This window comes from Cydia splendana, chromosome 17 (assembly GCF_910591565.1).
Source record: "Cydia splendana chromosome 17, ilCydSple1.2, whole genome shotgun sequence".
In the NCBI taxonomy this organism is placed as follows: Eukaryota; Metazoa; Arthropoda; class Insecta; order Lepidoptera; family Tortricidae; genus Cydia; species Cydia splendana.
Window position 1 is genome coordinate 1732385 of NC_085976.1, and position 72089 is coordinate 1804473.

General features: G+C 37.2%; 1 protein-coding gene and 1 long non-coding RNA gene across 2 annotated transcripts; both read left to right on the forward strand.

Annotated features, from left to right (window-relative positions):
- Positions 1–16416: 16416 nt before the first annotated feature.
- Positions 16417–41085, forward strand: LOC134798630 (uncharacterized). Its single transcript, XR_010145238.1, has 2 exons — positions 16417–16565; positions 40984–41085. It is a non-coding gene; the product is annotated as an uncharacterized LOC134798630 (long non-coding RNA).
- Positions 41086–48717: 7632 nt separating this feature from the next.
- On the forward strand, positions 48718–50196 carry LOC134799004 (uncharacterized). Its single transcript, XM_063771431.1, has one exon. It carries the CDS (start codon positions 49069–49071, stop codon positions 50194–50196), a length of 1128 nt encoding a protein of 375 aa, XP_063627501.1. The 5' UTR covers positions 48718–49068.
- The last annotated feature ends 21893 nt before the right edge of the window (positions 50197–72089 follow it).

Below are 72089 nucleotides of genomic sequence, written 5' to 3' on the forward strand. Positions count from 1 at the left end.
TAAGTTTTACCAGCAGGTTTCCATAGATATCTTCTTAAATGTGAATTGGATCAATTTCAAAATACCCATTTACATGAGAAAGGAACGAATAACAAAACAAAACTTTTTTATCGGAAAGGAGATTATCGTCCTGGTAATTATAAAAAGTAAACACCTACCTACGACGAACAGTGTCCGTTCTTAAGTGGCCTTGTTTCAAGCTCCCATCAAGCTTAATGTCATTAACACGATTCCACTTAGCGAGGGAAAGCAATTTGATTAACAACGCCCTTGAATAGAAAATTTTCAAAAATTCCCATAACTCCGAAAAAGTTTTTGGAATTTCAATTCAATGTCCAAGAGCCGACGGTTGGAATTCAAAATCATGAGCAGGGAAGATAGGATGTTGTTGAAGCTATGATTGAATGTGTGCGACATTTTGCACGTTGTTTTTTGTACTGTAATTGGTATTATGTCACGATGGGTTGGTCACGTCTGCCGCGGACAAAAACGCATATTTTATGGTTACATGTTGTTGTCAGGTGCGGTTGGCGTTTTTGATCACGTTCATACAGAGACGGACATAGGTAAGTACCTATAATGTTTCAAAGCCGACGCTTTTTCATGCTCATTATTGCCTTTTTTTTTTCTTTAGACCCTGTATTTTTATGGAGTGTCTCAAGAGCTAGCAAATATTTTCTGAAGCGTCAAATGTGACCATCATAACGACAAAACAGAAGACGGCTAGTGTAAAATTGTCTTGTTAATTTCGGGTTATTCCCACTAGTTACCACCAAGTTGTTACCAGTGGTAACTACTGGGAATTTTTTTCCCACCTTTTACCACTGGTAACTACTGGGAATAAAAATTCCCAGTAGTTACCACCATCTCGGTTTAGTGGTAACTACTGGGAATTTTTATTCCCAGTAGTTACCACCAAAATTTTGTTAGAGTTAAATACTAATAAAAACACTATAAATAGTGTAGTATAAATATATAGAGTAATTTAATAAATAATTATAAGTCGATTAGTGTTTTAGTAAACTCCCTTAAAAGTGACCAAAAATATTGAAACAGTTTAACCGGTACTAGTACAAAAACTATGATGATTTTTCAAGTGATTTTATTAGGTAATTCAAAATAACTCTATTTATACTATTCATACCTACTGTTTTTATTAGTATTTAACACTAACAAAGTTTTGGTGGTAACTACTGGGAATAAAAATTCCCAGTAGTTACCACTAATCCGAGTTGGTGGTAACTACTGGGAATTTTTATTCCCAGTAGTTACCAGTGGTAAAAGGTGGGAAAAAAATTCCCAGTAGTTACCACTGGTAAAAACTTGGTGGTAACTAGTGGGAATAACCCTTAATTTCAGACCTTTAAAACAATCAAAACGTGTATTACTTACTGCAACACTGTTTGTAGATTTGAGAATTCAGGTAGGTTAGCCAGCACGTTAACCCTTTACCGCATATGGGTCCAAATTTGGAACGTAATGAAATTATCCTCGTAGACTGGTATTAGCGTCATCTGTTTTACTGAACTTGTAAGAGGTAGAAACTATGAATACTACTGAACGTTTTCTGTACTCGATACAGCTTCTAACTAGTGTGTGGTCCATATGACGTTATCATCTCCACCGACGTCCGGCAATTTTACTTGCAAGTGTGAATGACTACTTTTGTAATTAGCTTTTCGTTGTTATATTTAGTGCAATAAATAAATTTCCAGCGTTGAGTATTAGAAAAATATATGCCGCGAGATTTTACGGTAAAACATGTACGCATTTATATTTAAATTACTATGTATGATGTCGTGAAAGTTTGTTCCTGAAATGGAACACTATGCGTTACAAGCTAGAGGGATTGGACTAATATGGAACATTATGCATTAGTGATTTTTTTATCAGTTTGCCAAATATGGAACCTTATGCACCCAGGCAAGCTACTTCTTTATTTTGTTTCTATTAAGTTGGGTACGTTAGCCGCATTGTTAAAAATCTGTAGATAACCGGTGACAGCTGGTAGCTACAGATAACCAATAACGATCAAATTATTTTACTACGTCAACGACAAACAAGCATACGTTCCGCCGCCACACCACCGCTACCATAGCCTAAACCTTACCAAAAATAAGTATAAAAATAATAAATAGTTTTTGAAAATGTAAGTGATTTTTTTTAAACTTACATTTTCATACATATATTGCATACAGTTCCAAATTTGACCAGTTTAATAATCGGGCTCCGGTTAGCCACTAATACATAAAGTACCAAATTTGGAACAAATTGTTATTTACTATTATTTTTAATTGGGTCGAATATAGATTTTTTTCACAATTTTTTTTATGTTACATTAACAGTGTTTTATTACATATATTTAATTCGGGGAGAATAAAAAATCCATGCGGTAAAGGGTTAATAAGACGGTTGTCAAAAAATATGAATAGTAATCTTGAGGCAATTCTCTGTTTACTTTATTGATTCGGAACCTGATTTCATGACTTCCGCTCGACAGAAAAAGATCACGAACATACATAGGCCTAGGGCGCACCATTAATAATAATAATAGGCCTTTTCATCTGTGTCAGATGTTTTAAGCAGCATCCCGGTAACGACACTTGCGTTCGTGGCTGTATAGCCCTATGCGGGAGAGGATCTCTTGTCCACATACGCGGCAGGTGTGTACGAGTATGCTCCCCCAGGTGGGCGGGGGTTGGAGGCCTGCTCGACGACTGCCTGACGAGTCCGTTCCATTCGATAAACATGCCCAAGCCACCTCAGTCGTCTCTCGAAATCACCGATTACTTTATATGTTTTAAATAACTAAAAGAACAATTTCACAATGTCGTTAATATATCCGCTATCCTGGGCACGCACGGCCGTCCGCCCAGCGAGCTGCGTTCGGAACAGGACCTGACCACACTCCACCTTAATTATATTGTTATCACAAAATATACCACAGCCACTTCATACAGATTTAAAAAGTAGCATTCACTGCAACACATTGTCTGGTCCTCCGAACCGGATAGCAATATATATCGGCGTTATAAAAATGGCCGCCGCGTTAGATATGCTTTACAAATGAGGGCGACAACGCGCCGTCGGAATATCAAGCAGACGTTAAGATAAGACTCAACGTTAGTTATTTTGATGTTATGCACTTTCTTTTTAGGGTTCCGTACCCAAAGGGTAAAAACGGGACCCTATTACTAAGACTCCACTGTCCGTCTGTCCATTATTTATAAATACATGGGAGAACCTCAGAAAATGCTCTGAATAGACGAGAACATACGCATAGTACTGTGAACATACGATTAGTTGCCGATAGGGTCCATATTGGGTTGCATACAAGTTTAGGTCATATCTTTGATGCGCATAACAACTTGTGTCATAATCATCATTGCGCATACAAATGAAAAGTCATATTATATTGTTTTATACATTTTTAGCCATAATATTTGATGACATACTCAGCAGTCGTCATATATTTCTTGTGCATATAGGTTTTGATTATAATGACTCAAATGTCATACCAGCTAAAAGCATATTTATCGATACTTATAATGTTTTTACGTATGACGATTTGTCGCATAATAATTTTCAACATACATAAACAACAACAACAACAAACATTTTTTTGGGACTCCCTCTGGTCGCATAACAACTTTTCTCATATTTTTATTTGTCATAACACTTTATGCATAAAATTGTAAGTTATAAAAATCTTTAGTCAGAATTATTCCTGAGCATAACTGGGTTTTTGTCATAAATGAGTTATGTCATAATTTTTATAGTCATAAATTTAATTCGCATAAAATTTTAAGTCATCTGCTTGATATCCATAATTGCTTTTCGTTAGAAGTATTGCAGTGCATAGTATTAATATAGACTTAAAAAATTAAGTCATATATTTAGTGGTCATAATATGTTTTTTTCATAAATGTTACAAAGCATGAATAATAAATATGTATGGTTGTGAGCAACCTATGAAGCAAATATTACTTTAGTCATAATCATAACCACACAAACACCTTATAAAAGAGGAGATCGAAGGAGAGGAGCCCCCTCTAGTAGGAGAAACGGTTTTATAAAAGAACCTAATCATGGTAGGTTAGGTTCGTTAGGTTTCTTTAGATGCCCGAAGGGCAAACTACGCAGAAATAGGAGCCCCGCGCTAGCGGGGCTCCGTCGAATTAAGTGTTTAGATGGAGATTAGGGAAAAGATTTTTTCGAGGAGTTGTTAAGAGAGGCTAAAATTAGTTTCTTAAATTATTTATGTAAACCATTATGGTTGAAAATGATTATGCTACAAAACGTTATACGTAAAAACACTATAAGTATCGATAAATATCCTTTTAGCTGGTATGACATTTGATTCATTATAATCAAAATCTATATGCACAAAAAATATATGACAACTGCTGAGTAGTCATCAAATATTATGGCTAAAAATGTATGACACAATATAATATGACTTTTCATATGTATGCGCAATGATGATTATGACACAAGTTGTTATGCGCATCAAGGATATGACTTAAACTTGTATGCAACCCAATATGGACCCCATTTTTTTACATAAATAATTTAAGAAACTAATTTTAGCCTCTCAACAACTCCTCGAAAAAAAAACCGTTTCCCTAATCTCCGTCCAAACACTTAATTCGACGGAGCCCCGCTCACGCGGGGCTCCTATTTCTGCGTAGTTTGCCCTTCGGGCATCTGAAGAAACCTAACGAACCTAACCTACCTACGAGTATTATGATTAGTTTCTTTTATAAAACCGTTACTCCTACTGGAGGGGGCTCCTCTCCTTCGATCTCCTCTTTTATCGGTTATGATTATGACATATGACTAAAGTAATATAAATTTGCTTCATAGGTTGCTCACAACCATACATATTTATTATTCATGCTTTGTAACATTTATGAAAAAAACATACTTATTATGACCACTAAAAAAATGACTTAATTTTTTATGTCTAAGTATATTAATACTATGCACTGCAATACTTCGAACGAAAAACAATTATGGATATCAAGCAGATGACTTAAAATTTTATGCGAATTAAATTAATGACTATAAAAATTATTACATAACTCATTTATGACAAAAACCCAGTTATGCTCAGGAATAATTCTGACTAAAGACTTTTATGACTTACAATTTTATGCATAGAGTGTTATGACAATTAAGAATATGACAAAAGTTGTTATGCGACCAGAGGGAGTCCCGTTGCCGATAGTATAGTAAAATATAACGTCAAGTGCACAGGACAATGAAAAATATGTTTTATAAAAATGTACTAATTGATTAACCAAAATATTAACTTCGTTTTTAATTCGTTTCATACAAACTTTGCAATACCTACTCACAATGCATTTCGCAAGCACCATTTATTATGTTGTAGCAAATTAGTGTCATATATTACTTATAAACCAAGTTGAGATTTTAGGACATCCCACAGTTTAAATTGGGATAGTTTAAATGCTTCAATACTTGGTCTGTGTCTAAGATAAGCCAAACTCTAACTTAACGGCTCTATTCGGAAAATGAATTAGATTTCTACTAGACTTCAACAAGTTACGATACGGATAAATTAAAGACATTTGTAAGATAGATATGTCAAATTTGACGTTTCCGCGATTCTGGAGGTCCTCTTGAACGATTTCGACAAGTTATGACTTAGATATCCAAGTCACATCTAGTCGATATCTAATGTAGATCTAGTTGATCTTTAAATCGTCTCAAGATCTTGTGATTATCTCGAAATCCGAATAGGCCGGTAAGTGACAATTCATTCCAACGTTATGTCACACTATTTTGACCTTGAATTTCAGATTAACTTAACCCGGGACTTATCCATTCAGTCGGATGTATGTGGGTCCAAAGCGTTATGTGCATGTGTTACCTTTGTTGGTCAGTTGTATTTTTTTTTTCATGATCGTGTACAATCAAGATTTGAGTTCACATCATATTTATGGCCAAACAGAACGTGCAAAAAACAACAATTATCTTATTTAATAAAAATACTAATTAATACACTGAAAAATAGGAGGCAAAATTGTCAGTTACGGTAAGGTGGTGGTACTAGTGCTCGACATGCTAATGCACATGAGATGACACCCTGCTGTCACCTCTCTTGACAATGACTTTGAAGTTTGAAGATGACATGTACTGGGACCGCGTCGAGCACCAGAGTACCACCACCTTATCACCAGTTGTGTTTAAAAAATCGAATAACCGCTTTTGAAATAAATCTTTTGAAAGTTCAAGAAATTCGTCTTTTCATCAAAAATATCATTTTGGATTTATAAAATAGACCTCTTACAAAATTTATTATAATAGGTATTATAAATTATTAACTACTACTTTTCATTATTCAAGATTTAAAACTTCTTACTCCTAGTTAGATGCTTCTTGACAATCTATTTAATTAATATTATACACGGTGGCTAAAACATAACTGCATTTCTGTTGCCAGGGAGGTTTTGGGGTTATACTGAGCAACTTTTACTATGGGACCAACCCCGGAATCTCGACAAAAAAAATTTACCCTCCCATAGAAAACGGACCAGCTAAAATGTATGAAACAGCCAAATTTTTTTTCGCGATTTAGGGGTTGCTACCATTGTAGAAGTTGCCCAGTATAATCCCAAAACCTCCATTGCAACAGGAAAGCAGTTATTTTTAGCTACCCTGTATATCCAAGTCATAGTTCTCCATTACGAGAATTTGTGAAGCGAAACGAGATACTCATTACACGCAAATAAACAGGAAAATAAGATATTTATTTCAAGAAAAAATATTAAGTCAGTAATGAAGCTAAAGACAAAGAAGCCATCGAGGAATATAATATAGTAAATGTTATAAATAAGTCTATTTATAAGCCTAGTTCAGGGGTCTCCAAACTTCTTTACCTGAGGGCCATATTGCGCCTCAGAATTTTCGCGCGGGCCACGGCACCCAGCATTTCGGCATTTCGGCGCCGGGGGGGATCTGGTTGCTGCTGTTAGGGCTGTGAACACCTGGAGCCTGGCTCCCGCGGGCCGGATTGGACCGCTGTCGGTGGGCCGGACTGGAACCCTTCGCGGGCCGGAGTTTGGAGAGCCCTGGTCTAGTTTATGTACCTATTGTATATTTGTATAATTACCTTACGTATGATAATTGTTTATCTCTTCGGGATTAAACATTAATGACGTTATTCATAAACGCGCTACACGCTTCAATGAGTAATATATCGTTTGTTTTAACCTGTCATTGTGACTTGTGTTGCCGCCGTTGTTACCGGTCCCATATTGGGATACCCTCCTCCAATTGAGGGGGGACTTAAATCTTCTCGAGGCAGAGGTGTAGGGTTGGAGCCGGTGTAGCTTTACTTGACGTTCATAAGCGCGTTACTTTCGCGCGTATACCACTGCGCGTATCTTTATGTATTTGTCAGAAAAGGATAAAAAATATATTAACTAATTAAGGAGGTAAAACCAAACTTTATTCCAGGCAACATTTTAACCGACTATTCCGCAGCAACGGTGGAGGCCAAATTACTTAGCCAAATCAGAACTTGTTTTTGATCCGTGCTTGTCTTAATAGGCCGGTGGAAATCGAATTACCTGCGAGACACCTCATACTGCTTATCCAGTCATTTTGAAATATTTTTTGGGCGTGGACAAATACGGCATAAAATCAGAAGTAATTCCAAAATTATTAAATTGCAATTCGAAAGAAGTTTTGGGTAAAATCATTTGAAAATATTAGCGCCTAGCCTGTTAGAGTCACGCCCTAGAGTGGGTTTTTCCACTTTTCTTTACAGTCCGTAGATTCGTAACAGACCCCGAACTGCTAAGCTTTGTCTATTTGTTAAGTAAAACCACACTTGCTACTTACCTGCAAAAAAGGGTCTTAATTATTCTATTTGGCACCTGAGCGCGGGCTAGTCCAACGCTCAAAAAACCAGTGTAGGTGCGCCTCCGATAACGCACCTTCGTTACGCATCTCGATGACACATTTTAGACTGGTTCGACTCACCAGCACTCAGTAACCGTAGAGAATTACACGATCCTGTTTTTTACAGGTAGAGGCACGTGCGGTTTTACTTAACAATAGACAAAGGATTAGGGCTCGGGGCCAGCTACAAATCTACAGACTACAACACTTCTAAGCATTGTGGTATCGTTTGCGGACGTTTCCGCTTAATCCGATATTTATTTTTGAAATTGGCTTTATTTAGAATTTACCCTAATCTTAATCTGCCAAATCTCCATCGTGTTCCTTGAACCCTCAAATCTCTAAGATTATCTTTGGCTCTCATCCAAATTATCGGACAATGCTCCTGGTCTGACATCGCAAACAATGAAGATTTCCATGATAGGTACAATAATAAGAGATCGGATTGCCAAGGCATGTTTCGAGCAAGCACTATTATTTCAATTTTATTGTAAGCTTATTGATTAAATGTTCTACAAGGCACGTTTACATCTCATAATACTCAAACCTACATTAGATATGATGGGTGCAAAAAAAACACAGGAACGCAAGAAAAAATGTTTTATTACTAATGTTGAAATTACTTTAGGTGCTATAATCCAGTAATTAAACCTTTTTTTGCGTTCATCTTTTGTCCATGAGTAAGGGGACGACCATAGTCTAATAAAACATGGTCTTCTCTTCCCAGAGTGACACAAGCCTACGTCACAATAACATTGCCACTTTATATATAATACAGTAAAATTATACATTTTGCGTTTGCGTCAAATCCGGTAGTTCTGATTTTTTGCAGACTTGTTTATGATGTTGGCCCAATGAATAATCCAAGTTTGTGACCTCGAGCGCCGAACGCAACTTTGTCAAAAATGGAATAAACCGCAATTTTTTTTAGATTTGGGCGATTATAACCCTAAAGTACTAGTTTTTGGTAGTAATTTCCTAGGGCGTTTTTAAAGTAGACTAAATTTGCTACAATAAGACACTAGAATTTATTTAGTGTAGTGTGTGTTGTAAGGTCAATCAAAGCTGATTTGGCCCGGTAGCCACAAGATCGTACCGTAATGTTGCGTTCGGCGCTCGAAGTCACAAACTTGGATTATTCATTGGGCCAACATCATAAACAAGTCTAAAAAAAAACAGAACTACCGGATTTGACGCAAAAGAGCCAGGTTACAAAATTCGACAAAGTTACTGGATTAATAGAGCTATCGCATATTATCATATAGCGCTGTCGCATCATGACGTAGGCTTGTGTCAGTCACGTGACCACGAAAAGACGGGAAGAGACTACCAGGCGGAGTATATTATCGAACGAGCGAGCGAAGCGAACGAAGTTCTTACATTCAACTTGGGACACGCGGCTGGCTGGGGCACGTCCCGGCATTTCGATGTTTTTAAGCTGAACTATCAGAGGATAGTTTGATACTCAAGAACTTAAGTAAATTTGTTCTAATTTAAATGACATTGGGTAAACGTGTAGTTGAGGGCATTATATTTTAGTCATTAAATTATGAGCAGGCTCGATCAAGGGGTTATTGAGCTAGAAGAGCTTAGAAGGCTAAAAAGCTATTTGTGAGGGGTCTTGCTATTCTGGTCATCTTTTTGCAAGAAAGTATGGTCGAGTTTGGTATCAAATGAAAGTGCTCGGCTTGCACTTTTATAATATCGTTTATTAAATTTACCATTTTGAAATAATTAGCAAGGTAAAAATAAACATAATATAGGTATTTGACATTTGACAGGAAATATTTCGGCTTACCACAGATACAGTATCAGTTAAGGGCTCCACAGACCTTTTAAATCTTTTAATATATCCACGCGATTTTTGATCCATTGCCGCCTATAGTGGGACATAAAATAGTAGAAATTAAATAAAATGAACTCTAAAATTTCCATAGTATAGTCGGTCAAACAAGTTTCTCAGTAGAAAAAGGCGCGATATTCAAATTTTCTATGGGACGATAACCCTTCGCGCCTACAATTTTTAGCCGCTTTTTTCTACTGACGGATATGGCTTGACATACTATAAATCAGTGTTTTTCAAACTTTATGGTGTCACGGCCCTTTATGACCACAAAATTTTTTCGCGACCCCCAAACCCCGTTTCTACGTTTTTCTATCTATAATATAGAATATAGAATATAGATTCTATATAGAGTCTGTGCGGAAAGAGAACAGTCGTGAAATGTATGGGATATTATACATTCTACGGCTCTTCTCTTTCCGCACAGTCCATCAATTTACTTACTTAATTTTACAGCGCATTGGCGCCCATTAGCTGTAATGCTGTAAAATTTTATTTCAATAAATATCAATTCAATGATCGATATCAAAACGAAAAAAAACCGGCCAAGTGCGAGTCGGACTACCAAAAAAATCATGTTTGTTGTATGGGAGCCCGACTTAAATATTTATTAAGTATATTCTGTTTTTAGTATTTGTTGTTATAGCGGCAACAGAAATACATCATCTGTGACATCTGTCTAGCTATCACGGTTCATGGGATCCAAAAAAGCGTTTTGAGGAATTAATTCCCAGCAAGTGTAAATCATTTTAATACCTTAATTTGGTCCTAAATGCGAATAATCTGAGTTTGCTCCTTCCCAGGAGGAGTGGATAAATTTAGAAAGCCTTGGGAGATACATTTTACCCTGAATTGACAAACTACTCGAAATAGAAGGAAAACCACCAGCAAGGTTGTTGTGGATCAGGCACTGGTAAAAATAATTCGGATTTAAACACGATTTAACAAAAAAAAAAAACAAATTCAAAGTGGCGGCCATTTTTTACAATGTTTGACTAGGTACTTATTCATATTAAGGTACTTTTCGGATCCTCAGATATCAATTTTTATCATGATTAGAGCAAATTTTCCGTCAGACGTACCGTTTTTGAACTACAAGCAAGAAATTGAAAAAGAGCTGCAATTTTTCCACAACTCCTGGAATGGAGCAAACTCGGATTACACTAATTTCAGGCGTGGCTCACTCCGCGATTTCGTCACTTTGCTACAGGTAGCTAAAAGTACATCCGATCCACAGCAATTTTGGTGGCTAGCCATAAGCCGCGCGTGGCGCTGTCGCCACCTAGCGGCCATATCTGTCCTGATCGTAATAGACGCGCTTTGTTAGAGAGTGAGTCTTCTGTACCTAGTACTATTATTTATTCTGTGCTAATTTAGAACCAAATGAAGGTATTAAGAGGATTTCCAGTTTGCTGGGAATTAATTCCTGGAAAAAATCTAATTTTACTGGCCCACCCAACAGATCTTAACTTATTTAACTGTTTAATAAATATACCTATTTATTTAGTTTACCTAACTAATAAATAATGTTTTGTTTTATTGATATGTACATTAACGAGCATTAAATTTTAAAGGATTGGATTACTTCAAAGTAAAAAAAAATGAAATCTGCTTTCCATAAGTTTCTTTCAAAGCTGACCCCCCTGGGGGTCGCGACCCACACTTTGAAAAACACTGCTATAAATTGTTGCCATGTGTAAGCATTTTACGTCAAAAATGTGACAGCTACGTAGAAAGTGGCGCCCTCATTTATTAACCGACTTCCAAATCTCAAAAGGAGGAGATTCGATTGTGATTTTTTTTTATGTTTGTTACTCCATATCTCCGTCATTACTGGACCGATTTTGAAAATTATTTTTTTGATTGTATGTATATGCATACAGATTGGTCCCGTTTTTGTCAAAACCCAGTTTTGATGATGGGATCCATGAGGAATCGAGGAACTCCTCAAATCTTAAAGGCATACATATAGTGATTTATGTGTTTTATCAACAAATCAAGCATATACATTTGATGAAGTGGAACTGCTGATGATGCGTATAGAGATTTTTGTATTTTCATCAGAATTTCAAGCATTTTCATTAAAAACTGTCGCATTTGATGAAGTGGAACTGCTGATGATGATCAGAACGGAACTCTTCAACGACGCATAGTTCACGTTTGGCGATTTGCCCTCTTCGTTATGTTTGTTAAGCAAGTTAAGTTTTTAAGCCACATTTTTGCCAAGCTCGAGATCTGATGATGGTATCCATGAGGAATCGAGGGAATTCCTCAAATCTTAAAGGCATGCGTATAGAGATTTGTGTATTTTCATCAGAAAATCAAGACTTTACATTAAAAACTGTCGCATTTGATGAAGTGGAACTGCTGATGATGATCAGAACAGAACTCTTCAATGACTACACGTTTGGCGATTTCGAATTTCGATTTTGACGGAGCTGGCCCAGGAGCCAGACCTGACCCGGATCCGGGCTCTTATCTGGACCTGAACCCGGACTTGGACCTGGACTTGGACCTGGACCAAGACCTTGATCTGGACCTCGACCTGGACCTGGTTATGGACCCGGAACTGGACCCGGACCCGGACTCGGACCCGGACTCGGACCTTGACCCGGAAAACCACTGATACCTAAGCTACATAAACCATTATGATTACCTACCATAAAATGTAGGTAGCTAGGTAGCTATAAAGTATAATGATGCCAAACTTACTAGCCCCTCCCGCTCAAACCCCCGTACACAGCACCACATGCGCCGTTAAGTGGGTTAGGTTAGAACTAAATGAATAAATAATAGGTTCGAACTGCAATCCTCACAGAACCGAACTGCTATCAGAGTAGTGGGTTCGTGAGGCTAAAACTGCGACCCTTACAGAAACGAAATGCCTCCTTTTCTACATAGTGCACCATCTATGTACAATAATCTTTCACCGGCCCCCATAGAAGTCGGTTTTTATTTTTCTTGAAATTTATTTTCTACTATTTTATGTCGAACTATAGGTACGAGTAAGTAGGTGCAACAAAGTCAATCGCTCTATATAATTTTTAGCAAACCGCGAGTTCTCAGTTGGGGGCGAACTACTAGTTATACCATGGGGGACGACTATCTTGGATCCTATTAGACTGCCTTTCCATTGAAGCGGTATAGGGCGGAGATGACAGGAGACATGCGAGAATCAACCAATTGGGATTGGTTGTAATCAGGGATGTTGCGGGTGCAGATTTTTTTACATCCGCGGATGCGGATGCGGGTATTTAAAGGCTCACATCGGTTGCGGATGTCAAGATTAGGTACTTATAAAACGTCAAATATTACATTTTAGTAATGTTATTAAAAAAAACGAAACGTTTAGTATTTGAGTAAGAATATAGGTGGGTTATATTTAATAAACAGTAAATTGGTCGACTTTTCTGGATCTAAACGATTTCGTTATAGGTATTGATGAAATTACCTAGCAATTAGGCCGCCGCTAAGACCTTCCTGTACCGACTTGTTCGACATCCGCATCCGCATTAAGCTCCGCATCGATTTTATGCGGACGCGGATGCGGATTCTGAAAATAATGCGGAAATTCCGCGGTTGCGGATGCGGAAGCGAATATTCGCAACATCCCTGGTTGTAATCCATATCCTCATCTCCGTTCCGCTGGATTACAAATAATGCAATTGGTTAAATCCCGCACGTCTCCTCCGCTTCTCTGCCCCAGTGGAAAAGCAACCTTAAACAGGAAAAATGTAACCCATAGTGAAGAAACCGGAAAAATGTAAACTCAAAGATTATAATTATAGGTATGTTTAGCGTTTCCGATGCTTTTTCCCAAAGTTCCTTTAAGGTTAAACCAACTAATTTCTTACTTTATACTGATTAAAACTTTTCTACTGAATCAACCTAATCGATCGAACTGATATACATAGGTAATCACTCTTGAGTTAGTAACTAATTGAAATTGATGCTAATTGATCTCCGATCTGCTAACTGCTGTCATGTCTCTCCCGTAACTCAGTCCATCTCATAAAATTATATTACACTCAAGACAACTAGGTATTACCCAAACCATTGGCAGTCGTCGCTAACGACTGCTAGCTCGTCGTGATGTATCTCGCTTGTTGTGTTTATATAGGGTGGCCAAAAAAATTGTGTATTCCCGTTGCCAGGGAGGTTTTGGGATTATACTGAGCAACTTTTACTATAGGACCAACCCCGCATGAAAATCCGTTCAGTACTTTTTCAGTTAGCACAAATATACAAACACACAAACAGACAGACGCGGCGGGGGACTTTGACTGATTTGGGGGAAAAAGTGACGGATATTTGACGTGGATAAAGCCATCCATAATAACCCTGATGTGCGCATCATGTCAAAACAATATCAAATCAAGTACATAGTTAATTTGACACAAATCCCTCGGGTTGACCAAGCATGCTACTTGATATTCCGTTGTTCAAACATGGTGACATTTGCGTAGCTGCAATAACAATGTAGGTATTTGGTCTGTGGTTTGGACTGTGGAAATGTCATTCATGATTCAATAATGTATTAAGATTTATTCGAGATGAATGCCTAGATTTCCCAATACCTAGATTCAGGTAGCTTAACCTGGTAATAAATCCTTATTGTTTTGTTTTTGCAACAACAACCACGTAGGTAAATTACAAAAAAATGACTGTGAAATTGTCCGCGTTAATGCTGCTGCAAAGACGTTGCATCGATAAAAGTGACATTCAGATGTCAGCGGCAGCTGCACTACAGTAACTGTTGTTATATTACTCGTATTACTGCCGCGGTCTTGACACGAGCTTGGTATTAAGAAAAGGTAATAGGGTACATATTTCCTGAGAGGGTCGAATGGATTTACCCGAGTTTGAAGTTAAGCGACACATTTGTTATATTAATGGATGTTAGAAACTATGTAAGCCCCCGACTTTTATCACTAACCGGAAACTATAAAATACTGGAAACATACACCATTCGGAGATTTGTCTCGACGCCCAGTGGGTCGTTTCATAATACAGACCAAGGTCGCGCTACCGGAAAGGGATACAGAGTAGCCGGGCCCTGGAGGCCCGCCAATATCGAGCAAATTGTGGAAACTGCCGGGCATTCTAGGTCAAATGCGCAGTGAAGAGAATTATAACAGTAGGTATGATAATAAATAAATATAAATATTATAGGACATTCTTACACAGATTGACAAACAGATTGATTGATAATATTCGAATTTAGTTAAATTTCAGTAAGAATTTTATTGGCATGGCAATAAAATTTAAACTCACGTATTAAATAAATGTATAATGCTGCATCGAAATAAAACTGACGAAAATATTTTTGTCACTGAATGACATTCGATTTCTCTTTCCCTTCCTTGTGTCTCAGTCTAACAAAAAGAAATGTCATAGTGAGAAAATTAAATAAGGACAACCGAATTCCTATTATTTTACAATAAATACGACCATGATTTAACATTAATAAAGCACAGAGCAGTAAGTTATTTAAAATTGTTTTCCAAAATGCGTTTGAACGTTTCCAAAATAACAGCAGTCAACCAAGTCCTAACGTTTCGGTATTTTGTGGTACAAAGTTTTATGCTGACTATACTTTTTTCTCAAAGAAATACTACTCATCCAGACAGTTATCATAAATCCAATTAGGTTGCATTGTTTCATTACAGAGTTCCTATGGCCACCTCCTGTGTCCATCATCAGATAAGTTGGGTGACAATACAGATAATATTGTATTTACATGCATACATATATTTGTATGCGAAGTTTCAGCTCAATAGAATAATGGAAAGTGGGTCTAATCTAGCTCGCAAAATTTGACCCGAACATATATACATAACTACATATATACATTGCAAGTTAAATAAAGACAGGTAAGGTGAGGTGAGGAGTCAACTAATTTTACTAGCCTCTGCTTTTATGTTGTAATACTGTTTTCAATCTCGATACTGTACAGGAAGTTACATACCGGCGTGTGCGCAAACCTCGGAAACTGTTTTCTTCTAGTCGATACATTTCCGCTTCCTCCAGCGGAGTGGGACTTCCGGTCCAACGGTTATTAACGGCATTGTTAAAATTCAAATTATGAATTCGTAATCCATTGTAACCGGATCTTAGTCAACGTTAATTGTGAATTGTATTCTAAACAATTCAAAATTATCAGGATATCATGTTTTGTATTTACGATTCCATTTGAGTGTAATATCACGAGTTTTACTCCATTGTTTAATATTATAGAACGAGTTATTTATAAAATTCCTTTTGTCAGTTCCTTAATATGATTCTAATTGTAGGTTAATTTTAAAAAGATTTAATGAGAATCTCAAGTTAATTTTAATAAGATTATAATTAAATCGCTTTGATATTTTATTGTTTACGGAAGGCCTTACATTCTTTGTACAAACCATTTGAATAGGCCTCCTGTAAACAATTAATATCAAAGCGATGCTTAGTTTCAAAACGGTGATATGACACATTTAAAGTACAGTCTACTTTTGTATTATGACGACTGGTCTGGCCTAGTGGGTAGTGACCCTGCCTGTGAAGCCGATGGTCCTGGATTCGAATCCCGGTAAGGGCATTTATTTGTATGATGACACAGATATTTGTTCCTGAATCATGGATGTTTTCTATGTATATAATATTTTGACGACCGGTCTGGCCTAGTGGGTAGTGACCCTGCCTGTGAAGCCGATGGTCCTGGATTCGAATCCCGGTAAGGGAATTTATTTGTGTGATGAACACAAATATTTGTTCCTGAGTCATGGATGTTTTCTATGTATATAAATAAGTATGTATTTATGTATTTATCTATTGGTAATGAAGTTTTTTGTACCTCCTGTAAAATTTGGTCAGGTTGAGTTACGATTACAAGGTTTGCGATTTAGGCCGACGAACAAAGGTAAGTATATCGTCGCCTAGCACCCATAGTACAAGCTTTGCTTAGTTTGGGCAAAGACATATGTAACTTCGTATAAGACGAATAAAGTCTAAGGAAAAAACGTGCCTCGGAATTCAAGTAAAAGTCATTCTCGAATAGGTGGCGCACACACCTTTAGCCTATCCTCGGCTAGATGGCGTGACGACACCGTTTCATATTTAACAATTTTAACACATAGATATCAGTGAATGAACATGGATCAAAATGATATTAAAAATATAAAATTATTTATCCATATATATACATTTTTTGATAACTTTATACGTTTTCATTTTGAGTTTTAGTCGTGTGTCGATAGATGGCAGTAAATTTACAGTGACTACAAAATTTACAATGACAGGACCCCTCTATACTATGTATTCTTTTTGGTTTGGGGCTAAGTAGGTTGATCTGTGTAAGATGTCCCCTACTGTTTATTTATTATTATTTATTTATGCATTGTCGTAAACGTTTGACATGAATGCAAACCTAATGATAGTAATGATACTGCGACCCCGAAGCCAATTGAATTCAAACTTACATTTTGATGTCAAAATGATAGATAAAATTGATGTCATTTTCATACAAACAATAACGAGCGAAATCCACGTGAAAATTATAACAAATAGATATAATTTAGATGTAAATTTGACATCTGTGAGTTCAAATTTGAGCCCAATTCAGATTTGACAACTTGTTACGGTTTTGATCTTATTTTGACACGACTTTGAAGATCGCTCACGCTGATTGGTGCATGCGAAATTAAATGAAAGTCGTGCGTGAGATGCTCGCCAATCAATTTCAATTTCAATATCTTTAATGTCAAAAACACATGTCAAAATATACAATATAAAATTAAATTAAAATTAAAAATACATAACACAATAATTAACTTACACTAAATTAAAAATCACCAAGACGACCGTCAAGGTCGTATCAAAACCATTTTGAACTGTAACAAGTTGTTATATCTGAATAGGGCCCTTGGCCTTCCTGCCACAAGATTTGCACTCTCACGAGCCGTTAAGAAACAAAATGCGCGTGGTTGTGTATAAGTCACATACAAGACATCCTCCAGACTGAGCATAGTAGCTCTACCCCCTCTGCCTCAAATACGGTAGTTTTACTCCATTTTCGAGTCGAAAGTGTCTTTGTGTGACGTCCGTAACGTGTCTTTGAACGGACCAATCACGGCACGGGACCTCGCTCACCTCGTCCCCCGCACCCCCGTATTTTTGGCAGCATCGGTTTCATGAAATAATTGCTCTAAACTCCGTCTAGAGGATTCCTAGTCTATGGTATAAGTAATGTGTGCATGTGTGCTTGTGTGCTTGTGGGCGTTTATAATTCCGTACACGGCGGGAAGAACATGATAACTGGCCGGAAAAAATTAAGAAATTGGAACCTTGTGAAGTTTTATTTTAAGTTCAAATTTCTTCAATAGAATATCTCACCAACTTCTTCCCGCCGTGTACGGAATTTGTAACATAAGGTGCAACTGAGAGAGCTTTTTTGACTTCTTTTGTTTTTATTTCGTACCTACTCCGGACAAACAAAAGGACAAAAGAAATCTTTAATGGAAATTAATGATCATTCCCCATGGATTATGTATAGGTACAGTTAATGGAGTGTTAGGATAATATATTATGTGTTAATTCCTGACCGCCATAAAGCAAACTGTGGCTTTTGCTCGATCTTAGAAAGTCATAAATACGGGTAGGTAAGTTTGGGAAAATTAAGTTTGGCTACAAATATAATGACCACCAAAAAATACTTTGGTACCCTAAATAAAAAAATCATGCTTACCAAAAAAAATTACTGAACACCAAAAAAATAAGGCCTAAAAATACAAAAGTACCACCACTTTAATTACGACTGCACTTCAAATTGTATTCAAATACCAAATATATTGAATGATCTCCAAAAATCATTAATGATCACCAAATCTTGAAGACCAAATTAATGCGATATTTTCACCTAAATAAACCACTATGATTACCAAAAAATGTATACATATTACCAAATAAAGTAAACTGATGCCAAAATTACTAGCCCCTCCCGCTCAACCCCCCGTAGCCCGCACCGCATACCTACCTAACCTAATCTACTTTTCTAGTAGCATTTCGTTATGCTACTAGAAAAGTACGTTAAACTGCTATCAGTTAAGTGGGTTAGCTTAGGTTAGCACTGCGACCCTTACAGAAACGAAATGGTACTAGAAAAGTAGGTTAGGTTAAGTTTCAACTGCTACCCATACAGATACGAAACGCTACTAGAAAAGTGGGTTAGGTTAGGTTTGAACTGCGACCCTTACAGAAAAGAAATACTACTAGAAAAGTGGGTTAGGTTAGGTTTGAACTGCGACCCATACAGAAACGAAATGCTACTAGAAAAGTGGGTTAGGTTAGGTTTGAACTGCGACCCTTGCAGAAAAGAAATGCTACTAGAAAAGTGGGTTAGGTTAGGTTTGAACTGCGACCCTTACAGAAACAAAATGCTACTAGAAAAGTGGGTTAGGTTAGGTTAGAACTGCGACTGTTACAGAAATAAAATGCTACTAGAAAAAGATGACGAAGTGGATTAATTAATTTAATAGGATAACGATATATTAAATGTTTGCACATTTTTAATTAAAATGTGGTTACAATTTTTGTGATCATTTACTATTTTTGCGTTTACAATGATTATTTTGGAGCCATTTGCTTTAATAGGATAGCAAGATTTAAAAATTTGGTTATCATTTTACATTAAAATGGAGTTCTAATTTTGGTGGTCATTTACTATTTTTGGGTTTACAATGATTATTTTGGTGTCATTTTCTTTAATAGGATAGCAAGATGTAAAAATTTGGTTATCATTTCACATTAAAATGGGGTTTGAAATTTGGTAATCATTGACTATTTTTGGGTTAATAATGATTAGTTTGGTGTCATTTCCTTATAAGGATAGTAAAATGTAATAAAATTGGTAATCATTTCACATTAAAATGGTGTTATAATTTTGGTGATCATTCATGATTTTAGGGTGGTAAAATAGATTTTTTTGGTATTAAATTTTACTAAATCTGGTGATCAGTTAAATAGCAGCCATTAAGTTTTGTGAGATTTAAGTTAATATTGCTAGTCATAGATATGCGTAACATTTAGATGCAGTGTAACAAATGCTTGCAATAAATTAACTTTATCAAAAACAGCTAACACAAAACGTCACATGTTGAATTGTTCGCATGATGTCAATGGACCTTTTTCGCTAATATAACATGTCTAAAGATATACTCGTAAACCCCCATAGCAAGACCGAGCATGAGTAACCGTTGCCTGCTGCTATGACTGAGTTTCAGTTTTCCGTGATGCCGTGATGCAAGTAGGTACTAGGTACTAGGTAGGGTAGATAACCCCTACATAAGCTTTCTCGTGCTAATCTCTGAAAAAACCGCTGAGTCGTCTTTAATACGGGTTTTTCCCGATAAGAGGATTGTCATCTCGTCGAGCTAGCGATTACTACTTACGTAATATTTACATTTTTATCTGCATATTTATAAGTACAGCTGCATTCTATGTTGTGGCGTTAAATAAATGTATTTGTATTTATTTCTTAACATAAAGAACAACTATGAGGTCCGTTCACCTCAACCAGAGTAAACGTCGCAAACACACATCTCCATCACATCTATCCTAAACGCATCTGTTAATCCGCCATTTTGTATTACACACAGATAAAACAAGGCATCCATCCCAATTGCGCCGACATAATAAAAGTCAATATTATACCAACATGTAGTAATTTATTATGACACACTCATTTGTATTCCGCCTGGTTAGTCCATCGATCCAGCTTAATATTAAGGTTGATTGCATGCGAGGATTATATTTTGATGGGTATTTCCTTTGGCAAATTACTAGGTTCCTTGGTGTCCGGAGAAAGATTCTTGTCGGGCTATAATGAAGACAGGTCATACCACAGTTTCAGATTCCAGATAATTATAAATAAAAATACTTTTTCCTAATAAGTTATGAATCTCTCCTGCATCAACATATGTCTGTCTCTGTTTGAGCCAATGGTTCACTGGTAAAAAATAGTTTGTGATATTAAGACGGCCACTGGTATCTACCTACATTTTTCTTTATTTGAGCAATAAAGATTAAATAATAAATCAAATATTAATGAATAAATACGATAAATTGGAAAGATCGCTCACATCAACGCTGCAGCCAGTCGTCATCCGAAACCGTTGTCAAATTTCTCCTTATTTCATTATATCCGTCTGCGATCAAAACGCACGCGTTCGAGCATCCTTAATATATTCCCATTACACACCCAAATATGCTTTATTGTGCTAAGTAAGTAATTTATTTCTCCATAACGTTCGTAGCAGTATTAAGCAGTTTTAGGTCTTTAGGGCGGCACTCACAAAATAATAAGGTGCGGTATATTACAATTTGTTAACCCTTAAACAGGCCTGACGCATTTTTTACTTTTGATTACTGATTCGGGTAGGTAATAGCTTAAAAAGAATAGTAATTTCTTGATTTTTTTTTATTACCCCTAATTCAATAAAAAAAACCCGGTGGTTATTATATGCCCACTGCTCGCGATCAATGGTGCTACGTGGTCCTTATATGGCCACTGCCTTGTTAGCCATACAGAGTAGTTTTAAGGGCAAGTCATGTGCACATCACATTTACACTTGCGTCACAAATTGTACTAACTGCCAGCACTTTCTTGGCTCGCATGGATGTCGTGGCTCGTAAGATTGACCGTTGAATAAATATTTAATTTAAAAACCAAAGGAAAATATATTACTTGTGTACTATGAGGGTTCATTCATAGTAATGAATCTTACCCTTAAATGTCATGTAAACCCCCTGCAGGGCAGAGGCCACTTATAAACCACTCGAACGTGCCCCAGACGGGCAGAGGTTTCATACGAACCACAAACTTTTAGATCGAATATTTTATCAGAAAACAATAACTAAGGTAAGTTATGACTTACTACACATACATTATCTAATAATCTACCATAAAAATACAAAACAAAATACTTACAGTACTTTTTTTGGGCGTAGCGAACTTATACAGCGGGAGAAACGTACAAAAACTGCCATTTGTTGACGATTTGAACTTGACAACTAAATTTTCAAAGAAATTTGTTTTGACACCTGTCATTTTTTTTACGTATACATTACGTTACGTATACATTTGATGTGCCCCTCCCCCGCAAAAAACGGCAGACTATTTTGTACCGAAAATTATAGACAAGGCGTCTCCGTTGGTTATATCCTCTAAGATTTCACAAGATCCTTACATGTCAATATCAAAACCTTTACAGATTTTTAAATCGGAAAGCCGTTCAATCTTGAGATAAAAATATTCGTCTTCGTCAAATACAAAAGTGACTTGCCTGGATTCAAGATGATTGGATGATTAAAAATATTTTGACAGAGAAAATCTTTTGACGTTATACCTACCTGAACTGAAATATCTGTTTAATAGAACCGTTTTTCCCCCGAAGGGTAAAAAACGGATATTTAGGTTCCTGCCGAAGCTTGAACCACATTATGAGATAACACCCTTGTAACTCAGCCCTAATCAAGCGAATTCATCAACTAGTAGCGCCATCTATCGCGCTACCCAAGTACTAATGTCGCCCGGTTGCCAGCGCTCGGCTGCTTTCTCTTCAGTACCACATAAGCCGGCAAGGCCCTTAGGTGTGGTTCAAGCTTCGGCAGGAACCTAAATATCCGTTTTTTACCCTTCGGGGGAAAAACGGTTCTATTTAGGTGTCCATGCCTTCGCTTGAACCACATTATGAGACGTGTTTAAACCTCTGCCGGCGCTGGCCCGGGCGTACTGTGACTGATAATATTTAAATTTATGCAAAAATCACATGATAAGAATATGGGCTTGAAATTTATTCCGTATTGTTATACTAAAGGATTGTTTACGTCAAACCTTACTAGATTTTCCTTATTTGTAATTACCGATAGATGAGACAATTGTTAGCACGGACTGGCAACATAAGTTATCCATTGTGACTATAAAACTTTTTATATAAAACAAAACTGTGTGACTATTAGTTGAAAGACTGTCCCTAATATCATAATTAAAGACATAAGTAGGTACTTGTAGGTCGTACAAATTTAAGTGTAACCACTATCTGAAGTAGTAGCTCTGATGCGTGTAACGTGAACCTCATCGAGTGAGTTTTACATTTAACCCGTCCAAACTACCTGATGCTTTCCTTACAATAGCCACTAGGTGATAAAAAGGTTTTGTTGTATGATGTAATGATATTACTACTACTTATCTACTGCTTAACACAAATATAGCACTGCCGGCCCATCCACTGTTTAAAATTTTGTAACTAATTGGAAAAGCTTGGGTCCTCTCTGATTTATTGTATTTTCCAACAATTTAATGTAAATTGGTAAGTTGCATCATAGACCAGATGTAATGTAATATGACTTTTAATGTGGACAAATAACCAAATGTTTGTATATGTACCCACTAGAATACGATATTAACATTATTTAGATATTAATACATAGTTATTGACTACTAGGTATACCAGGTTTATTTGTTAATGGGCTATCCTTACATAAGGACAACATATTCCGTAAATGTGTTAGAAATTATAACATGATGTTCTTATTTCTTATTTGTGGAAGTAATTGAGATTTATTTCGAATCAAGTACTCCTCTGCCTGAAAGTAGCGTCAGAAAGTGAAGAAGAAAATACAACACTTCATGATTTAATGTATGCGTTACTAGTAACAACTCTCAACAACCTAGCAGTAGTTTCAACTGAGGCGATAATACATTCTTCCTTGCTGATTAGTTTTAGGTGAGGGTTGCTTTAAAAACTACCATATTAATAGTAAGCCATGAAAAGATATTAATTCTTATATGAAATGGTAGGCTCCTACTTATTTTAAGTGTCATTTATGCTGCTAAATTTACTACTCCCCACAGATAACTGAAAACTTGCCAATTAGGCTGGTGCCGGGTCAACCAATCTTTAAATGATGTGCTTGTCAGTCATGCAAGCGAATAAACGAATGAACAGAATCACTGACACGCAGGTGACAACCGTATGGAGGCGATGATTATGAATTTAAAGTGATGCTGACAACTCTAGTTGTTGTGGATGGCATCTCACCATGATGTTGTGCGTAGACTGAAGATCCGTCTACCAGGTAGGATATTTTAGAAGATTTTTAAATCTTTGAATAATTCCAATGCCTTCACCTATAATTTTTAGGCTAATTATAATAAAGGCTTGTAATTGTAGGTTGTTTAATGTTCACTCTTTCTGGTGGCAAGCTGATTCCCAAACTGAAGATTATATGGTTCGCGCGCTGGTAATGGATTGTGCTTTATTGTTAGACTTAGCACGATTTGTGAGTTTTTAATGCTTTCGTATACATACGATCTTCTAATAAGAGTGTAAAAACCTCTTGACTGACGATGAAAGACTCTTTGAGTAAGAGTAGGGGAGGTGGACCTATCCACTTTAAATTGTAGTGCAACCTTTTCAAACCAATTGCGGAACTTTCTTAACACCCAGACAAATTAAAACATTATTATTATTTATAAATGGTCCGAACCAGTAAGTTCTTGGCATTATACCATTGCAGTGGCATAAACCACGGGTGTCTCATGATGTCATGATGTCATGATGTCATCTAATCTCAAGTGCTGCCAGCACCGGCGCGCGCGGGCGATGCTGTGGCACAATTCCTGTCAAACCTTAACACGTGTAGACGCGTTCATTACCAAATATTAATTTGATTACTTAATTTGTACTTTGAAGCCCCAATCCGCATTAGGCCAGCGTGGGGGCTATAGCCCAAGCCCTCTCGCGAGTGAGAAGAGGCCTGTGCCCAGTAGTGGGACGTATATAGGCTGAATTATTATTATTATTAATTTGTAGGTACTTTTGATTAGAAATTTAGCAATACAAGGACGTTGTATGTTGTTTATTGGCTTTCGTGCAATTAAGTTGTGTATCATTTGATTATCTTGAGGGAACCCTAGGGTTAATTAGGCATCATGATGCCCACAAATAACCAATTATTTGATGATCTAGGCCTTTCTGCGACATATTATATTTATGTCACTACCTTGACGTAATCATAGTATAAATAATAGTATGTACTATTACGACAGATTTTGACCACAAGGTGGTGCAAGCGCGAGCAGGCGTCCATTCTATAGCGGTGCGCGGCAACTACTAGTGCTAGACACCAAAATTGGTGTGGGCCGCATGTACTTGTAGCGACGCGACGAAATCGCGGAGTGAGCTACGCCTGACGTAACGTTGATATATGTCTACTGACATCTCATATATACTGTATTTAATGATATAAGCATATTATCATGAATATATAAATATATGAATTGTAGTTGTCTTCACAACTAATGCTGTAATTCGATTAGCGGCGCATCTGCCCTATAACCAAGACACGATGATTTTGTAGGGTACTACACCTGGAATTGATTGCATTGAAGATGACGTTTCCAATTACATGCTCTACGAGACCTGTTACAACAGTATGCTGTAAACCCTGGACTACAACCTTTCAGCTAAGCTTATAATACTTAGATCTGGCAATGACTGCAGAACTAGTGTTGATTTTCAGAGTAAATTGCAGGGTCTATTTAACCGGCGAACATATTTGTAGTCATATTTCGCTTAGATCGTGCATTTTGCCTGAACCACCGTATGTTGTTATTCTTCTATAAAATCACGCGAGTACTTCCTTATCTGCAAAGGGAACCTCTCATCTGGAAATCGAAAGAAGGATATTTCTGATCCGTGTTCTTTCAGAATCCGGTATCTGCTATCGGTGACTGCCTGCAAATATTTTCTACATATTACGCATGTGTGTACGTTTACGTACGTTATACGTTTTTCTGTACGTTGGCTTGCCCCGCAGTCCACATGGTTTCAAAGTTTCTGAAGTGACTTCATTTTAATTTGTCTATTTGGAAAAATTAAACAATCATCGTTTAGATTTAAAGCCGTGGACCGTGGCTGTTGGTTCGACAGCTTAGTTCCCTTAGTCGGCTTCACCTCTAATTCAATTCGCGATTTTTCGAAACAGAATCAGTAACACCACTCTAACTACCGAAAAATCTTTTCATAAATTCTTTATTTATTGACATAACTTGAAGGAGCCGCTTCATCTTCTACATAGGCATAACATTTACCACTAAAGAAACCGATGTTTCACCTATTGAACAATCATGGGTAACTATGCGGATTGCCATACTAAATTAATATTTTACTAGTTGGTCCTTTTAGACATATACCGCCTGTTTCCGATAGTTATATTACCAGTAAGAGTTCATTCATTTCCTTTGAAATTTAACTATGTAACGTTTATGGTCAACGTTTTATGATGCATGATTGTTATACCAACGGCAGGTCGATAACACAACCGGCTGCTTAGATAATCTTCCGAAGTGGAGCTTGTTACTACAGCATTTGAACCTAATTTCACAAGTTTCTACCTGACTGATGTGAATGGAGCACTAATTACATTATAAATGCCTTTGTCAGTTCGGTCTATTGGACGGAATGCGATGGAAGGTACTTGCTGTTTTCTACGTGTTTCTCTTAGTTCAGTGGTCTCTGTTTCACAGCTACATAGTAGACGATTTAAAGTAAGTAAAAGATTTCTCTTTGTAACAGGCCGCAATTTTTTAGCTAATGGTCAATATTTAGAGAGTATACAGGAGATGCTTCAGTATTCCCAAAGACACTATCAACCTGACTGACTAGTCATTCATCATTCAAAAGAGGGATTTAGTGCGATGATTTTTCACTAATATATACGAGTATCATAAACTCTATTCTTTTCAGGTTTAGAGCCGCAATAAAGAGATATCTCTTGTTAGCCTATGACAGAGCCGTAAATGAATTGGCATTATACTTGTATTGGTATTCCTATTCAGAAGAGGGAGTTTTAGTTTTATTTCCTTCTTTAAGGCTAACGTCAATTTTCTTGCCTCCCCCTCTCTCTTTATGGTATAGGATCTAGTTGGGCAAAGTATAACACAAGGTTTTTCACTTTTTACTTTTCCCTTTTCACAGTTTCTTAACTGCTATTTTTCATGGCCAGTTAGTCATACAGTTTAGGATCCTCAGAATGTATATTTTTGGTTTGTTTGGTATATCACGGCAACTGTTTGTTATCGACCTAGACCAACATTTGTACACGACCAAGACGGAAACCTTCCTTTTTTCCCGGCAGGTTGAGACAATTACTGTAACTGCATTTCATTATCAATATCGCGCCAAACCCGCTAATAGCAATTCTGCTGCTCGTCGTTCTAAAATAAGGTGACACACCATTTGGTCGGCTACAATGATGATAACGCCCACTAAGTCGTGCATTGGTTCATGACCATGCAGATCTTAAATGCGAGGCCGACTGTGCAGACATCGAACGATAAAGCGACCAATAAGACGTCCGCTACCGTATTAATGGTAGACCATGAGACAACGGTTTTTGTTTAACAAGACAACATCATTTCAATGTCATTTCAGAGGACGATGCGATATCATCTCATAGGACGACGTATTAATGTCTCACGATACGACAAAATGTAGTCTTATGGAACAATGCAATGTAGTCCTATGGGACGCAATATCCTCTCACGGGACGATACCACAGGATGGCGCAATGTCTTCTCACATGATGACGTAACTCATCGCGATGCCTGTCGTATCACAGGATGACGCCTTATTGTTTTACAGGACGACGCTTGATGTCCCACAGGACGATGTCATGTCATCTCACGGGACTGAGTGAGACGCGCAACGATGCTTGTCGTCCAACGGGACGACGCTGTGTGCCATTTATACCCGTAGGTATTCTTTTTATGATGATGGCTATAAGAGCTCACTTAGTCTCATCGCTGGGCCACGGGTACTGAGCGGAATGTCACAAGGTCTTTTAACGAGACGATGCTCGTCGTCTTACAAGACGCTGCCATGTCGTCTGTCAGGACAATACCATGTCGTGTGTCAGGACGATACCACGGGACGACGCCTTGTCGTCTCACAGGACGACGTCTTGTCGTCTCACAGGACGACGTCTTGTCGTCTCACGGTACGACGCCTTGTCGTCTCACGGGACGACGCCTTGTCGTCTCACGGGACGACGCCTTGTCGTCTCACGGGTTGACGCCATGTCGTCTCACGGGACGACGCCTTGTCGTCTCACGGGACGACGCCTTGTCGTCTCACGGGACGACGCTTGTCGTCTCATGGGACGACGCCATGTCGTCTCACGGGACGACGCTTGTTGTCCCACAGGACGAGGCCATGAGGCGTAAGTACCCGTGTACTTTTTATGACGGTGCCTGTAGGAAGGTCACTGCGTCTCGTCGCTGGGCCATGGGCACCGAGCGGAATGTCACGAAGTCGGAGGTTTTCAAAATATTTTTACGATTTAAATTTCTTGATCTTTTTAAACTTGCTTTGTAAACGTGTTGCTCGGCTGAGTTACAAAAGCGTACTGACGAGAAAGCAGCCGAGCGCTGGCAACCGGGCGACATTAGTACTTGGGTAGCGCGATAGATGGCGCTACTAGTTGATGAATTCGCTTGATTAGGGCTGAGTTACAAGGGTGTTATCTCATAATGTGGTTCAAGCGAAGGCATGGACACCTAAATATCAATTATCAAGTCTCCGCGACTCAGCTTTCGTTTATAGGCACCATTTATTGGTTCTAACAACTCATAATTACTTATACAAATATAACTTATGATTTATTTTATATGACTGTAACCGGTCGTATCGCTGTGACATCTTATAAGCATTGTTCTAATATGGCCGGTTGTCTATTCTATCTTTTATTGATACCAAATCTTTACCATCGCTTTTCAGTCCATAGATTTCACGAATGTATTCAATGTCGACGCAATAAAATCCAAAACCGCTATTCAAGTCCAATGCGTCATTAGCTTCAGAATCCCATCGCTATTTATATGGAAGGCTATTTGTGTCTGTAAGAAGGTTGTAACGACTGTGGGTTTCCTGAAATATTCTAACAATTGTGTGATTATTGGTTTCTTCTAACTACGAACGTCGTCATTTTATTGGTCTAGAGCGGTCCTAAGATATGCGTTCCAGCTTGAGTCATCCTTAAAGGGGCCCACAGTTTTATTTCGCCAGTTCGCCGGACGATATCAGCCTGTCAGTTAAACGCAAAAGGTGACACTTCCGAACAACTGACAGGCTGATATCGTCCGGCGAACTGGAAATCTGTGGGCCCCTTTAAGGATGAGTCAAGCTAGAACGCATAAAGGATAGGATGCTTAACTAACAAGTCAATTCACCTATTTTATGAATTGTCAAAACGATTAGCCATCATAAAGCTTAATAAGAAACAGAGACATGTAACGTCGCGGTCAAGTTTCCTATTCTATGCTTGGATTCTAGGTTTATGTTGTACATTCGTGGCGTGCGTCAAAAAAAATAACGATGGACCTTTTTCGGTGCAAGTTACCTTACAAAAAGATAGAGATGTTCACACTGCACTAATATATTATATTTATGAGTCTAGACAGAAATAAGACAGGACACATTCGTAATAACTTTCACTTCTTACGACGAACTGAAGGGATCACAAATTTAATTTGAATTGCTGATGGGTTACGAACTTAATTTAATATTGGTATATGTGTTCAGTAAATAACTTAGGTTTAGGAGAAAATTTTATATTCCATATACATGTATGTACACACAGCTGCAAATGTGTATACCCATTATATGAATGTGATTCATTCATAAAGTGGGCATGCACATTTTCAGTAAATAACGTGAACCTAACTTAAACATTTTTGAAGTGAAAACTTCTTTAGCGGCGCTGGGCACTTTTTGAGGTAGGGAAAAAATGATTTTATCCACATAAATAATCAACAATTGGTACTTAATGATTTATTATTCGTCGGTAGAACTATTTATAGGCCTATTCCATCTTTGAAAATCTCATTGATGGCAAGTGGGCGGAGGTCGGAGGATCTTGAGGGGAGTTGGAGACAAACCCAGCGTGTGCTTCGTATGGCGTATATTCGGAAAGTGTCATGATTGAGTACATTACAAATTCGCTAGCCTAAAATACAGAAACGTGGACGGTGTGTCTGAAAGATCGACGCAAAATTGACGCACTGACGTTTCGGACCAATGTTTCGATCTTCGAAGAACTCAAAGTGAAGGAAAGATTATCGTCGACTGTTCAAATACGAATCCTCAAATACTTCGGGCACGTTACACGAAACCAAAACTCCATGGAACGTCTCGTTGTCCAAGGACGAGTGGAAGGCAAGCGGTCACGAGGTCGGTCACCTACGCGCTGGACAGACCTGATAAAATCTGCGACACAAACCACCATAGTCCAATGTTCCCGTAACGCTGAAGACCATGGCAAGTGGAGGCGCATTGCGAGGGCTGCGTTATCCACGATAAATACGTCTCATCATACAACCACGACCACTCTGTCAAGAGTGAACGACTGAGGAGGAGGAGCCTAAAATAATTATAACTAATTACAGCGCCACCTATGCACTGTATAGGGAACTAAGTACCTTTAAGTAGATCGATAAGCCATCTAGGGATTCTAGGGCTCGATAAAGTATGTAAGAGGTCACATAGATGGCGCTGTTAACTACACAAGTTAACACTCATCTCAATTTGTCACTCGCATATATCTGTGCATCTCGTTCGCATTCATTAATTAATAAAAATGCACATAATTATAATAATTATCAACAACAGATTAAAACACGGTTAAAGTTCAAATCAGCCTTCAACTCTTTACATCCTACTTTACCTAATTTCGATATCTAAATCATTCCCCAGAAGGCAAGCTCTGGATTCTACAGTTCACCACTTTGTAATTCGGCTATGACACGAGTTGTCATTAAAAGGAGTCAAACTTTTCCCAGTAGCTACATTGGGATCACTACCCATAACGGCTACCAACGAAATTGGTTTACAGAATTAAATAACCCTCCCGGCGCCGCTCCTTTAAATATGCATGACACTTTATTCTTTAGACTATCTTAGGAAAGGGATCCGTGAAGGGTAGGTACTGAGCAATCTATGTTACAGTTTTATACTCTACTTAAACTGTAAATAAAAGTACCTAAATTGCTCAATATTTAGCAGCCTGCGTCATAAAATTATGAATGAAGAATAATGATTACACTTAATTTGAACCAAGTTCAAAATTTCGAAGTTTTAATAACTTTATTTTTGTACAAAAAAAAAAGAAAAGAAAGAAAGAAAGGCCAGGTCAAGAGCACCCTAAACCGGCGAGCGTGTATGAGGAATGTTATGAAAGTGAGGGGAGCGAAAGAGGTATGTCAGGATCGTGGCAAGTGGAAATCCGTGGTCTCTGCCTACCCCTCCGGGAAATAGGCGTGATTATATGTACTCGTATGTATGTATTTTTGTAAAAATGAAGAGTGTATATTTTTGACATTTTTTTGTAACAAACAAGTTGTTGCATTTGAAATTATCGTTTAAGTAATCTTTCGAGACCAGAATAGTATAACCGCAATAATTTCATTAGTCTCATCATCTTCCTCGCGTTATCCCGGCCTTTGCCACGGCTCATTGGGAGCCTGGGATCCGCTTAGCAACTAATCCCAAGAATTAGCATAGGCACTAGTATTAATTCCAATAGTCTTTAGTAGTGAAAGCCCTAACCCGCTGTTCTTTGAGATATACTCCACAAGAACAATAACTAAACCAGACGGATTTCTGTTTAATCTTTTAAACAAACATAAGAGGTACCTGAGTAAACCTATTACCAGCTAAGACGACGAAGAAGAATTTAAAACAAATCTGAGACTAAATTGAAGTGAAGGAGTTATCCATGGGAAGTTGGGAACCCGTCGGCCAATCCAAATTCAGACCTGCCTCATTTTTTAGCCATCTCCCAAGTTAAATATTTACGGGCTGTTGCGAGTTGCTCTCTGAATAATGACAGGCAACTTTTCTAATTTCTACGGCCGGCTAATTCGGTATCTTATCAGGTAACTTGGATTGTTTTTTGTTTTTTTTTTTCTCTGTCAATTTTAGGGGCACGGGAGTTGAAAAAGCCCAGAATGCTCTCGATAAAAATAAAGTTAGCAACAGAAATTATGGTTGGCCTTCATTTTGATTGACTTATTTTTGAAGAATACATTTTCCTACTTTTTTCTTAAAAAAATATTATTATGATTACCCGTCAAGAAATTTTCCTTGATTCCTTAAGGAAAATATCCAATTTTACATTTTGTTCAAATAAATACCGATGTAATACAATACCAATTAGATTTTGAAGCGGTTTTAAATATTTGGAAAATTAAATGATTTCCTCAATAATACGGCTTTAACGGGAAAATAAATACTTTTTACTACTTTTAATTAATATTTTAATATACTTTTGCTCTACTCATTAACATTAGTCACAAGATAAAGTTTATAATATACATAATTATTTTATGAATCAGAATCTTTTAAGGCAACGAAAAATTCTTTTATTTAAGGTGAAAATAATTTGATATAATCAAAAGGATTCAATGAAGTACGTTTTATAATTATTTTCATATTTCACTAATTATAACACTTACACAATCCTACACTTACATGACAAAATCCTACTATTTGCTGACACACACGTATGGCACGGATTAGATCAGTATCGTGATACTAATGTTGATGTGTCAATATTATCGCGAGTCATTAAATCGTTTGGATTTTGCTGCGATATGCTTCAATATTTCGTGCGTGCTCGTGATTGCGTATATAGATGGTCAAGCAAATCTTGTCAGTAGAAAAAGGCGAAAAATTTCAAATTTTCTATGAGACGATATCCCTTCGCGCCTACGTTTTTCAAATTTGCGGCCTTTTTCTACTGACAAGATCTGCTTGACCAACTTTATCATTCTTATTCAATGGTTATTTTGTGTTAGTACCTACACAAAAAAAATATCGAAGAGTTGCATTATGCATTTTTAGAAGTAATTTTCATGTTAATAATAGCTTCTATTTACAAATATTTATTTAAGAATTTTAGACCTGTTCGTCATTTATCTATCGAGCGAAAGTTATTTATTAATCATAGCACGGTCGCATTTTTATCGCTTGTCACCATGCCTGTACGTTCTAACAAGTCTGTAAGTGCGAAAGTGACGGGCACAGTGACAGGCGATAAAAATGGAACAATGCTGCGCCCGCAGTTTTAGAATCGATGAAAATACTAGATAAACGCCTCAAGATTACTATTAAATTTTTGGCAACCGTATCATGATGTAAAAAGGCACTGCTTACTATTTTCAGAGCAGGTGACGCCGCAACAGAAAACTGCGTCACGAAAATGATTTTTTAGTATTTAAGATTTTTATTATTGTACATATATCGACGCCCGAAAGCGAACACGTAGTAACCCACAAAAACCAAATTGTTCACTAGAGAAAAAACTTTTCGAGTTTTGAAAAAACATCATAACTACGATGTTTATGAACATAACTAACTCAAAATTGGATGCAACATTCAAAATAGTCTGGATCAAATTCAATTAAATAAATTTAACCGCAAGTTGTTACAAGACCATATTTTATGGGTTACTACGTTTTGATCTTTTTTACACAGTGCGCAAACTCGTAGTAAACGCCATGATTTTTAACTATTAAAATCAATATAAGCATTCTTAAGACCAAACAAAACACATAACTTTTGTTTAATTTTCAAGAACATAATTAAATCTTATAATGTTATTGTAAAACCAACTAAAAAATAAGAAGTCCACTTTGGAAAAGACATAACGTAATGGGAGATCAAAATCTAACCAAAGTATAACAACGACGTTTGATTAAAAAAAAGTGGTTTCTACATCCTCTTATAAAATAAAAGTCCACTTTAGACAAAACAAACTTTCATCAGATACCATAAGACCAAATTTTATTTAAGTACCATAAAACCATAAAATCGATACACACACCGTAAATATTGCAATCTTACATGCTTACAATTGAAAAAAAAACTTCCTTTCTTAAATAAAAATAATCACTTTAATCCAAAATCCCCGTAATATTTTACTTGATTACAAACACGTCGACTCACTTTCACCCCCCGAACCGCACTGAGCGACGGCGCCAACGTTCAAGTAATGGCCGCGATAGCCGCGTTAAAACGAAATAAGGCGCAGAAGTTTAAACCTTACGCCTAGTGATGTGCTGTTACCGGTAAAATACCCAAGGTGGGAAAATTCCCAGTAATGTTACCGGTAAGATTCCCCAGAATCAGTAATTTACGGTAATATTCAAATTAAGTAAATGTCAACATAAGTTGTTTTACATTAAATCATTACTTGTCAACAAATGCATCATACGAAGTGCAAAAAATTGACATAGGTTTACTCTTCTAGTAAATTCCCAATACTACTGGTAATTTTCCCAATGTTACTCGGTATTTTACCAATATTACTAGGAAGTATTCCCCTTGTCTGGGCAAGTGGGCATAGTCAAAACCAGTTCCAGTCAAAACCACTCAATGAATAATACCAGAATTTTAGTAAAACTAAAACGAAAATGTAAAAATCACATTGATAATAATAATCATCACATTTTTATTATGTTTATGAGTAGGTAAGGTGTAGTACAATGACATTGTTTTTATATGTTAAGTGATAATTTTTTATAGCTTAATAACATTGATATAATAATATTCTTATTTTGAGCGTGTAATGCGGGAGCGGGTAATATTCCCAAATGGTAAAATACCGGTAATGGTATTTTACTCTCGGCACATCACTACTTACGCCCTACAACTGTGAAGTAATTATTATGTGTTGTTTTACTTGATCCTTGTAAACGTACCTAGTAAAAGACATGTCTCTCATATTTGAATAGTGTGTGAATTTGTGTTAAACCACTACTCGACTAAACATTATTTCCCACCAAATAGCGTAACTGCAAGACATTCACATTCATGAGCGGCAAACACGTAGTTACCTACACTTGCGTCAGACCAACGGAGGTTGTAAATGACAAAAGTATAAAGTATATGGAATTCAAAATGCTGTAAATACAATGATGTAAATTATTGGTTTTTTTTTGCTATTTGCTGCGTGTTTGCTGAGTACATTTCAAGAAAAACGAGAAAATTTTGTGTTCCTATTTTCCCCATTTTTCATCGTATTGGGACGTGGATTCGACCTATCGACGCAGAAAAAATTGGAGATTCCAAAAATTCAATAAAAAATATTTTGACCTTGTGTGGGTTACTACGTGTTTGCTTTCCGGCGTTGATATGTTAGTTTGTAAGGTATGTATCTATGGGCCTTAGTAGCCTGAAAATAAATGATTACATTCGATTTTTCAAAAACTGGCTGAACCCACTGTTACTTAATGGCTAAACAATTAAAGTCCGTGTACAAGTCATCAGCTTATAGCAGCCCACTGTTTATATAGGCCTTTCATGCGCTTTCACGGATGGGTAACTCGTTCAGTCCATCTAGTTTGACCAATACCCTTACCATGAGTAAAGGGTAGTTTTTGAGCGAATTTTGTACGAGTTAAGTCAATGTTTGTTCATGACAGGAAATTTGTAATATGTTCCCACAAAAAAAAATCATGCTTAGGTTAATTAACCTACCAAATTAATTCCGAAACTTACGAAATTTTACATTGCTGTAAAACAGCCATGTGTGATAAAAAAAAATTAATCTGTTTATTATAAATACATTTTACAATATTTTTTATGTACTTACTTAACCTAATCTACACTATAATAGATTATTAGCTAAGTGAGAGGTTTTCTTTTCATCATTGACGTTATTATTACTATATATTAATCTAATTAGAGTCGTTCTGGATAGAGTCGGTGCAATACAGTTCGGATTAGACTATCTCAGCATTACTGCTGCAGTAATGCGTCGCGACATTACCATTGCCGGTTACGTTGCTAAAGTTAGGACGCTAAGCGCGAAGAATTCCGAACATTGACCCGCCGTTTCCTATCTCTAACGCACGCACATATTGCCGTCCCGGTCACACTGCGACATTAACCGATGGCATCATCGGCGGAACAGCAATGTTATAACGCGCGTGCGATAGAGATAGGAAATGTACGAAATTCTCCGTGCTTAGCGTCCTTACTTTAACGTAAACGGCCTCATAGCACAGAATAAATAATAGTACCAGATACAGAAGACTCACTCTCTAACAAAACGCGTCTGTTACGATCAGCACAGATATGGCCGCTAGGTGGCGACAGCGCCACGCGCGGTTTAAGGCTAGCTACCAAAATTGGTGTGGAACGGATGTACTTTTAGCTACCTGTAGCAAAGCGACGAAATCGCGGAGTGAGCCACGCCTGCTCATAGTAAGGGTGACTAGTATTGAGTGTCGGCAGTATAGTTGACTGATTTGGGTCCAGATAGAGCCCGTTAGCAGGGTGCAATTAATCACAACTCGGCCCAACTCGAAACTTTGCGCAAATTGAACGAACTAGCGGCCTGGAAAATTTCGCTTTAGTAGTTTTAGTTTGTGGAAGAGTTTTGTAAATTGTGCTGAAAGTTGCGTCTGACTTCGCATAGCCAATAGGCTGACAACAAGTGATATAGTAGATAGGCGTCTCATTCCTATATTTAAAATAAATAGGTTTGCTAGATAAGTTATACAGTTAAAACTTCTTGAGTGTCGAAATGCTTGGAGAACGCTTCGTTGCCTTTCAAATGATTATTTTCTGAAAAACGTATCTAGGTAAAAATTTAACTTTAGCCTCGTAAGCATACCTGTGCTAATTCGGGACACGAACACTACAGTTATACTTACGTATTAAAGTTTTTTACCTTAAGAGGCTCGATATTAGACATGATATTGAACTCGTTTACAGGTAATACAGGATTTCCAATAAGCAAATGCATAAATATACGTCAATTAACTTGAATAATAAACATCAATTAGTATTTTACGTTACGCTTTATGTTTTACGGTACAGTTTACAATAGATTGTAAAAATAGATGGGTAGTTATTTATTCAGTACTAAAAAACTAAAATCAAATACGGTTTTATAAACTAAAACCAGCTAACAAAACAAAAGCAAGAATCAAACCTCTCATCAGTTAATTCCTCTTCCGTAACCGCCAAAACATAAAAAATATTGTTATTTTACACAATAATCCTTGGATTTTTTCACAAAGCACTTACTAAGTTCCAAAGTAATTTATCTGCGGAACCCCCGAAATACTCCCAAAACGACAGCAATTCTTGTAAATGGAGGGATAGCCCAAGTCACAGCGTACGGAGAGACAGAGGAGACAATTAACACATTCAACACCAAGAACCCGACTGTCGGGTACACTGTTCGTAGCGACTACGCGCTACATACGACGAAACCGTGGCTACGCGCTACGAGCGTAACCCGTAGCACTTAGTGGTATTGAATGTGTTAAAGTTATCGCGAACTCTAATCGACACTCGCGAAATATCAATTATTTCAATGTATATATATTGTATGTAAATAAATGATTAAAAAAAAATATTTCAATTATATAAACTGAAATAGGTGTCATATATACTAATAGTGACCGTGAAGTGGCCAGTGGTCGAGGCCTACGCCTACGGGGGCTAGCCTAGAGGTCCAGGGCGTTAGCCGCGTAAGCTGGAGATGCCGGTTCGAAAGTGGCCTCCGCCCACTCCGGCGCCCAAAGACTGCGCTAACTGCTTAACATCAGGCGGGCCACAGGCTTGTTTGCCACCATGGTATAAGGTAAAACAAATGTGACTACTACTCATTCACAATTTCTAGAAAAAACAAAACCTGGTGACTTTCTTGTTTAAAAATCTTTGCTTGTTGTTTGAGATAAAAAGATGTATTAGGGAGTATTACTGCAATTTTCTGCCGTCAGAGTGCAGCACTAATGCACATAGTAAATCATAGAGTAACTTATACCTACTAGGCCTTAAACAGTTTTTTGACAAGTTTTCACTACGCCATTGATGCATCCAGGCGGTTTGTTTACAGGTGGCCTACCGCGAAACGCGAAAATCGAAATTTCGTTATCTGCCTCTCTATCGATCGATTAGGCAAGAGTGATAGAGAGGCAGAAACCGAACTTTCGATTTTCGTTTCACGGCAGGCCCCTGTGATTGTGCTAGTGACGCCCTCTAAGCAGAGTCTTACGTAATATTCCCTATTCGACATCAGCAAAAAATTCATTTCGATTTGTAATGTATTTCATCGCGATAAGGGTACCTTACTTTACATTACCTTACCTTACCTTACATTATTTAACTTTTTTTGTAAGGCTTAAGTAAAAAGAAAACTTCATAGTGAACTAACTTATATTGCTTAGCTGCCGCATGAGGATGAAGAATTGGGTCAGTATCGCATAAATACAAGTCAAATTAAGTCAAACCAAACTTATTCATTAGCTTTGAAACGATATTATGTTCGCTTTAGCCGGAAATATAATAAAACTTATACTACTACTAAATTATCATTAATAGGGGGCTAACGCGAAATTGTAGGTTTAATGTTGAAATGTCACGCGTTGTCAAAATGTCAAACCAAGGGAAAATAAAAAGGCATTTGCAAAGGCAGACTCCAACCAGAACATTTAAAGGTTAAAGTTGGCTCGATAGAAAAAGAAAACAGGTTATTTATCAATCAAAGGAACCATTCAAAAAAGTTGTTATCATAATTTGAGGAATATTTTAACTTATATAAAAGAGTTATGTTTTGATGAAGATATTTATGTAAGCTCTTTCGCGTGAGATCATTCTTTCTTCAAACATTTTGTCAAGTTTGCTTATAGGTAACTATGCTGTCTATGCTGTTTCCAAAAGTATTATAACTGACACCAATACATAGGTATGAGCCGGGGTAGCCGAGTGGTGTTCCATTTTCAGTCTAGAATTAATGGAATAGAGTCGTTTTTCAGTCCATAAACAGACGGATAGGTACTATTTATTCCATAGATAACACAATTCTCATGTGTCATTCTCATAACATAATTCGTTGGAATAGTTATATCGGACGAGTTAAGGATTAGGCTCACGGTAGACCGGGCCGTGCCCGGGCCGAGGTGTCCGACATGTATGTCATTTTCTATGACAGCTGATTGGTGGTCAGTTGATCACGAGGTGCTTTCCATAGAAAATGAAGCCCCGGCCCGGTCTAACGTGAGTCATCCTTTAAGTGGTAACTGAAAAATCGGCCCTTAGTTTGTAAGTTTTGTAACGAATGACTTTGGTACCGTCGACGTCAAAGATATGTTTACACTTTTCGCCTTATTACAGAGGAGTAAGGTGCAAAAGTGTGAACATATCTTTGACGTAGACTGTACAAGAAAGAAATTATTGGCTATTACTCCACCGACAAGAGCAAAGCTCTTAAGTTATGATGATGATGACTCTCTAGGAACTTTTTCATTAGTGCAGTCGACGTCAAATATATGTTTACACTTTTGCACCTTACTCCTTTGTAATAAGGCGAAAAGTGTAAACATATATTTGACGTCGACTGTACATATATGTATAGTTTTGATATATGTTCGGTACCTACTATTCACTGAAAAACTCTGGACAAGGTGTACGCCTAAAGAAATTTACTGTACCCAAAATCTCTTTGAAATATGATAGCAGGCCTGCTCCCAACATCGAGGCTTATCAGACTAATGATGTGATGACTAGTGTGACGGAGATCTAGGGTTAAAAGCGTCCTTTGAATACATTTTCCCTTAATAGGGTTTTGGGGTCAAATGTCTAGGCAGTTGATATTTGAGAGTATAATAATAATATAGGCGTGAATAGCAAATTTCAAAATAGGGTAGACCGAGGCGAATCGGATCATTTTTTGTTTGACGGTCAATAAATACAATTTTTAAGGTGATACTGTTTTTATTAATATTCAGTTGGATAAATTATTTATTAATGAACAGAATCCAAGGTTCAGACATAAAATCAAACTTAAATATGATTTATGAAAAATAAAATACAAAACCTCTTAAAAAATCCGATCGCCCCATTTTAAGGGGTAAACCGGATCAAAAAACTCTGTCATAAAATCTTAATTAATAATGGTTAACAATGTTAATCATATGATTAAGAATCACAAAGGTCAAATAATTGAGATCAACTATCATTGGTATCTTTAATGTTGCATTTGAGCATTATTTTTATTCCTCCTTTCTAGTTCAATTTTTTATCACGCCACCTACAGAAAGCGCAACATAATATCACTCCTATATATGCTACTATATATTTTAACAATAAATCCAAAACATGCTAATGGCTATTTAGCAACAAAATCGAATAACTTACATGAAAATAAACAAAAACTGTAAACTTTTGCAAACCAAAACATGAAAAATCACACATATCCGATTCACCCCATATGAGAAAATTAGTTGTTGGTAACAAAAGACTCTACGTAGGGACAGCGGTTTCGTTAAAACCTTATTAGCAGCTGTAGTCATATTTTCTCCCGACCATTCTACATGATACCTCTTTTTTGTACGTACGCACCATCTAAAACATGCGAACATAAAAAAAGCCAAAAAATACGTCCAAAAACCTTGTTTTATAATGTGATCCTAATCGCCCCCAATCAGATGATCCGAATAACCCCATATCATATGTTTGAATTATTTTCGCGTAACGGAAATATACCTTTAAATACAATAAAAACAAAATCAAATCAGGAAACACTATGCGCCATTAACAATAAGTAACAACAATTACTTTTCAAGTAGTTTTCTATGGGAGATTCCAATTTTTTTTGCGATTTCGGTATTAGTTCTATTGCAAAAGTTACTCAGTAAGACCTATATATATTGACTTCGCAAAATTTGGCTAAGGGTTAGAAAACACCCCGTATATGGGCCCGATTCGGATTTTGAAATAGACATCTATTAGATATCTTTTAGACATCACCAAGATACGATAACGATATGTTTAAGATCTAACCTGTCAAATTTGACATTTGCGCGATTCTGGAGATAATCTTGAACGATTACCACAGGATATGACTTAGAGCTCCAATTCACATCTAATAGATATCTTACTCTATCTAACGTAAAAGTGACATTGGTTGCCCGAATTGCGCTACAAAAGAGAACTAGTTGATATCTTTGACGACCGGTCTGGCCTAGTGGGTAGTGACCCTGCCTATGAAGCCGATGGTCCCGGGTTCGAATCCTGGTAAGGGCAGTTATTTGTATGATGATACAGATATTTGTTCCTGAGTCATGGTTGTTTAAGTATTTCTATGTATTTAAGTATTTATATATTATATATATCGTTGTCTGAGTACCCACAACACAAGCCTTCTTGAGCTTACCGTGGGGCTTAGTCAATTTGTGTAAAAATGTCCTATAATATTTATTTATTTATTTATTTATTTATTTATTTATCTAAACTATAACGTATCTAGAATGGATCTAGTACGTGTCGTCTCTTGTGAATATCTTGAAGTTCGAATACGGTAGTATATCTACTTTATTGGCGGTCAAAGCGAATAATGTGTTTTGTTAACAAAAGAAAATCTGGGCGAAAGAAATAGCCGTTTCCTTAAGAAAGTGATAGTGTTTATTTCGCTATTTTAACCTTTTGTTTCGTTGTATCGTTATTTTCTTTTGTTTGGAACGATACGAGAACAAGGAAAACAAAAGAACGTCAAAAAAACTGTTATGTGCAAATAGGCATCCATCTTTTAATTTCACCTCCGGCTATACCTACAGCTTAGTACAAAATATGGCAGAACCAAGAAGCGGTTATGTGTGTGTTTAAGTATAGAATATAAAGCAAATTTAAAGCACTCTGCCTAGGCAACCATATGGGCCTTAAGATGCCGGTATCGATTTTAGTCGCAAAAATGTAAAATTGATAGATGTAGTCGATGATATTGTACACCTTTTTTTACGTAATAGAAATGACAAGTACTGGTATCTATTAGCACGTCTTCTTATCTTGCCGTTTAATAGTTAATCAAATTTTTGACAACAGTCTCACAAAATTAGTAAGGATTTTTTTTCTGATGGACGTTTAGATAAACGCGCGTAAAGCACTGATTTTGTCGATCTTATTTGAAAATTTCGTAAAGTTTGGACTGCTAAAAATAGTAATTTTGTATTACACATATCCTGTACTCCACCTTTAATAGTTGTTATTATGACTTTAAAGTAGTGTAAATGAAAGTTAGACTATAGTACAGTCGCCATCAGATATATAGGAGCGGCCAAGGTGTTCACAATATCTGAACACGCGCTCTAACGCCCTGACAATAGAGGCGTGTTCCGATATTTGTGAGCACCTTGGCCGCTCCGATATATCTGATGGCGACTGTACATTACTACAGAGGCTGGGAAGTAAGGGGTTGCCGGCCGAATGCATATAGACGGCCGAACGTAGTGAGGCCGGATAGTTATGAGGCCGACAACCCCTTTTCACGCCGAGGTATGTATAGTGCTTTTCTTAAACATGCAATGAAATAATAATAAAAATTGATGATGATGATTGTTTCATGTCCTAATGTGATAGGATATTCAGTGCGTGGGGTTCATAAGGGGAACGAAAATTTTATTATTTTTGCGCTACGACGCACGGTTTAAGAGCATTATAAATTATTATTTTTTTATCTTTTTTTTTTAGTTTTTTTTAAATATTAATTAAGGGTTTCTTACAGAGGAACGAACATTTTATTATTTTTGCGCTACGACGCATGGTTTTGGAGATACAGCCCTATAATATTTTTTTTGCTTTTTTTTCTTTTTTTTCTTTTATTGTGTTTTTTTTAAATGTTATTAAGGAGTTTCCGAAAGGGGAACGAAAATTTGATTATTTTTGCGCTACGACGTACGGTTTAGGAGATACAGCATTATAAAGATTTTTTTTTCTTTTTTGTTTTTTTTTAATATTAATTAAGGGTTTTCTTACAGAAAAACGAACATTTTATTATTTTTGCGCTACGACGCATGGTTTAGAAGATACAGCCCTATAAAAAAAATTTTGCTCTTTTTTTTCCCAGCAAGGAACGAAAATTTCATTATTTTTGCGCTACGACGTACGGTTTAGGAGATACAGCATTATAAGGTTTTTTGTAATTTTTTTTCTTTTTTGTTTTTTTTTTTAATATTAATTAAGGGTTTCTTACAGAGGAACGAACATTTTATTAATTTTGCGCTACGATGCATGGTTTAGGAGATACAGTCCTATAAAAAAATTTTTTGCTTTTTTTTTTCTTTTTTTTTCTTTTCTTGTGTTTTTTAAAATGTTATTTAGGGGTTTCCTAAAGGGGAGCGAAAATTTGATTATTTTTGCGCTACGACGTACGGTTTAGGAGATACAGCATTATAAAAAAAAAATTGTTATTTTTTTTTCTTTTTTGTGTTTTTTTTTAAATATTAATTAAGGGTTTCTTACAGAAGAACGAAGATTTTATTATTTTTGCGCTGCGACGCACGGTTTAGGAGATACAGCCCTATAAAGATTAAAAAAAAAGAAATCGTACCATAAACCATAAAGCATAAACTGCCTATAGTTTTTTTTTAAGCGGTGCGATAGTCTGTTATCACTTTAATGGCTGAATGCCACGATGGTGTGTCACACATATCTGTGAAATGGAAATTAAAAAAAAATTACTTCCCGGCCTAGGCCTTAAATTTTATATGAAATTCCTTTACACTTCTCTGGAGTTGCTCCGCCCTAAACGTGATACTTCGAAGCCTGATATAACGCCCGGAGTGACGACATTTCATTGCATGTTTGAGAAAAATGAATTTTCTCCATAAATTACTTCAAAACCGACTTAATTTCAACGTCATTTTGATACTTTAACAATCTACAACATTTCCTGAAACTGTTCTTATACATCATTTTGTATAAGTTACTCCGTAATTTTTGATGAATTTTTAAAAACTGCCCCTTCTCGTTATATATTACTGGTGACGCACGCTCGCATCATTAATTAATTAATTAATAAAAGGCAAGATGAGAAGACGTGCTAATATAAACCAATAAGTAGGTACTTGTTATTTAGGTATTACGTAACAAAAGGTGTATAATTTCAACGACTAAATCTATCAATTTTACATTTCTGCTCTAAAATCGTTACCGGCCTCTTAACTAAGTATTTGTTAGTTTTCGAAGTCCACAAATACTAACTTTTATTGTATCCAGCTAAAATTTGGTATTATTCATCAACTATAGTGCAATTTTAACCGCTACATAAAAGTCAACTTTGAGACCCTTCATATTAATAAATATTGAGAAAATCAGTTCAATATTCCTCTTCAAAAACTTCTACTAAGGTCAATATATACAGGTAAATTTGTCTACTGGTTAAGTGTAACTGGCCTTCATATCGGGGCCTGCTTACACGTTGATTAGTATTTAGTGCGAGTTCATACATATGCCACTAAACACAAGTAGCAATAGGGAATATTAGGCAAAGCTCTGTGTAGGTGGCACCACTAGCACATACAGTAAACAAACCTCATTGACATCATCAATGACACATCATGCGTCACTAGGTCAATCACATGGCCTGCCGTGAAACACGACAATCGAAAGTTCAGTTTCTGCCTCTCTATCACTCTGGCTTATTCGATCGATAGAGAGGCAGATAAAGAAATTTCCCCTTCGGCCGCGTACGCAACCGGAGCTCCGTAACCAGTTGCGATCGATTTTCGAAATTTCGATTATCGCGTTTCGCGGTAGGCCACCTGTAAACAAACCGCCTTGGTGCATCAATGTCATAGTGAAAACTTGTCAAAAAACTGTTTAAGGCCTAGTATGCATAAGTTACTCTATGGTTTACTAAACAAATTAGTGCTGCACTCTGGCGGCCGAACATTGCAGTAATACTACCTACTGTCTGAACTCGCAATAAACACTAATCGAGTAATCAGTGTGTAAACAGGCCCGACTGTGAAGGCTAGCTACACTTATCCCGCAGCACAGAATAAATAATAGTACTACCGTACAGAAAGGAAACTTCCTACAAAACCGAAGTATGATAGCGGTTCAGGGTCGAATCATGCTGTCCCTTTCTAATATATGGCACTATCCCTTTCAGCTATTAAGGGTTGTCAAAATTCAAGCCATTATCTTATCTGTGGTCGCGCACGCAAAGGGACGTCAAGTTGTGTCAACCCTAATAATTGCTCGTAGCAATGCTGAGCCGAACGGAGCCGAGTTTGCCCGAAGGGAGGAGTTTCGCACCCTTGCGCGCAGCCAGACTTGACCTTAATATAAGCACACAAAGTTAAATTGGAAGTAGTTCGTTTTGTATATCTAAACAAATAACCATCAAGAAGGGCGGGTAGTAATAATGTATTCGTCTAGTTAGTATTCATAGCTATCACGTCACAAGAGTCTTTACTCTAAATTCATATTTTCTGCCAAGATTTCTTCACTGCAGAAACTTTATGAATTTATCTGCATCCGACGACTTGTACAGACAAATAAGGCCAATTTGAATATTTAAATTCTCAACTGGATTTGATATTGATTTGACTTTACTCGCAGTGCATTTTTCTCATACTTTTTGGTGTGCACGAGATCCATAATATCGTCCTAATAGATTCATATCGTCCTACAGGTAATAGTAGATCGAGTTAAGATTTTTAAAAGTAGAATAGGTTTCCAAGTCATAACCGTCTTCGCGGATTTCATTCATTCGAATTTTAAATTGGTTCGTTACTGTGTCGAACGCTCTAGCATAATCTTGAACAATCTCCAACTTTCGATAGGAATTCTGGATGTGATCCAGCCACGCTAGAGACAGGTACAGAAGACTTTCTTATACAGATATGTAAGGCAAAAAGTAACCATACAGGAAACGTAATCCTCTTGCTTTCGATTTAAGGTTCATATTCCGAATACATTGATGCACGATACGTCTTTTCCAACATTAAACAAAGGTTGCGTTACAAATTTATCTAAACCACCAAAAACGGCGTTGTCATCTTGCTTTAGTTATAGCAACGCTATAGTTTTAAACTTGTCCACCCGCAAATCTAAGTTTGTAGTGATTTGTTCGAAATTTAAAATTTATTTGTCTCGACTGCGGGGCGCCGGCCAGCATCAGAAAATGTGATTCGTTCTTAATCTGAATGCATTTTCTTTATTGGGATTTTAATCTGATTTCAGTTGCCAAGTTGGGCGTCAATTTCTAGGAGGTCAATTCAAACTTACATTACGACTTCAAAATGATATCTACTTATGCATTTCGCTCGTACTTGTCTGTACATGTACCTATTGGTGCGAGCGAGACGCACACGGAAGACTGAGATCATTTTGATGTCACAATGTACCTAAGTAACGTTTTTTGTTGAAGAAATGTCACTTTTGACACTGACAGATCACTATCATATCTGAAACAGATCGAACAACTAAAACTCGAATTGGCCTGTTGTACATGTCACAATAAAAGTTAATGAAATAAAGTTGGTCAAGCAGATCTTGTCAGTAGAAAAAGGTTCAAATCTCTATGTCTCATTATGGTCAAATTTTCTATGGGACGATATCCGTTCGCGCCTACATTTTTCAAATTTGCCGCCTTTTTCTACTGACAAGATCTGCTTGACCAACTATACATACGGAACCAAAAGTGTAACCAGAAATGTCATAACAAGAAATTAATAGGCCGTCAGGTTATAGAATATTTTATTTATGTAGGTGTGCCGTACTAGAAATCAAATTATACATTAATAATATGAATATGAAATGTTATTCGTGAAGCGAATGTTAGTTAATTTTTAGCCACCAATGTACAGTCAGCGTACATTTGTACGGCGTACGTATGGTCAATCATTTTTGACCTGTACCATAGAATTTCGCATACAGCGGGGTCAACTATCTCTAGAAAAAACGCACTCCCGTCTTAAAGTCTGGTATTGCAGATGTCCATGATCGACGGTAATTGATTACCATCAGGCGATTCGTCTGCTCGTTTGATCTCTTACTATACATTTTACCTGCCTCAATGCCAAGTAAGAAATTATCATGGAAACGCTGCATTATTGCTGACTTGATCTTAATAAAATAGCGTAAGAAAACGACGAACTACAATAAACTAACCAAGCAAACACACTAAAACTTATCTAAAATCAAACAAAACACAATTTCAATTTGTCGTTGCAACTCAAAACAACTATCAAACTCATTCACGATACGAAAACTTTTCCATTCAATCCTAACCCAACTTAAATATTACCATATTACTAAGGAGCGTTTACTTACGGAGGGGACAAAGTTGTGGCTAGTAACAATTTCGAAACTTTGGAAGTATTCGCAACTCGGCGTGGGTCGGACTTGGACTGGCCTGGATTGATGTTGCGATCACTGAGTGCAAGCGAGACGGGCGGCCACGTGGACCAGTTGTACTAAGTTGTGTTCCCCATGTTGATGGTAGATGGCGCTGTTTTATATCGCGCTATTAAGATTTTTATGCTCCATCTAAGGTCAAATGAAATTTCGAGTAGGTAAATCGAAAACGCCTGGAAGAGCTTCTGGTCCATGAAGGCGTTAATGAAGGGCAACCTCCCACTAGCACTAAAACGCAAACTCGTCGACATGTGTATTCTGCCTATCCTAACCTACGGTGCCCAAACTTGGTCATTAACTGAAGCCCAAAAGTCCCGACTCAAGATTTGCCAGCGAGCAATGGAGCGCAGTATACTCGGAGTCCGTAGAATCGATCGGGTAAGGAACACAGAGCTGCGCTCCAAAACTGGAATCGCAGATGTGGGTGTGAAGGCCGCCAAGCTCAAGTGGGATTGGGCGGGACATATCTGTCGGATGCACCCGGACAGATGGGCCACCGCGACCGAATGGGCACCACAGATCACCCGAGGCAGAGGCAGACCAAAAATGAGATGGCGAAACTACCTGCACTCATTCTGTGGCGACTGGCGGGAGCATGCACAAAGCCGTGACGAGTGGCGAAAGACAAGGGAGGCCTTTGCCCAGCTGTGGGACACAAATAAGGCTATAAAAAAAATAAGTTTTAAGTTATTAAAGTGAAATTTTAATTCGGTCACTAAGTTCAAGCGAGACGACCGGTCACTTGAACCTGTTGTTAAATATTATGTTTAGTTCCCCAATTTCATGGTAGATGCCGCTGTTCTATCAGCTGCTTCGCGCTATTAAGATTTTTTTATGGCCCCATATAGGTACACGGTTAAATCGAATTTCGAGTAAATGAGTACCTACTAATAATTTGTGGTGTAGGATATAGTGAGTGACCAGGTACTCTATTTACTTGATAATGATTTTTATTATTCGTTAATAAGGGCGACGGTTGGTGGTTACTAAAATCAAATGAGAATAGTTTTTGTCAGACTTTAGTGCCGGCTCCAAAAAAATACCAGTATAATTTATTTTAATTGCCTATTTTGTGCAAAGGCCTCGCCTTTCTTCCGCCATCTATTCTCTCTTCGGTTTATCAATCTCTTACACTGGTTTATTTGGTACGAGTCAGCGTTCGATTCACCTGAAGATGGCGATTGGAATAACGTCACTGGACAGCGGCCAGATTCGTATTCCAAACGAAGATGGAAACTGTGACATTCCGAATACGAACGCAGACCGTGAAGTTAAAAAGCGAAGTGATATACTTACTGTTTTAACAGTTTTGAATGATTCACGGTTAGTTTCACTAGACTTATATCGACCGGGATACGGACCGTGATTACCTTTTGTATTGTAAAAGAACCGAGTAAGGCGCTTTACGTGTCACGCCTACATTACTCCGCCGTGGCCGACGAGGTGGTGGAGTACGTTCGCCGGAAGACTGGCTACACGCTGAGGGTGCACCAGCTACAGTCGCGTCACTATGTGCACTTAAGTTCATTTGTGGTGCGCGTGCCGCGGCCGCTGCAGGACACCATCGCAAGCGCGGATTTCTGGCCGAAGGGTGTGGTGTTTCGACGGTTCCGGGGCAACCTGCCGAACCCTACGCCGAGTCAGACGACGCTACGGAGCCACGCCGTTACGTCGTCGCCCAAAAAAGAGGTCACGTGACGGACGTCAGAACTGTCACACGTACTTATCGTTCGCTCTGTAATATTGGCCTAAAAATCTGGTAAAAAGTTGATTTATAAACGCAAACTGTGTAAAATTAAATAGCTACTATCAGTTAGAAACAAAAATAATAGTTTTTAGTGCGTTAACGTTACTGTGTGGTTAGTAATATCAGTGTAAAATCGAAGTGCAGTCGCCTAACCGGACATCCATTGCGCGGGTCAGCTGACCGGCTGTCAACGAATCAGCTGTGAGAGTCTGCGCACGCGCATTAGCAGTGTGTCAGTGACTGCCACTAGAAATTACACCTTATCACCCACACATTAAACACAATTTACAATGGCGGACTGTGCTGGGTGCTTCAACAAGGTAACCGATGGCAGATTTTTAAACTGCCATAACTGCCAAAAATCGTATTGTCTCCACTGCACTAATTACACTGAGGAATTCCTTAATTTTATGGGACCCGCGCAAAGGTATTCATGGAAGTGTGTTGAGTGCAAAAGTGCCGAACCTAAGTTGGATAATACGAATACGCCGCTGCGCGGCATCAGTGACAATGTAAACATGCATAGGGGAGCCGCACGCCCTTGCGGGGCAGTGTCCAACGAGCATGACAACTCGGTCATGGATGTGTCGTACACGGACAACCAGCGTTTGAACGACACCACTAGGCTCGACATGAATGGGGCCTCCGACATTCAACAGCTGGTAGCCGAACTTCGTTTGTTTCGGGAAGAAATGCGGGCGATGAGCCAGCACATCCAGGCTCTTCGCGTAACGGTAGCCACCCTGACAACAAAAATTGACGCATGTGATGGGCGCATCGACAATTTATGTACCCGTGTTGAAGCTCTAGAGAGTAATACCACAAGTGTTAGTGTAGGCGAGAACACTGAGGCTTCACTGGCGGACACCGTAGCCCAGTTAAGATTAGAGTTAAACGATCGTGACCAGGATATGTTACTCAATGATGTCGAGATATCGAACGTACCGGAACAGAGTGGGGAAAATACATTGCATATAGTAGCTACCTTGGGTCAGAAACTCGGTGTTACACTGTCGGAACACGACATCGTTGATGCGACTCGCGTAGGGCGGGCGCCGCGACTAGACGAGGGCACCCAGGGCCAGCCGGCCCGCCCGCGACTGCTGGTGGTGAGGCTGGCGCGCCGCGCCGTGCGCGACCGGCTGCTGCAGGCGGCGAGGGTCCGCCGCGGGGCGACCACGGAGGGCACCGGCCTGCCGGGCCCCGACTGCCGCTTCTACGTCAACGAGCGGCTCACCTTCGTCAACCGACGGCTGTTCCAGAAGGCGCGGCAGCTCAAGGAACACTACGGCTGGCGATATGTATGGACCCGCGATGGTAGAATTTACGTGCGCCAACGTCCAGGTACGGAATCACCGCGACACCGAATTCGAACGGAACTGGATTTGAGCCGTGTTTTTGGTACACTTGATATTTGATGGTATATATGAACTTATCTTGGTGCTAATCCTTTTAGACTATAAAAAACTTTGTTTCACATTAAATAATGCTTTTAAAGTACACAATCTACGTCGCTATTTCGTTTGCTATTTTTTATTTTTGTCGGTTTTCTACAATTTTTTTTCAATTTATAACTGTTATTGTTTTGATTATAAGAACAGACTGCTATTGTAACTGGAGTGCGTTGTAGCAGCTACGATCGTGGGACATCAGAAACCGTACACTATACACTTTTGTTTTTATTACGTCAACACATACAATTCACTTTACAACACTCTTTCTTTTGAACACACAAATATCATCACTCTTTTAAACACTTTCCTCAGTAATACGAGTAAACTTACATCAGTGTTTGAGGTTATACGGCCGCGTTGTCAATTACCACATGAATTAACTTACAAAACAATATTAGATAATACGAGTCATAGTGCCCACTAAAACTAAATACCTCAAATTAGGTCTTTTTAACGCGGGTTCACTGGCAACTGGACAGGACGATTTTTTAATTGCGATGGATAGATTTGACGCTGATATTGTCGCGATCAATGAATCATGGATCAGACAGGGCCAGGAAAAACGCGCACCGCTCGTCCCCGGATATAAATTCATTAACGCCCCGCGACCGACTGGAATGCGCCGAGGCCGCGGTGGCGGGGTAGGTTTCTACATTAGAACTAGCGTGCGCGCGCGCCGATCTACCCACCCTGTTGCTAATATTGAACAATTGTGGTTATCGGTCTCAATTAACGGTAGGAGTTATATAATAGGTACGGCGTATCGTCCTAACTGGATTAATGTAGATACGTTTTTAGATGCCCTAACAGAATCCATAACATTTTTCTCTAAACACGATTATGTTGTTTTGCTTGGAGACTTTAATATCAACATGCTTGAGACTACAAGCAGTAATGCCACAAAATTTACTTGTTTTCTTAACTACTTGAGCTTACAACAAGTGGTGAAGGTACCAACTCACTTTTCTGTAGGCAATGAGACACTCCTTGATGTTGTGTGTACCAACGCACCTGTTACCGATGTATGCGTTTCTAATATAACAGGTTCTCTTGGTCATGCCATGGTAACAATTACTTTGCCAACAAAACGACCCAAAATAATGCCTAAGACGTTTACCTATAGGCCCATTAAGGATATTAACATGGCGGAATTTAATAGGGATCTGCATGCTATTAATTGGGAGTCAGTGTTGGCATTTGAATCTGTTGAACATATGGTTGAGGCTTTTAATATCCTATTGTTGTCGTTATATGACTCACATGCTCCATTTAAATCTGTCACAGTTAGGCATAGCCATTCGTTGCCCTGGATTACAGACACTATTAAAATTATGATAAGAAAGCGTAACGAGGCTTATTCAGCATACAGGAAGTCTAAAACGGAAAGTCATAAACAATATTACAATGAATTAAAGAAATTGGTAAAACAAAGTATATTTAATGAAAAAAAAAGTTACTACAATCACCATATCAATTCAAAATACAAAGATCCGAAAACACTCTGGTAAAATATTAAAAATAATGTTTTGACAGATAATACTCGTGACCGGCTTCCTGATCACTTCAATAATCCAAATGTAATTAATGATAGTTTTTTGAATGTGCCTGGTAGTGATGGGGTTTCTTTGTCCACCATGTTGACATTTGAACAAAATCGCTTCAGTAATTCTGTTTTTAGCTTAAAACCTGTCGAAGAGGGTCAAGTGGGAAAATATATAATGTCTGTTACCACCAATGCAATTGGCGTGGACGGAATCAGTAGAGATATGGTGCTTCTTACTCTTCCTCGTACTTTGTCAGTATTAACAGCCATAATTAATCACTCTATTATGACTGGTGAAGTGCCATCATTGTGGAAATCTGCCATAGTTACACCTCTGCCAAAGGTGGATAACCCTACTGAGCTCAAAGATCTTCGGCCTATAAGTATTTTACCTTTTCTTTCGAAAATATTAGAAAAAGCTGTTTATGAGCAGTTATATAAGTATGTAGAAACCAATAATATCCTACCTCAATTACAGTCAGGATTTCGTAGGGGTATGGGGACTGTAACTGCCCTTATTGACGTTCTTGACAATATTATTTATGGCCTAGACTCAGGCAAGGGTACTTGCTTAGTGTTGTTGGATTTTTCTCGTGCGTTCGACTGCATAAATATTGACTTGCTTCTATCTAAGTTAATTTATTACGGTGTAGATTTAGGGTCACTCTCGTGGTTTAGAAGTTACCTTGCTGGGCGTATGCAGTCAGTTAAAATTGCTAAAAACGATGGCACTTTGTTGGTGTCTGACTCTAGACCCCTAAATCGCGGAGTCCCACAAGGCTCCATTCTCGGGCCCTTACTGTTTATTATATATAGCGCTGACATCGTTAACATTATTGAGCATTGTCAATATCACTTGTATGCGGATGATGTTCAGATGTACTACACGGCCCGTCCTTGTGACTTTCCTGACTCAATTAATAAAATTAATGAAGACCTCGAAAGTATCTCCGCTTGGGCTGAACAAAACAGTCTGTTGCTAAACCCTATTAAGTCAAAGTTTATGATTTTGGGTAGTAAAACTCAAATTTCTCGAATCTTAGATGGTAGCCCTCAACTAAATATTAGAGGCTCATTAATAGAGCGAGTAGAGGAGGCCAGAAACCTGGGTATAATAATAGACAACCAGTTAAGGTTTGAAAAGCACATAGCGGAGCTAGCCAAATCATGTTTCTTTAGATTGAAAGTATTGTATCAAGTAAGAAACCTTCTAGATGAAAAAGTTCGCTTGACATTATGCGAATCGCTCGTATTGTCTAAGTTGAACTACGGCGATCTGGTGTACGGGCCTCGTCTGCAACAAAAGACTCGTCGACTAATACAACGAGTTCAAAACGCGTGTTATCGATATTGCTACAAAGTTCCTCCAAGGAGCCATATCACACCGTTTTTGAACAAATCTTCGACTCTGAATATGGCATCACGTAGACATTTACATCTTGCTTGTCTTCTCTTTGGCGTTATAAATTGCAAGTCACCCGAATATCTATTCTCTAAAATAAATATTTCTTCTTTTCACAACCGACACGTACGCCACAAGATCTACTCGACGTTGCATTTTAGAAGTACACCCTCATAGGACGATTGCCTTTACCGGTTGTTTCCGTTATCTCGCGACCAAATGCTGGAATGATATCCCTCCGCCTTTAAGACAACTTAAATCCAAAAAAACATTTAAAACCCACTTTAAAAAACTTCTCCTTGAAAAACAAACCGCTGGGATTCCATTCGGCTATTTGGTTGCAGATTTTAGGATATAACATGGTGAGGCTGGTGTCACACAACTGGGAGACGTCACACAGTACACACGGGTCAATTTTACCTACTATCTAAGTATTTCATCAAAAAATTATCACACGACATGCACATATCACACTTACACTGTACGATTGTTTTCGACGTACGTAAATACTTCTACATAAATATAATATTTGTTGTGACCTGGGTTCCGGCAGAAAATCAGTGCTTTGCTCGAAAGAGCGAAGCATATCACTGAGCCGTGACCCTTTTGTCCTGCTGCAACGCAGACAGTTTGTACCTACCTACTTTTATAAAATTTTACTTTTGTACCTACTCATTTCTATGTTATTTTCTTTGTAACTCAATTTTCTTTGTTAGTGTAATAATTATTGTTTTTTTTTCTGTTATGATATGTTTAAATTTATATTGTGTGTCATTGCAGCTGTCAAATAAATGATTTATCTATCTATCTATCTATCTATCAAATCTAATATTTAGTTAATTTCATTTTTATGTGTATTGTTTTTCTTTGTCTCTTCTTTTACTTTGTAGTTTCACAGTGCCTTGGTTTTATACTGTAATGCTGTGTTACTTATTTGATCAATAAATAATAATAATAAATTGTTTTCGAGCCCCCGATATTTCGATGCAGTTACATGCATCTTGTTCACGGGTTACCCTAGTCTAGTGTATAAGTGATATACTTACTATTAATTACTTTAGGCAGTGGTAAATTAGAAATGCAAAAATACTATAAGTAACTATATTATATTTAATTAAAGGGAACTGTCTCGTTTGATTTTACAAATCACAAATCAAAGAAAAGAATTCTACACCATTAGTAATTGAAACAAATATAAAAATTATATTTAAAAGAAAATATAAGAATATTGTCAAGAGACTAACATTGGTTGAAAGATATTTTATTTACCAATGTTACGTAGAAAACAATTTTACCGAAACAAAAATATGTTTATAAAAATATTTCGTCTACGCTAGCCTCAACACACGCCTAATACATTTGCTATATTCCTATCACTTGCTGAGCATTTATGCGAAGTTTTGTTTTACTACTACCAGTATACTAACAAACTTAAAATCTAAATCTCAAAATAAATAAACAAATCCTACTATGTTCAGTTGTTCACATATATAAAAGTATAATACATTCATTAACTTTCACAATCATGGATCACAGATATCACAGTTAGGGTTGCCAACCGTACTATATTATGTAGTATTGTACTATATTTTGGCTCTCTGTACTATATACTTTTGGAAAAATACTATATAATTTATAGTACGCTAAAATACTATATTTCCGATTAAACGTATATTACACTCATGTTTAGTATTTTATCTAAAAGTACTATATTTTTTTGAAGTGTACTATATTTTTGATGCCTTATTCTGGAAAATACTATATTCCACCAAAAAAAAGTTGGCAACCCTAATCACAGTATAAGATCAGCAAATAAATGGAGGTAGGTACCTATGTAACATAAATTTTACGGAGACAGACTCGGTGACATCAGCGATTCTTAATCAATAAATATAAAATTAATAGCTAATTAACTAATTCTTAACTAAATAACTAACACATTCATTATCTATTTAAAGGAATTCAGGGACAATAAAATGATGGATTTTACGGCTCGATTCGGAAAATGAATTAGATTTCTACTAGACTTCAACAAGTTACGATACGGATAATTTAAAGATATTTGTAAGACTGATATGTCAAATTTGACGTTTCCGCGATTCTGGAGGTCCTCTTGAACGATTTCGACAAGTTATGACTTAGATATCCAAGTCACATCTAGTCGATATCTAATGTAGATCTAGTTGATTTCTAAATCGTCTCAAGATCTTGTGATTATCTCGAAATCCGAATAGGCCTTGTGATGTTCACTTAACATCATTAATCTAGTTTACTTTTAGAGGAATTATATTTATTATAGGTAAATAAAACAATTTATTATTTGGTCCATACAGAGCGCCCGTAACACAGCGGCCGCCATCATGCGCACCAGTGTTGCCAGCCATCTGCTTATTTATTGATGAACACCACATCTCTTCCTTTTTAACAAATTTGAAATTGTAGGAGAATACATAAAATGAATCATTGTACAGTACTGTACAACCAAAATTAACTTGCAACACAACACATTTCTAATCAGCATTTAGCTTTAACCAATTGAGTGATAACAATTTGAACAATGCATTTACAGACACTGACATAACTATTAAACTCTTAAATCACGACACACTTTTATAACTCAGTGTTTATATAATGATAAATATGAAGAAGTCGATACTCCAATTACAAATAAGTAAACTTACAGCTTTCCACATAGTCTTAGAAACCTTATTCCTTGTAAATATACCCTTTAGTATACAAAGATAGATAAATAGAGATATTTATTTGCATACCAGGTATTTTACATACATATACATGGACCCTGAAAAGGGTGTAGTAAAATAGGAAGTTTACAATATCACAAGTCCATACATATGACTAAACTACTAATAGTTAATTAATTTTCTAATTGCTGTTATAAGTAATCAAGTAACATATAAATTTTTAAAGTAACAACTACAATACAGATAGCCTCTTTAATATGTTTACAGTCTGATTACAACTATATATTATCTAGCCAGCCATCATATGTTAAGAACAATGAGTGATGTTAGACCACAGTACAATATATATTTTTACTAGAGTCTAATATAGTCCTTAACATGGTTAAGGTAGACTGCTCACTGACACATCAATAACATGTAACATCTGTAACAATAACTGTTTCTTACTTATTAGTATTTACATACATGACATTTATTATTATTATCTATTTCCTCTCTCTTTCTTTAAAATTAAATTGTATTACAATGTATACTAGCAATTATCCCAATAAGCCTAGTTTCCCCTCTGGTTTGGAAGGTCAGATGGCAGTCGCTTCCGTAAAAACTAGTGCCTACGTAAATTCTTGGGATTAGCTGTCAAGCGGACCCCAGGCTCCCATGAGCCGTGGCAAAATGCCGGGATAACGCGAGGAAGAGAGAGTAGGTATACTAGCAATTATCACATACATATTAAATCAGTTGTATATTAACCCTCTACAGTTAAATACATGTAGAATATATTATTTTCATAAAAATTCCATGCAATAATTTAGTAGTTTAAAATATTTATATAGGAGCCAGTTACCTTATCAAATTCCTAACATTCTATTCCATAATTTTAATCAGTAATCAGTCATTAGTTGCTTTCATAGGTACATACATAAGGTGGTACATTTGAATAAGAAACAGTTATGAACCCTGTATGGGCACTGCAAATAACAACTTTTAGTAACTAAAACTCTTAGCTTGCTACATTCTATAAAATAACATTTTATATTATTTAGTTTAGGTAAAAATATTAGTTTAAATGCCACTTTTATTACCCCTATAAGTATTATTAACAACTTGTACCTAAAAGTGTTTAATGCGACCAGATTGTCAAAAGCATCAACAAATAGTGAAATTGTAACGTAGTATAGCTTTCTTGGACAAGCCGGAGCTTTAGAATTTTCCTTTGCACCATAAAAATAGCATATTTCAAAATAAATAATAAATAGTGAAAAACATCTCAACAAGTTTCACATAGTTTTAAATTCCTGTATCATACACAGTTCTACAAGTAAATATAAAGATAAATATGCAAACTTAATGCAAATGCGCTATAATCGTTAAACATATCTTTAGGCTACAGACTTCTGTCACTTATCTAGTGAGAACCACTATAATCTGTGCATAAATTTTACATCATTGTTCATAAATAATTATGTATAACAGTATAGTTACTTACTGAAAATTTAAATATACATAGTTAAATATATCTTACTATGACTTTGCTGTTATCATATTAACAATGACTGCACTTTACAGATGTGTAACACTGAAAAGCTTATGTAGTAAGGAATTAATATGCTGAATATCTGGTCCAAATCCTGTGTTGGTATATCTATTAACAAAACTTGTTTATTTACTACTTGCCTTTGTTGCCTAATAGGTACTCGTGTATGAATATGATCTGAACTTAAATTTTAATCAGTTGTCTGGTCATATAAATATATACAATGTCGTGTCGTATCGTTATTTACTTAATAAAGAATCCAATACCAAACTTTGGAAACACCAAACAGGACTCCACAGACCTTTCGCCAGAAATCTGAACAAGCGATATACTGTAACGCACATGGTTTTGCATTACATCCCAAATGGACTGTTTAGCACGTAGCCAGTTGTCAGCCGCATATTCCAACATATCTTTGGCATTGTCACCTGTAAGAGAAATACAGAAAATTCATCTGTTACGCTATGGGTGTGTTTATACCTATTTGGGTAGGTATGAGAAATTCAAACAGTTGTCTGTTGTGAACCATTAATCACTAATCAAGTTGATGGACTAATAATTTGATCTTGTCATTCTTGACTAATACAGTAGACTTGTTGACTGGTAGTATAAGCAGTATACAACTATACAGTGGTAGGTAATTATTTTATTCTGATGATCTCATCCAAAAGAGTATTTACTTAGTCTAACTACTTAGACTAAGTAGATAACTTCTTAAAGAAAAAAAAAGGTTTTTTTTTTTTTTAAATTAGTTTTGCTTGATAACAGCTTTGGTAGGATGGTTTGTCTTGTAAGGGTGTGTTTTGCTAAAATAGCATAACAAGCATAAATGTATGACCATAAAAAATGTATTTTATTGGGGATTCTAATGATGTTTGTTTTGACATCCATTTAAATAATTCGGATTAAGTAATGCTAATATCATGTAATTTTACCACATATATTCATTGCTACTTTGTAATGTACACATTTTCATGAATTATTGAGTTTAATAAGGGTACAACATATAATCCCTTACAAAAGATGATTTTATACCACCGGACCTAATGTATTTATTATTTCATATACAGGCAGGCAGTAAAGCAGTACTTTTACAAATGCAAACGATACAAGTCCAAAATATGAATACCGATATGTCCAATTTGTTTTTGATTTCGACAATGTGACTTGAATCACTGACATTCATGATTTGACAGTTCTGTCATAGTCACTAGTTAGGTTAAATCAAAACTTCATTGAGATTTTCTTTTACTTACACTTACCCTATTTCCAGACATTTAGGGTTGTACAATATACTTTCCAAACATGGCTCGTAACATACCATATGTGATGAGATCTTTATACTTCACGCTGCTAAGCCAGTCTCCATTTCTGGTCACTGATATTTCTTCGAAAATGTCGTACAACACCTATATAGACGTCTTGCAAATATAATTATATAGTTAACAACATTGTACTTATTTTAGTTGCTAGTCTGAATGTGTTAAACTATACTTTTTTATATTATATTTAGGACATATTGTGACATATCCATGATTTTAACACTTGCAACAACATCCAATATCTACATTTTGCTCCGTAAGTTTGGAAAATCTGGTGATGGTCAAGAAACCTGAAAACTTACACAACCTGTTAGTCCATGTTTGCCACAAAACTGTAACGAGCACAGTTACACATTCCTGGAGTACATATAAGAATCTAGTAGATTCAATATTGTCTTGAATCTAATCTGGAACATTACTTTTATTTATTAACATTTAACTAAACACACAACATTGTTCTGAAACAATCTCTATCTGTCAAGTGTCAAAAGTGACACATCTGTGACATCTGACAGTAGCAATGGACTCTATAGTACTATAGATAGTTTAGCCAGGGACTGTCTCATTTCAACCATAGAGAGACAAAATCATACTGTCTTTGTCTTACGCTAGAACTAGCACCCAAAGAAAGGTTGAGTAGTTTTTCTATTCCATGTTACTAACAAATTTGTGTTTGCCAGCTTCACATTACAGGATTTGTTAAGAACTAATAAAGTACAATACAACTCACATTCACTTCTTTACGTTCCATTTACTCATGGTATTAAGTATATTATTTATTACATCATTAAATGTTGCTATTACTTTGCAAACTCAACCGTATGAGTTCCTTAACATCATAATATATGTAGGTATGGAAATTTTCCATTAACCATCTTGTTGATTCATGATCAACCATTAGTTCCCATCATTTTATGGGGTTGATGATGTTATCCTTTACGACTTGGCGTACAAATCGTTAACATCATCATTTCGGCAACAGCCAGTAGTCATTTTGACATTTTTCGTTTCAAACGATTTTTTCCCATCATTTTATGGGGTTTATGATGTTGTATTACAACTTGGCGTACAAGTTGTTAACATCATACTTTCGGCATCAGCCTAAGCCAATAACTTGTTGGCATTTTTATGTACATATATATGTACACACAATCACTGCAATCGCTCATAGATCTTGAATTAAATAGCCTAGATGACAAACATTGTAATTAATTATATCATTTGTGCCAGTATATTTTGAGAATCATTAATGTTTACATGAGATCCGTTAAAGGTCAACACAAATGTTCTTAGTTTGACCATCATACTCCAAGCACAAAACAGACTTTACTATGCAGTACCTACAGCAGGTACTTAGACCTTTTGGAAATATGGAAACAAGTAAATTTATATTTTGCTGGTGAATATGTACATCGTTTATAGTTTGCAAGGCAACTACATAGGTACATGTATTCTTGCATAAAATGTAAAGAAGTATTTGAAACAGAAACTGCTACAAAATACAAGTTATTATTTTATAGAACATCTTGTATTTTACCATATGAAATAGATAAGGAATCTAATATTTGATACAATTATCCATTCTTCCCTTTTAAAAAGAAAAATAACTTTTAGTTATAACTTAATCTTGTATTGTATTTCCATATACTTAGGTATTTCTATATTATCAAATTAATTTTGACGAATTGCTCTATTATTTCAACAGACTGTATTATAAAATTCAACATTTGTCATCTACCAATGTACTTTATTTGGTTGAATGTCCAAAAGAACCATACACCATTTCCTAATCCTCAGACGCCTCCGAGTTACACCCATTACAGGCATCTGAAAGTCACTCATATCTTGTATTTCTCACGATTTTATTGTTTTGTACTTTATTTTGTTCTGATATACATGCGTTCGTTTTGCAAATCGTCGGCCCTATTACAAATTAACCAATATGGCGCCAATATTTCATCAATTTGCAATTTGCGAATTTCATAGGTACTCACGGTTTTACCTCGTCGCCACTTGTGATGTTCACTTAACATCATTAATCTAGTTTACTTTTAGAGGAATTATATATTTATTATAGGTAAATAAAACAATTTATTATGTGGTCCATACAGAGCGCCCGTAACACAGCGGCCGCCATCATGCGCACCAGTGTTGCCAGCCATCTGCTTATTTATTGATGAACACCACAGGCCTGTTAGACAATAATAATTACCGGGTCTGTTTTAGGGTTCCGTACCCAAAGGGTAAAAACGGGACCCTATTACTAAGACTCCGCTCTCCGTCTGTCCCTCTCTCTGTCTGTCCGTGACTGTCTGAACGTGATGATTATTTTGCCGTTTTTTGCGCAATGGTACGGAACCCTTCGTGCGCGAGTCCGACTCGCACTTGACCGGTTTTTTGTACATTATTATTGAAAATACAAGGCTATCAAAGCGAGATCAAAGTCACGGTTCATCAAAGCTTGGTAAGCAATAAGAATAATCGCTGTATCAAAAAAGACTTATTTTTATAGAAACGCCGTGTCACTTTAGGCGTTATAATACTGTTTAGATACCCAGAAGGTCGATTCGAACTTACATTTGATGTCAAAATGTTATCATTCGCCTGTGCGTGTCACTCGTGCCAATACATATACACGAACAAGTACGAGCGAAGTACACGCGTGAATGATAGCAGAATGATGTAATTTGAATTTGAAAATGTTTTTTTCGAATTGACATCCATACAGGCCCCAGAGAGAAGCGAATATTAAATTGTTTCATCCGAATCCGAGCTGTCTCGTGGGGACGAGTTTAGTACGGTTTCGATTGATTCTATGAAATAATCGTATATATAATGTTACGTAGACGTTAAATTGATTCGTTAAAAGGAGCGCTGGTGTGGTGGTCTAGCGGTAAGAGCGTGCAACTTTCAATCCGGAGGTTGCGGGTTCAAACCCCGGCTCGAATCAATGAGTTTTTCGGAACTTAATGTACGAAATATCATTGGATATTTACCAGTCGCTTTTCGGTGAAGAAAAACATCGTGATGAAACCGGACTAACCCTAATAAGACCTAGTTTCCTCTCTGGGTTGGAAGGTCACATGGCAGTCGCTTTCGTAAAAACTCGTGCCTACGTCAATTCTTGGGATTAGTTGTCAAGTGGACCCCAGGCTCCCATGAGCCGTGGCAAAATGCCGGAATAACGCGAGGAAGAAGAAAAAGAAATTGATTCGTAAAAACGAATTGAGACTCGAAAGCAATGAAAATGGGTTATTTTTATGGAAATTCACATAGCAAATGACTCTGTAAAATAAATATATGAAGTCTCTTTCCATGACTTCAAACCCTTGATCACTCTTTGACTCGTTCATCGCTTATTACGTCCCAATTTCTCTTTCTTCTAAAATCTTTGACCAACTCTAAGGGCGAGCATCTCGTGCTTACACCTCCTATACGAATCCCTAACCTACTCGATTACGATATAGCGAGAGAGATGTTGCTGCCATTTATACAATTTTGGTAATACTTAAAATAAATTATTTTACCAAATATTTCGAATGTATTTTAATTTAAGTAGGCACAAATTGTGACTACGACTACTTAAATACTACTACCTACTACTTACGACCTAAAATGAGTCTCGACCTCCGACACGAGTAAACGCCAGTTAAAGTTGTCTCGATCCTGCGCAATCTCCCGCCAGTTATCGGCTTATCGCGCAAGTCCGCTTCAACCTCATCGCCCCAGCGTTACCTGGGACGTCCGATCGGTCTTCCTTCCGAACTTAAATAACACAAATCAAAATATTTGAAAAAATAATTTTAATTGTTCCCAATGTTGCCAATGTAATGATCTTTTTCATTTTGAAAATCTTTACAAAACTGCTGATGGTAGGTACGTGACACGCAAGAAACGTAAAATCGACGAAACGCGTCCGTGGCACGTATTAGGTCATTCATCAATCTGAATGTACCCTCGCGTCAGGTGACGTTTCAATCTCTACTGTTTATGTCTTTAGCAGGGCATCGATGTAGAGGTGAATGATCACGTACACAGCTACTGAATGAGCGAAATAGTGAATGTTGGAGGAGTACCGTGTGTGCGATGTATGAACCGACAAAAACAGGCAAAACTGCTTTTGACTGAGCATGTTGGTCAAAAGTAGTTTTACCTGAAAATCATTAGTTAATAGTAATTGTGACTGTTACTATCAGTCAAAAGTACTCACAGAAATAGGTAGGTTAGGGTTTTTTTTTTTTTTTGCTACGCCCTAAAAACGAAACTGTTCCCAGAGATAGGTAGGTTAAGGTTATTTTTTTTTGCTATGCCCTAAAAACGAAACTGCTGCCAGAAATAGGTATGATTTTCAGGTAAAACTACTTTTGACCAACATGCTCAGTCAAAAGCAGTTTTGCCTGTTTTTGTCGGTTAAAAGTTCTTTTGACCAGTTCACACTTTTGACTGCAACATATATACTTTGAAGAAACTTTTTGCGGTTAGCTCTTGAACTTGCTATCAGTACCATAAAAGTATAAAGCTTTGCCCTTTAACATAACTTAAAAGTAACTACTTAAGCAAGTTAGTAAATTAAGTGTACACGGTGTAACATGAGGAAACCGAATAATTTTAACAGCGTATTCCTGATCATATTTAGAGACAAAAATGTCCTATAAACTTTTTTGAAATTCGCCTAGTTTCAGAGATAATATTAATATAAATAAAAACAAGTTTTTATTGTTACATAGTGTTTGAGGCCTTTTTGATGGTGATGTTACTGCTATGGGACGCAGTCTAAATATCCTTATTGATAGATGTCAAAAAGTGACAAGTAACACTTTGCAAAGATGTCAAAAAGTGACAAGTAACACTTTGCAAAAAGTAGGTTTTACGAAAAAAAAATGTAAAAATCAATTTTAAGTGACAAGTTTACCAATAACATTTATTTTTTATGTACAAATACATTCAAAAAATTGAAAAAACAAAACAAAAAAAAAATTTTTTTTTACGAAATTGACCTAAACTCATATTACATTTTTTCCTTCTTTTGACCTCAGAAATAATGCGTGGTTAAAATTATTCGGTTTCCTCATGTTACACCATGTATATGTAACTACTTTTAAGTTACATGTTATTTCGCTTTTACTTTTACGGTATGAAGAAAAAGACTAATTTCAAAATTCCGCTGTATTTTTGTAACAACTCAAATGCCGATAAGTATGTCGAGAATGATATTCTAATTTTGAAGTTATAACACTTACAACATATTTATTAGCTCCGTCATTTTTGTCACAGCTAAAATGAAAATTTGTCAATTGCTGCCAATGATAAATCTTACCACTCCATACAAAAAAACTCAGTATGTCCCATCAGTACCATCGCCCACACTGTTAACTGTACATCGGTGGACCTTATGCCTTTTGCAATAAAGTCCACCGATGTACAGTTATCAGTTAGGAGTGGGGCTGTATGTACCTTAAGTCAAAAATTTCTAAAACTGAAATTACGCCAAAGATGAAAGTCCAGTTTTCCCAATTTATATTATATTATATTATATTATATTATAGGACATTTATACATAAATTGACTAAGCCCCACGTAGGGTTTGCACGACGGATCCGAAATGTATGGGAATATCCGCGGATCCGGATCCAGATCCGGATAATTTCATACATTTCGGATCCGGATTGCAAACCCTAGCCCCACGGTAAGCTCAAGAAGGCTTGTGTTGTGGGTACTTAGACAACGATATATATGTCGGACCCTGACACCAGAAAGACGTATTGCAGCGTTATAGTTCATTATTTTAGACGCCTGTATAAAATCGATTAGCAATGTTGAGCTACGTATTATTTGGTTGTAACAAAATAAATAAAGTTGTGTAGAGAGTAACTCCGTCTATTGGCGCATTGTTGTAATAAAGTTGCGTACAGAGTAACGCCACCTATTGGCGTGTTGTTGAACTAAAATGACAGGTAGAAGGCTTTGGAACGTCGAGAGGTTTCTCTTGAGTGAGCGTAGGCACGAGTTGGTGTTTTTGTCGGTATGTTGGTAGACTGGTCGAGCAGGTTTGCCAACTTGACTGAGGCGGGAGCGGAGAGGCTCCGCCGCTGGTAGTTCTTCTTGATCGGACCGCGCTAGAGATCGGACATACTCGTTAGCCAACCTCGTGCCTAACTCGCTACGTTCCTGAAGGTTTATACCTGAAGGATTATTCTGATAGCTTATAGAATCCCGCGTTCTTTAACCATTTAGCTAAGTGTTTTATTTCAAGTGTTATTTTGATTTCTTATGTTTCATTAGAAGCTTACTTTTGTGAAATAAAGAAATGATGTGTTATGTGTTGTTTTAACTTGTTTTGAAAAGATTTGTCCCTCTGAGTTTGTTGCCGGTCCCATATAGGGCTAAATCTTCTCATGTTAGAGGCGTAGGGTTGGAGCCGGCCTAGTTTGACTTGAATAAAGATTTAAACGGTTTCTTTTTACTTTCATATCGCTCCCTTGAGTTAAAAATAGCAATTAGTTCTTTTAAACATTTAGTACTGAAGTATAGTAGGCACTAGTATGGTTAACGAGTCCTAATGTTTATTTAATGCATTGGTAGCATGGTAGCATACTGGTTTAGCTGTGAAGTAATACATTATCGTACTACCCCACGCGCCTACCGCCTTTTAGGACCATCGGTATTCGACATCAGCAAGTGGGATTGTCAAGGTATCATGTATTGCTTACACAGCCACCTGGGAGCGTGGTGTATTTCTGGTGACCTACATTCCATAATCTGGACACGTGGTAATGGTAAGCTCACGTGTCTAAGCTTGATTGAAAGGTGAGTGTAATTCATTGTTATTTGGTGAGAATTATTGTGAAATTGTGAATAAAATTGTGATTGAGGCAGTCGAGCATAGCGGTCGTTATGTGACGTCATCTCTGGGATCGTTACGTTTCTTTGTAATTAATTTTTGTAATCCATTTAAATCGAAGCGATCTTGAGTTATTTTGATTTGAAATCCATACTGTTAATTAAAACCGAGTATTAGCTATTACAACGTGATATTATTTCATCGCTTACTTGTGAATTTACCCTCAATAATTGATTTTTCATGAAAATACAATTCATTTTTATAATCCATTTAAATCTAAGTGATCTTGAATTATTTTGATGTAAAATCCATCTTGTTAATTACAATCAAATATCGGCTATCACGACGTGATATTATTTTATCGCTCACTTGTGAATCTACCCTCAATAATTGTTTTTTTTTATGAAGATTAAATTAATTTTTATAATCCATTTAAATCTAAGTGATCTTGAATTATTTTGAAGTGAAATCCATGTTGTTAATTACAACCAAATATCGGCTATCACGACGTGATATTATTTCATCCCTCACTTGTGCTTCTACCCTCAAAAATATTTTTTTTTGAAAATACAATGCACCGTTAGAAATGGATCCTGCTGATTTGCCAATGCATAGGATTGTGTAATCCCTACCCTGTAAAGTTTAGTAATTAGTAAAATTGCTACAAATTATTGCCCGTAATGCCGTGATAGATCACAAATCGTGCATACTATGAAAGCATGAGCTACGCATATGAAAATTAATGTTACAGTGTGCTGCAACCTGAGCAGGGACAACTTACAGACGCAATCACACCTGTAACACAGAAGCAGCTGTGCAGTATCTTCTATGGTGGAGATTTGGAAATAAAAGGACAGGTTTCGTTCTAATTGTTTATTAGTGAAATTTATTTTCAGTGTAATGGCGAAGCATAACTTGAGCATAACAGTCTAACGTAACTAATTAGCTGTCACTTTTCGTATTGGCCCATTTTACCGTGTTACTTATTTTTGGAACACATGTTTGTTTGTTCATAGAATGAAATAAAACGCACTCGTTGAAGTTTAAATTTTATTCTGAGATTTTTGAAGTCCGTATACATTGGAAACATGTTTTTTTTGTCTGCTACATTGCATTTAATAAACCTTTGAGTTTAGCCTGCATACATGATAAATGATAAATCTGATACCGTGCAAATGATGATTTCAGTAACAGCCAGCTATGTTAAACTACATCGTGCATCTCGCCATCTGCCGCAGCAACGGCAACTGCAAGGCGGAAAGCATCAGCCTTCGTGCTTGGGTTGGACTTCACCACCACCTTTGACTGGGACGCGTGCATCATGCTTTATTAATCTGGTGAGCAGTTCCCATTTTGTTGGGATTATTTTGAGAGGATTTACTTCTGCATAGAAGTTTTGAGCGAGTTTCTGTTGTTAAAGCTAAAGTAGAAAGCTATCTTTAGTGATTTTGATCAGTGATGTTCAGTTTCAGTTGATCAGTTGACGCTGATAGTACCAATGGTTCTGAGTAACATGATTTAAAGAACCGTTTTTATTTTCTTTTTGGAATTCACTCTTAACATTGTTTTGCTTTCGATGGACTGAAGGCAAGCCCGATGGACTGGGCACTACTGTTTTGCTTTCGATGGACTGAAGGCAAGCCCGATGGACTGGGCACTAATGTTTTGCTTTCGATGGACTGAAGGCACGCCTGATGGACTGGGCACTAATGGTTTGCTTTAGATGGACTGGGTATTGTTTAGTGACCGCATCAGAAGTGCCGGAGCATGTAAGAGGTGCACGTGGTCTGCTTTTTATGTGCAGTATGCTCTTTGCAAGGAGTAGCACTTACGCGGCTGAGATGATTACTTCTGACGAGGGTCTGGTATCTGCCGAAGGACTGGCAATGCACCGAAAGACTGGTGTTGTTTTGTTAAAAATGAATTCCCGTTGATGTACTGTGTTCATATGAGTAAAATTGGCATTATTAAGTCCGAGTGCTATTTATTTTAAGATGTCCTACAATGATTATTATCACATTTGACCAAAATATTTTTTTTTAATGCCAGATAATTTCCCCGTAAATTGATATTGATGACAATAGTAGTGATACTGTCGAGCAATGAATTAGAGCTGTTGTGATTTGTGTTTTTGATGTTTGAGATTGTTCTGTTTTCACATAAATTTGCGAGTATCCGCCAGATGGAGACAATGATTAATGGAGTGTATCCGCTAGATAGCGGCGATGATTACTGATTATTTTTATTAAGTCGTTGCTCGATGGACTATTTTTGACTAGAGAATTGAGGATTGTTAAAGTAATTTTGAACAATCATTTTTTTCTGGTTGGATTGATTTTAATAGTAATTTGAGTGAGACCCAAATTGTGGGTCAGGAATGACCGAGCGATGAGATACTGTGCTGAGTATTTTGTTACAGAATCAAATGCATACACCCACACACGAGGACGTGTGTAGCGCAGGACGGCCGTGTCGGACCCTGACACCAGAAAGACGTATTGCAGCGTTATAGTTCATTATTTTAGACGCCTGTATAAAATCGATTAGCAATGTTGAGCTACGTATTATTTGGTTGTAACAAAATAAATAAAGTTGTGTAGAGAGTAACTCCGTCTATTGGCGCATTGTTGTAATAAAGTTGCGTACAGAGTAACGCCACCTATTGGCGTGTTGTTGAACTAAAATGACAGGTAGAAGGCTTTGGAACGTCGAGAGGTTTCTCTCGAGTGAGCGTAGGCACGAGTTGGTGTTTTTGTCGGTATGTTGGTAGACTGGTCGAGCAGGTTTGCCAACTTGACTGAGGCGGGAGCGGAGAGGCTCCGCCGCTGGTAGTTCTTCTTGATCGGACCGCGCTAGAGATCGGACATACTCGTTAGCCAACCTCGTGCCTAACTCGCTACGTTCCTGAAGGTTTATACCTGAAGGATTATTCTGATAGCTTATAGAATCCCGCGTTCTTTAACCATTTAGCTAAGTGTTTTATTTCAAGTGTTATTTTGATTTCTTATGTTTCATTAGAAGCTTACTTTTGTGAAATAAAGAAATGTGTTATGTGTTGTTTTAACTTGTTTTGAAAAGATTTGTCCCTCTGAGTTTGTTGCCGGTCCCATATAGGGCTAAATCTTCTCATGTTAGAGGCGTAGGGTTGGAGCCGGCCTAGTTTGACTTGAATAAAGATTTAAACGGTTTCTTTTTACTTTCATATCGCTCCCTTGAGTTAAAAATAGCAATTAGTTCTTTTAAACATTTAGTACTGAAGTATAGTAGGCACTAGTATGGTTAACGAGTCCTAATGTTTATTTCATGCATTGGTAGCATGGTAGCATACTGGTTTAGCTGTGAAGTAATACATTATCGTACTACCCCACGCGCCTACCGCCTTTTAGGACCATCGGTATTCGACATATATAATATATAAATACATACTTAAATACATAGAAAACAACCATGACTCAGGAACAAATATCTGTATCATAATACAAATAAATGCCCTTACCAGGATTCGAACCCGGGACCATCGGCTTCATAGGCAGGGTATCTACCCACTAGAACAGACCGGTCGTCACTACCAATACTAACTTATAGTCCCAATTTGAGTACGAATTTTTCAACAAATCCTTAAATCACCTCATTTCCATGTAGTTGTACTAATTTTCTTGCTTACAAATTATTTTGCTATATCCGTAATAGAATAGAGTTGAGTACCTAATAACGGTTTCACTAATCTTCCAGCAGATGATGTAGCATTATAGCAAAAAGGTCGTAAAGGGCTTCATTGTTTGTACACTTATAACATTACGATTCCAAAGGCTTTTTAAAAGGAGAGCATTACAAAAAGATTCGGGTCAGCGTCTACATGGGGCGGAATTTTTTCGTCACGGTTTAGCAACTCGTACCTTTTCGGTAAAAAACAGATGAATCCAACTGTGATTTTTAATCTCTGAGGCTTCATGCAGCGGTAAAAAATATAACCTCAATCTGATACGAATTTAAGGATGACTCACGTTAGACCGGGCCGGAGCTACCGGCGCTTACTTTTCTATGACATAACAGGCGATCACGTGATGCTTTCCATAGAAAACGATGCGCCGGAAGCTCCGGCCCGGACACGGCCCGGTCTAACGTGATTCATAATTTAAGCTCTCATTATGAAATGTTATTCTGAAACAACAAGGAGATGAATATTCAAGTAAATAACATATATTATCTATGTTAGGTACGTACTAGTTTTCGTTGCTAGATATTGTAATACAAAAAATTTTGAGCGAGAAGAAGTTTTACATATTATATACAAATATACTCGCTCTGGTTTCTTTGTCTAACCATTACAATATTATCAAATAATGTAGGTTAAAGTCAGGTCGTTCAGTAACCCGTAGCACTTAGTGGCAATAAATGTGTTAAAACGTGAGCGTAGCGAGAGGAAACGAACACTAATAAACAAATCAAATCGGATAATGAATACGTCGGTTATTGAAGTTCAGAATACAGACCAGGTTTTATCAAAGCGCCGAATTTAATATATGCGTTGCCGAGACAAAGGCAAAAGAATTTGATTTGACATTTTTAAAGTATACGCCTTATCTTTTACTGACAGTGATGTGTAAAAATAGGTTCTCATCATCATCTTCCTCGCGTTTTACCTGCATTTAGGCACGGCTCATGGGGGCATATTTCGTACATAAGTTCCGAAAAACTCATTGGTACAAGTCGTGGTTTGAACCCGCGACCTCCGGATTGCAAGTCCCACGCTCTTGCCGCTAGGCCACCAGCGCATGTAAAAATAGATTCTAGTGAAGGGGTACACCGTGATAAGCCAAACCTTCCGATAAAGAATTACTTTGTATTAAGCAAAAACGTCTGCAAACAATACCTACTACAGATACTGGAAATATAGGAAAAGTGTCCCTCTGAGGCGCATATTAAAGACATAGTGGAAATATTCACTGGCAACGGGCAAGTCTTGGTAGCTCAGTTGTTAAAGCGGCGGGCTGGTATCCCGGAGTTGGGAGTTCGAGTCTGGCCCAAGATAGTTTAAGATTACAGTACATTTTGGGCAGTTGTGTAAAAACAGGATTTTTGCTAAATGCATCTGTAAGTAGGTAGTTGATTTTTTTAAAGGATTCCGAAAGTTTCTTAAGATCTCTTGCTACAATACAGATAAAAAAAATCTTAAAAAATCTGACAAAAAAATGATAGTCAGCAAATGACCAGTAGGTACCACTTATATATATGTTGCACTTTTATTGTCTACTTATCGTTTCTTGTGCAGTCGCCATGAGATATATTAGAGCGGCCAAGGTGCTCAAAAACATCTGAACAAGCACTTTAACGCCTTGGCAATAGAGGCGTGTTCAGATCTTTGTGAGGGCCTCTTGGCCGCTCCGATATTTCTGATGGCGACTGTACTTAATTACTTGTAAGAAAATGATGACTACGATAATAGACGATAAAAGCGAAATAGGTGCCAAAAATAAAAATCACAACACTCATGACAAATAAATAAGCTCAAACTGAAAAATTGTACCTATAGAAAATTCTGATTTAAACTTTCACGATTATTTATTAAACATTATCAAACTGCACTCGGGACTTAATCGCGTATTTAAGTTTTAAAATTTACCTCCGACGTTTCGAGGACGGCGTTGTCCCCGTGGTCTCGGAGAAGACTGGCTCAAGTTGACATCAACATCTTCTAGCCGCGCGAGTTTTTCGAACTACCCGCACTTGGTCTTGTTTATCAGTTTGAACGTTTTGCGCACTAGGGATGTCACTCTGTCGACACACAACACTAACGATATTCGATTTATCGACTGTCAATATTCGTTTCCGCTTACATTTACTAATGACTGGATTCCATGTGGATGAGATCTTAAAACCCTCGTCCCGATTAAAATTGCAATGTTTTTTGATTTCAATGTCTTCCCGCACTTTTCTACTGTAGAAATGGCGATCCGTGAACTTAAATACCCGATTAAGTCCCGAGTCCTATAGAAAATTACCAAGTAATTTCATTCTTTTCGAAATTTCAATGACAATCCTTAAAATCACACCACATTCACCCTTGAACACGCTAAGAAAATATGGGATCAGAAAAACCTAACCCTCCTTTGACATTGAATTTTGTGAAGACCGCATTGTTCGGGTATAATGGACCCAATCTGTTGGCACTGCCCGCGCGGCGAGCGAGGGTTGAATATAAATGTGGTATATTGGCTGTAGAGCTCACAGACTACTTACACAGACACCGTATTATGAAGCGTTTATTAAGAGCACGCGGTCACCACACATAAGTGCAATTTCAAGCTACGTTTCACTCACGTATTTTAGTCTCTCGCGCGACATGTTTATATGCGCGATATTGTGTTAGAGCCTAGGTCTCCATTTTCAAGCACTAACAGTGTATGAGTATCGTTCACGATGGCCGCGAATGAAACGAATAAATGCAATTTTACTACCAACTCAACTGGTATTCGACACCATATTACTTATATGACGAGTGTAATAGCCCAG

Excerpts from the sequence above, each read along its gene's own strand:
- LOC134799004 (XM_063771431.1), top strand. The coding sequence starts at position 49,069 with ATGGCGGACTGTGCTGGGTGCTTCAACAAGGTAACCGATGGCAGATTT.